The sequence below is a fragment of the Podarcis bocagei genome, assembly GCF_964188305.1.
Source record: "Podarcis bocagei genome assembly, chromosome: 3".
Classification (NCBI taxonomy): Eukaryota; Metazoa; Chordata; class Lepidosauria; order Squamata; family Lacertidae; genus Podarcis; species Podarcis bocagei.
Genome location: NC_138127.1, coordinates 93,163,747 through 93,231,240, shown reverse-complemented (window position 1 = coordinate 93,231,240; position 67,494 = coordinate 93,163,747). Strand labels below are relative to the sequence as shown.

Below are 67,494 nucleotides of genomic sequence, written 5' to 3'. Positions count from 1 at the left end.
TACCTCTGAAGGTGACCCGGAAACTGCAATTAATCCAGAATGCGGCAGCTAGACTGGTGACTGGGAGAGGCCGCTGGGACCACATAACACCGGTTCTGAGAGATCTGCATTGGCTCCCAGTACGTTTCCGAGCATAATTCAAAATGTTGGTGTTGACCTTTAAAGCCCTAAACAGCCTCGGTCCTGTATACCTGAAGGAGCGTCTCCACCCCCATCATTCAGCCCGGACACTGAGGTCCAGCACCGAGGGCCTTCTGGCAGTTCCCTCATTGCAAGAAGTGAGGTTATAGGGAACCAGACAGAGGGCCTTCTCGGTAGTGGCGCCCACCCTGTGGAACACCCTCCCTTTAAAAGACATCTGAAGGCAGCCCTTAACACTTGATTGGGAGCTGCCCAGAGTGACTGGGGAAACTCAGCCAGATGGGCGGGGTATAAATAAATTATTATTATTATTATTATTATTATTATTATTATTATTATTATTATACGACCACACTCAAATTTTGCGTTCAGTTAAACTCCCTTAAGGATCCCAGACAATGCAAGAGGATGCTAACAGTACTTTGGGTAGGATGGACCTTAGCCAAAGACAGTTCGGCTTCTCATCAACCTGGGCTGGATCTATACTGCTCTAAAAAACAACAACAAACGCTAACAAAAAAAAAGTTATATAACTCTTAACGTAAGCTTCCATTGACTGCTGTACAGCGCCCCCTGGTGTCACAATTTTATAAAGCATTTATAACGTTATAACTCACAAGTATAGATTAGTCCCTGGAGAAATGTGGTGTGGGATGCCATAGGGTACTGGGCCATCCCATTTCTCCACCTGAGCTGAAACGGGAAGGTGCTGTCCTGCGTGAGATCCAGGGGCGATGAAAGGAAGTGTGCATAATTAGTTAGTATAAGTCATTGCCACGTGGTGTGCTGATGGCCACATTTGCCCTTAAAAGGCGATTAGGCAAATGACTGGTTCATAGTATTATTCATGGTGACTATAAGGAACTTCATATTCAGAAGCAGTTCCTGGGGATCATGAGCAGCAGAGGGCTCATTTCTTGCTTGGGGGGGGGGGCTTCCCAGAGGCACCTTGCTGGCTGCTGTGGAAAGCAGGGTGTTTGACTAGTAAATCTTTGGTCTGATCCACCAAGGAAGCTCTTTGGAGGGCATCCATACAGCTTTGGAGCGTGTTTTCTTCATTAGTTCCACAAGAATTCATGGCTCACTGTTGGAAGACATATGCATTATATTCCGGCTTCAGCCATCTGCCTGGAAATCTTCCTCCTTGCTGCAGGGCCTAAAGAATGAGGGGGATTTGCTATTTCAGACCTGCCCTGAGCCTTGTCAATGGGTCTTCTTAAAAAGTTTACTGAGCTGTTCTGTTATGTCCCTTGGGCTCCACCGATATAACTCAAGTGCTCTGCAGGCTTTTGGGCTGGGGGGAGGTATTCGTCTGCTTGTCAGTTAAGTGCCAGAACAAACTCCCCTACAGGAACAAAGTCTGTTCTCTTAGTCAAATAAGGGCCCGTGTCAAATATTTGTCAGAGAAGCGCACAGAGACAAGCATCTTCCATGCTCTCTGGCTCTGTGCATCTGCTAGACATCAGCCAATTCAAGTTTCGCTCCAGGGACAGTCAACACCACTGACGTATGGGGCAGGAGGGACCCTAGACTGACATAAAACAGGGGGGTGTTGAACTGCAGGGTTTGAAAGGCACTGATGGGATTGATCCATCTGGTGTCTTCAGAAACTGAATAACACTGAACCCCATTCCAAAAGCACCTCACATCTCCAATGTGTTTGAATTAAATGTTTGCTTCTATCCGAAGAAATGCATGTGGCCTGAATTTCATAAGCTTAAAGTGTTAGCCTGGAAATCGAGACATTTATGGAGTGTTTTGATATTCACACCTTAGCAAGCAATATGCAAAACACATCCTGAATTTGCACAAATAACAGTGGTACCTCGGGTTACAGACGCTTCAGGTTACAGACTCCGCTAACCCAGAAATAGTACCTCGGGTTAAGAACTTTGCTTCAGGATGAGAACAGAAATTGTGCTCCGGCAGCGCAGCGGCAGCAGGAGGCCCCATTAGCTAAAGTGGTGCTTCAGGTTAAGAACAGTTTCAGGTTAAGAATGGACCTCTGGAATTATTTAAATACTTAACCTGAGGTACCACTGTAATTGTAATTAATACATTCTTATCAAACATTAAAAGCTTCCTGAAGCAAGGCAGCAGAGGTTTAAGATCAGAGTTTTCCTTGTCCTAGATGGGCTAGCTTCCCAGGCTTCTCCCCTCCAAAGATGTCCTGTGAGAGTTTGTATATATATGCAAATAAATCCATATATCAAAAAGACCCCAGTCTCGACCTGAATTCGAAGGAAACTGAACCCTGGGTGAGCTCTGGAACCCCTGCAGTTTTTCCGCTCAGAAATTGAGGTGGCATGTAACAATATTGAGGATTCATGGATCTTTCACAAAAGTTAGACTTTTTTGTGGTAGAAAAGGAAGCGGGTTTTTGAGTACTTTATTCCAGAACACTGGCTGAATAATGACAACTTAGTAAAGGTAAAGGGACCCCTGACCACTAGGTCCAGTCGTGGCCGACTCTGGGGTTGTGGTGCTCATCTCGCTTTATTGGCCGAGGGAGCCGGCGTACAGCTTTCGGGTCATGTGGCCAGCATGACTAAGCCGCTTCTGGCGAACCAGTGCAGCGCACGAAAAGGCTGTTTACCTTCCCACCGGAGCAGTACCTATTTATCTACTTGCACTTTGACGTGCTTTCGAACTGGTAGGTTGGCAGGAGCAGGGACTGAGTAACGGGAGCTCACCCCATCACAAGGATTCGAACTACAGACCTTCTGATTGGCAAGCCCTAGGCTCTGTGGTTTAACCCACAAAAGTGCCGATACCTGCAAGGCAGATTCATAATCTGCCCACCTTCAACCCCAGTCATCTTCCTCCACCAAATTTACACTGTGCAGGAAAAACCCCTATTTACAACATTTTCCGGTTCCGCTGCTGTAGGGGCAGTCAACCGGGAAGTTCTCCTTCCTAATCTCTCCTTTTGCCATGGACTCGGCAGGTAGCCTCAGGCAAGTCACTGACTTTCCGCCTCCACGCCCTCGCCTGCCGTGTTTCTGCAATATGGGGTTTTTAATCTTGACTTCCCTTACAAAGCTACGGTAAGAATTCACTGCGACAACACGACTGAAGCTCTTTGAGCACTCTCAAACACTTTCTAAACGCACAGTGATTTTACTGCACTTTGAACAGAGTTGTCCCCTTGACTGCTGACAGGGTTGCAGCGCAGCAGGGAGAAATTTCCATCTGAGCATCTCTTTCCAGCTTCACCGATTAAATTTTGCCCCTGTCATGTACACATGAAAGACGCACAGACCCAGAGCCAGCACACAGGGCATTATGGGAAATGTAAAAGGCAGCTTCAAACCACCCACTTCTGACCACAGCGCCATTGCCACCTGCCACTGCTAACACAGCCAGGTAAACCAACTGGGATGTGGTCCATTTTGTCAGCGGCTCCCTCAAGACTCCTAAGGCAAGTATTGGAACCTGCTGGAAAAAGAATTGTTGACAGCACTGGCTTTTAACCATCGCTTTAGTGTAAATAGGATCCAGCAGTAGATACCGGTTTGTTTTCATGTGATAAATCAGGTTTATGTAGTTGCTACGTAGGCGCCTCTTTCATTCAGACTGAAGAAACTGTCGTTCTGAGGTAGTAAAAGGGGGAGGGCATTGCTTAATGTGGGAGGCAAAACAAATGTACAAAGAGAAGAATATTTGTTTTACATTTTAATGGGGATTCTTCAAACACAGCTGAGAGCCGAGAGTCCCTGCGGCTTGCCAAATCTTTTCCCTCAGTTCCCTTCTTCCACAGATGGCCGCTGTACAGAGCGATAAGGCTACTATAATTCATGTTTGCACACCTTTATTGTGTACCCTAAAATGCAAGCGCCCGCTTGCATTGGTATACAGAAAACCCTAGGCAACTCGCTATGAAGGCTCTTTCCCTTTCCCATCAACACGGGTGTAATGTTCAAAACGTGACTTGAGTGGACTGAGGAGGACCAGGGCTTCAGAGCCAGATATCTCAAGGACTGATATTGTCATCTAAAAGCACAGAGGAAGAGAGAAATGGGCATATTTCAATGTATTGTTTATTTTATGGTGTTTTGAATATTTTGTGGTAAACTGCCCAGGTAACATATTAGAAAGGCAAGGAATAATAATAATAATAATAATAATACACATACCCCAGTCTCTGAGCAGCAAAGAGCTCGTTCCAGAAATCCATAGTTTACCCGGGGTTCTGTTTCCTTGAAATTGAAGTCAATAGAGATGTTGGTGATTTTACAATATGTGGCTTTATTTAAACACATATACAACCAGAGCATGGGACGCGGATGGCGCTGTGGTCTGAACCACAGAGCCTAGGACTTGCCGATCAGAAGGTCAGCGGTTCAGATCCCTGCGACGGGGTGAGCTCCCGTTGCTCGGTCCCTGCTCCTGCCCACCTAGCAGTTCGAAAGCACGTCAAAGTGTAAGTAGATAAATAGGTACTGCTCCGGCGGGAAGATAAACAGCGTTTCTGTGCGCTGCTCTGGTTTCACCAGAAACGGCTTAGTCATGCTGGCCACATGACCCAGAAGCTGTCTGTGGACAAACGCCGGTTCCCTCAGCCAGTAAAGCTGCAACCCCAGAGTCGTCTGCAACTGGACCTAACAGTCAGGGTTACCTTTACCTTTTACAGAGCATGGGATGGAGGGGCTTACAGAATTAACACTCCAGCAGATCATGCCTCCCTATTAGGTTCCCAGGGGCATTCACAATCCATAGCTTTGGGGTCCAGCACAGAACAAGACAGGTTTCTGTGTCTCCAGCGTCTGGCATCAGTCAAAACTCTCTCCAAATCCCCTGCCCTCTCTCTCACTCTCACACACAATACCCCCTGGGCCTATTGCTCTCCATCCTAGGTTGATGTGGCATTCAGTCAGATGAGTTGTGGGGGGGAGAGACCATCCATTTGTTCACTATGGCAACAGAGTTGATTCTTTAATATGCTGATGGGCATATTCAATTCTTTTATAGTTAGCTGGGTGGCTAAGGCCTTAAGAACTCATTTGGCTGGTTCAGCAGGTTTCCACTTATAGATTCTAACCTCACAGATACAGGATCAAAAGGCTTTTCAATTTTGCCCAGGGCTGCGTGTTCACACTTAGGGTTTTTGGCTTAGATTTTTACTTAGCGAAAGACCCCTGAAATGCTGAATTTTCTTGTTCTTTCTTCCTATAAGCAATAGACCACTTTTCATGCCAGAGAATCAGAAAACCAGAGAATCGATCAATCATTCGACATAAACAACGGCATAAGTGCCGTTTATCATACAACATAAACACGGGTGGCGCTGTGGTCTAAACCAGTGTTTCCCAAACGTTTTTGGGCAACGGCACACCTGTGAGCCGGAAAAAAATCTCGCGGCACACCACCATTAAAGCCCCGCCCCGTGACGTCAGCGCGCAGCGTCACGCCGGGAGGGACGCACAAAAGCGAAAGTTTTTTCCCTCCCCCTTGCCGGGGTGGGAGGAGGCAGCAGAGCGAGGGCAGCTGAGGCGGCGGCGGCTGTTGTGGTGGTGGCGGCGATAGCGGGCGGAGGAGGGGGCGGCGGCGGGAGTTGCTGCTGCTGTTGTTGCTGCTGCTGCCCGGACATGCCGGCCTCCTCCTCCTCTGCTGTCTCGCGATCCTCCCTTTTGCGCGCGCTGCCCCGCCGCTCGGCACCACCACCGCGGAGCCGCCCCCGGCTCGACGCGGATCCTCGCCGCCGCCGCCGCCTCTCACCGCCCGACTCGCCCGCCTTCCTCCCACGGCACACCAGCCGATGTCTCACGGCACACTAGTGTGCCGCGGAACACCGGTTGGGAAACACTGGTCTAAACCACTGAGCCTCTTGGCCTCGCCAATCAGAAGGTCGGCGGTTTGAATCCCTGTGACGGGTTTGGGTCTCCACTCCTCCACATGCAGCTGCTGGGTGACCTTGGGCTAGTCACACTTCTCTGAAGTCTCTCAGCCTCACTCACCTCACAGAGTGTTTGTTGTGGGGGAGGAAGGGAAAGGAGAATGTTAGCCTCTTTGAGACTCCTTCGGGTAGTGATAAAGCAGGACATAAAATCCCAATTCTTCTTCTTCTTCTGTCCCAGCTCCTGCCAACCCAGCAATTCGAAAGCACACCAGTGCAGGTAGATAAATAGGTACCGCAGCGGCGGGAAGGTAAACAGTGTTTCTGTGCGCTCTGGTTTCCGTCACGGTGTTCTGTTGTGCCAGAAGTGGTTTAGTCATGCTGGCCACATGACCCGAAAAGCTGTCTGCGGACAAATGGCAGCTCCCTCAGCCTGAAAGCAAGATGAGCGCCACAACCCCATAGTCGCCTTTGACTGGACTTAACTGTCCAGCAGTCCTTTACCTTTACCTTTTAAACAAAAGAAGCCATGGCAGAGCTCATAAATTTTCCCCCATGTGTTCTTTCAATGGAATGGGGGAGCTTCATGCTCCTTCTTTGCTCTTTTCTTATTTTCAACAAATCCTGGTCTTATAGGTATTTAAGAGATTACTTCAAACAAAACCGCATGCTCAACAAAACCAAAAGGGAAAAAAGCTCTTCAGAGACAGAGCCAGACGCTGGACACACGTCTCCAGAAAACCACCCTTCATGTTTTGAGAACCTGCCCTTCGACAGGTGTACGAGTGTAAAAGACACCGGAATATGAATTTTCTCACACAAGCAGTTTTGCTGCATATTTCTGATTGTCTGCAAGACATGGAGCCAAACCGCACCGGATTTATTAGGCTCTTTGGTTCCATCTTAGAAAAAAGAAGCCCGGACAAGGATTGCTCTCTGCTCACCTCCAAATACCGCCATCCTTTTGTCCCATAGGTTCCTTAGGAATTTATTGCACAAATGCATGTACATGCTGTCATTTGAAGAGTGAGGCTTTCCTTTCCGGGCTCATTAAAAGTTCAGTAATAATTCATACCTATTAGGGGTGGAACGGGCTTCTCTCAGACCTTTTCCAGCATGCCAGCAGACTGGCAAATGACTGACCCTCCAAGAGTCCCTATTTTCTGAGGACACTCCCAGATTTACAGAAGCTGCCCCAGTTTCTGATTTGATCCCAGAATGTCCCGCTTTTCCTTAGGACGTCCATATTTTCATCTGAGAAAAGTTGGAGGGTATGGAGTTACCCAACCCCCGAGCCAAGGAGATAATACAACCTTTAGAAGACATCTGAAGGCAGCTCTGTATAGGGAAGTTTTTTAATGTTTAATGCTTTATTATGTTGGAAGCCTCCCAGTGGCTGGAGCAATCCAGTCATCACCATCATCACTGAATAGCGCTATTTTCATCAGTGAACTGTTAAAAGGGTATGAAATTATAGCTTGCTGTAGGCCACCCAACAGAATTTTCCCAAATGCCTGGCATTTGGGGAATCTGGCAGGAAATGCTGCCAAACCCAAGATAATTAATCATGTTGGACTGTACAAAGGAGGCAGCCCAGATTAGTTGGCTGCTGTGTTGAAATACAGGGTTGGAGCTTTTTCTTTTCTTTTTTTAAAAAGATATTTATTAAAGTTTTTAAAATATAACAATGAAAATAAAAAAAACAAAATACAACATAAAAACAATTAAAAAACAAATAGTTTTCCATAACATATCTTCCTTACACTTATTTCCCCAGACCTCCTCATACCTCCCTTCTTTGTATTCCACTTCAATTTGTTAGTTCAGCAAATCCTTACCATTAAGCTTTTACCCATTTATAAACCTTTTTTCCCCCGTATCTCCTAAAGCATTACAGCTGGAAACCCCTTAATTTCTTTCCAACATCCTTCTAACATTCATTAATTTTACAATATTTCTGTAAATAGTATTTAAATTTCTTCCAGTCTTCTTTCACCAACTCTTCTCCCTGGTCTCGGATTCTGCCAGGGGGTTGGAGCTTTTTCAGCCAAATGACACATGCCATTCATGGGCAGAAGCAATAGAACCAATGGTGGGCAAAAAGCAGAGCAGAGGAATGAATGTCAGTTTTTGCCTTTGTACAGCAGGCTAGTTCCTACACACATTCACACACCCCTCTGGGCAAGCAAGAGGCTTTATCAGAGTTCAGGGATATATTCCAAACAGAAAGAAACACTTGAGGTGTGAAGCAGGGACAGTGAAGAGCGTGGGCTGACATTGTGTTGTTGGCAGTTTTATTTTTGATCTCTTTCTCAATTTATTTATTCATTCATTAAAATAAAATGTTCATTACAATAAATCCCAGAGCAGGGAACAACATCAAAGTATAGCACTCTGCAATATTGTAAAACGTTGTCAGCCTGGATAGCTCAATTGGTTAGAGTGTGGTGCTGATAACGCCAAGGTTGCAGGTTCGATCCCTGTATGGGACAGGAGCATATATTCCTGTATTGCAGAGGGTTGGACTATATGATCGTTAGGGTACCTTCCAACTCTGTGATTCTAGTAAGGGCAGTAGATCAAATCACAAAGCAACCCAACAAGAGTGAAAAACACATCACTTGCCTGGGTAAAGATATCAAAAAGATTCATAAAAGCCACCAGCCAGGATCAGTGCCAAGTGGATTCCATAATCGGGGTACTGCTCTTGAGAACATCATCTCATACATTAACGGTCCCTGGAGTAGAATTCATCTTTTTCACAGCCACCGCATACTGGGTCAATGGTTTCGCTGAGCTATGCGCCATGGCCCCAAATCTCTTTCCTGGTTAGTCGCCAACCAATCAGACCCAACAGTCTATAGAAGAGCACTGGATGGTTTCACAGAAGATAAGGCTACCAATGGCTGCTAATCACAACAGCCATGTTCTGCCTCCGCTGTCAGAGGCATTTTGCCTCTGGATTCCAATTGCTGAGAATCACACGTCCTGTTGCACTTTTGGGCTCCCCAGAGGCATCTAGCTGGCCACTGTGAGAACAGCATGCTGGACTTGATGCGCCTTTCTTATGTCATTTTACGTTCATCAGCATATATTTGAAGTCACGCTTTTCTGGCCCCAAGGCGCCTCTCTTTCCTCTTACTTATATTGAACCGGCTTTTGCCATTTTGTTGCCCATTCACCCAGTTTGGAGACGTCCTTTTGGAGCAATTTGCAATCTGCTTTTGTTTCTCCCAGGGCTCATCTGCATGTCTGTCAGTCCCCGAGTTTTATAGTCAAGGGTATGAGAGGTTCTTTTTTCATCCCTAGGAAAACCCGCTGTTTACTGCTGAATCGGAAGAAACACCAATATGCAGAAAACCCGACTGATGTTTGTTCCAACTCAGCAGTAAACAGTGGGGTTTCCCAGGGGAAGCGGACAGACATCTCAGACCCATGACTCAAACTCTTAGGACAAACGGAAGTGGATGAGCCCTCACATCAAATAATTTTGTGTCACCCATGAAGTTAGCCGCCTCACACTGCTCATGCAAGAGGTGGGAAAACATTTTTTTTAGAAAAAGAGAACAGCAGACAATTTACTTGAAGCTTTTTATTGTACAAACCTTACCTCCATTTACATAAAAGACATTTTTAATACAAATATATTTAAGAGATATTCCCAGTTTCCTCGGTTCCTCAAACTATCTGACCAAAATTCGGGGAGGGAGTGGGGTGGGAGTTAAGCTAAAAAGAGATGAACAAGGATTTGTTTATTTTTTTTGTCGGCATACAATAAAAGTACACTGTTGTGTATACACATTTTCCAAAGAAAGACAATCCTTTAGATACACATAGAGAGTAACTGACCAAATACACCTGCAAAAATCAAATTTAAAAAGACATTCAGAGATTTATTTATTTTTTTAAGAGGACTTCCATCTCAGCAGCGAGAACACCATGTGGATCACATATGTCAATGTGACTGCATAGGCAAAAACCTAGAAGAGAAACGAAGAGGGTTCAGTGTGTCGATTTGCTAAAATTAGTTCATGAGCAATCCTGAGCATCTCTCCGTAATATCTTTTCCCACATTACTGTGTGTATTGCTGCACTTGCTCTTGTCTCTCACCCGGCCTACCTCAGGTATGCAGCCTCAGTTCACCTGGGCCCTGCTAGGCCCTGCGTATGCATCACACCCGGCACTTATGGTACCCTATATAGGCACGATAGGGCAGCCATGATGGATCGAAATGGATGACATTGTGCCAGGACTGTGTCTCTCCTTTACAAGTGGCTTGGGCCCTTCATGCCACTTTTGATAAGGCTCCTGAGGACTTTGGCGTTATGATTAGAACAGCAGAAAAGCAGCCATGCCGCCTAAACTAGAGCGAGGCAGTAAATTGTCTCGGCAAATCAAGGCTGGAAGTGGGTCAAGGATCCCACTAAAACAGCTGGGGTCCCAGTCACTCCTGTTTCCCCCTTCCAGGTGGATTATGGTGATTCATAGCCCCATGTTTTAGGTGGGTCTCCTCATAACAACTGTAAAATTGACTGGGGGGGGGTTAGAATTGGAAATGTCCAACCCCTTGGATTGATATCAAAGGTGTGTTGTTTTTTAAAGGTGTTTTAAAGGTATTTCTTCCTTTTTGGTTGCTATCTGCCTCACTTTGTGAGCTTTGCTAAAGGACTAAGTGAGGACCCTGTTTACAGTGGTGCCTCGCAAGACGAAAAGAATCCGTTCTGTGATTCTCTTCGTCTAGCGGTTTTTTGTCTTGCGAAGCAAGCCCATTGACGGATTAGAGGATTAGCGCTATTAGCGCTATTAGCGGCTTTTAGCGGCTTTTAGCAGCTTATCAGCTTATCGGATCAGCTGATAAACAGCTGACAAAAAGGGGGGAAGGGAAAAAACCCGCAAGCCCATAGGAGATTTGTTTTGTGAAGCACCTCCAAAACGGAAAACTCTTTCGTCTAGCGAGTTTTCCGTCTTGCGAGGCATTCGTCTTGCGGGGCACCACTGTACTGCCTTAAGATTGGCAACTATGAATTTTTATTGCTCTGTGATGCTAGGGACTTAAGATTTGTACAGGCATGCCAACTCTAGTGGGCAGAGGTTTTCGTCAGCCCTCTCAATATTCTTTCTCAGGGAGCTCAGCCCCCAAATATTGAGGGGGCAGAGGAGACCGAACCGACGAACAAGGTCTAACCAGCCTGCACAGCATCTCCCAACACCATGCAGGCTGGTGCAGACTTCCACTAGGCCGGGCCAGTCTGGCTTGCATGGCATTGGAAGACGTGTGTGATGTCACATGACCCATGGTGTGTGTGATGTCACACACACACGCCAGCCCCCCCAATCTTGGGGGGCAACCCGGCTCCTGTAGATTTGTAACACAACTAGATGGGCTAAGGGAGACTGGAGTTATATCATTTACTTTGATTGGTCGCTTTGTCAATGCTGCTCTTTAATTCAATGTCACTTGTGAATCTATATGGTCCAAGCCCACCCAGTGGGCTTCATGGCTAAGTGGGGATTTGAACCCTGTTCTCCCAGGTCCTAGTCCACTACACCACACACTTGCATGCAAATGGAAACAAACATATAGGCAGCATATATTGTTTTCAGGTGATTTCACGCATGTGTCACGGCAGAGGCAATTCATCCTTTGCCCCAGGGGAAGGCAGTGATGCTTCTTTAAGAAGGCACTTGTCCTCTGCAGTTTTCACAAGTCATTTGGGCAAATCCACACCGTGATCAACTCCCGCCCGGAAACCAATGTCCCCACTGTGGAAGGACGTGTGGATCCAGAATTAGCCTCCACAGTCACTTACGGACTCATTGTTAAAACCGTGTTTATGGAAGACAATCTTACTTGGCTACGAGTAATCGCCAAAGAAGAAGAAGATTAGATAGATGATAGATAGATAGATAGATAGATAGATAGATAGATAGATAGATGATAGATAGAGATAGATATAGATATACAGTGTGTGTGTGTGTGTGTGTGTGTGTGTGTGTGTGTGTGTGTCTGTGTGTCTGTGTGTCTGTGTTTGTCTCTCTCTCTCTCTCTCTCTCTGTGTGTGTGTGTGTGTGTGTGTGTGTATTGTAAGCGAGGACATATACTCACCACTGCTGCAATATCTATTTGGTAGTATTTAAAATGATCCGGATAAGATTTCAGCTGATAGGTAGTATAGGCTTGCACAACTGACGCACTCAGGTAGAAGAGAGAAGCAATTACCTGGTAGAAAGCATCCTGGAAAAGAAAACAACACAAAGACCCTAAGACCAGCGCAAGAGAATGTGTCCCCGCCATATCCCTGGGCCAGAGAACACCTGACACTGGTGAGAAGTTTGTTTTGCTTAGTGGCAGTTTTATAGGATACGCTGCCATGACTAACAGCTTTAGAGGGAGCGTTTGTATCCAGGAGGAGAGGAATGCTGTATTCTGAGCAGAGTCGGTGCCAAACTTTTCAAAAGCACACAAGGATCATGCAATTCTGGACAAGAATCTGCCAGGGCCTCTGAACTGGCCATGCCTCAGAACTAAATAGATGCCAATTTCAGAGCAGCAACTCATACTAAGATTTGGCAGGTAGCCTCCTCTGTGAGTGGGTACTTTTGGCTCTGTTTAAATGTATTTCTCATGGCATTCTAAGGCTGGTTCTGATATAATGAGAAGCACCCCACAGTGCTCACACTCTGGCCCACACACTGCACTTCACAGCCGCAGGGAGGAGTTTAGAAGCACTGGCTTCCATTTTTACACAAAGCACAGTTTCCTGCTTTGTGGTTTAACCCTGGAAACTGTAATTTGTTTAAACTCCAGTTTCATGGCACCCTTTTCCTCTGCTTATCCCACCAAAATTTAGATGATGTGACACCTGATGCATGGATAAATAGCACTTTATTTGGGGCTGAGGGGGGAAGTAGACTGGTATTTTAATCCCTCCAAAGAGACTTACCACAGCAACCCAAGCTGACTTCCCTCCATGAGCGCCACACATATATAGGAACAAAAGCAATGTTGAAATTACAAAGCAAAACACTGAGACGAACATCACCCAGCCTTGACTCATCGGAACATTAACTTTAGTGGAAGCCACCAGGATCCAGACTAGGCCGCCAAAAACCTACAATAAAGTGTAAGAAAAGTAGTTCAGTCACCAGCTGATTAATCAGATCTGTTCTGGAAGACCTGTTTTCGTACAAATTACTTGGCTGGACAACTCCATTGCAAAATGCAGAGAAGTGCACATTTTGAAGGATGACTGCGATTCAATTCACATATTGTTTTGGAAAGTGTGCTTTTCCTGGTTCTGGGAGACCAGGGGGCAGGAGAACACTTTGCAGCAGAAAAGGGAGATGCCTGTGCCTCTTCTCCAGCCGGACTCACCTCTGCCTCCCTCATCCTACTCTTCTGATTCAGCTTCTGCCCTTGATTCTGAACTGCTCTCTGCCACAGACTCTCTCAGCTCACTAAACCCTGTTACCTCTTCAGCTTCTGACACCTCCTCCTCCCAGTCTTCTCCCTCTTTTCCCTCTGTCCACTCACTGTTGTCCCACCACCAATCCCCTGGCTCTGAGCCTTCTTCCCCTGGGGGTTCCCTTGGGGGTTCCCCAGCTTGTGCCTCTCACAATTCCTCTGCATCCAACCAGTTTTGCAACAGCAATTTTGCTTCCCAGCTTTGACAATATAAGTACTGCTGGGCCCCTATCAACAATTGGCTTACTACTATTAGAAATCAAGGTTTGCTTGCCACCAATAGATCCACGCTTCCCAGGAGCACTCAATACAACCCTAAAGTCCCCCTCCAACATGTTCACAGAGGAAATAGATATATTTCTTGTTAACACCCCTCCTTTTAAAGCCATAGATCACTGTCCAAAGACTCAGGTTTGCAGAATGCTGAAGATTCATTCACTTCTTCTGCATTGGCTGCCGTAGTGAATTGCTTGTTTTTTATCCAGGCCTTTGAGAGGCAATGGTAGTCTGGTAAAGTTTTAGGTTATTGGTGGAATCTGCTGCTGTATCTATACATTGATATCATAGAATCATAGAATTTCAGAGTTGGAAGGTGGCCTAAGGGTCATCTAGTCCAAACCTATATATAATAAAAGAGTTTTTTAACAGTTGTTTTAGTTATTGTTATTATATGGATATTGTAATTTTATAGTGGTGTGTTTTTTTTAATGTTGTCAACCATCCTGGTATCTAAATGGATGGTTTAAAAATGGAATAAATAAATTGTAAACATTTAAAATAAAATAAAACTTAAGTGTTGTTAGGAAGATCTTATATCCAATCTGGAATAAATGCAACTCAAAACATATTCAGCAATATAGGTGGAAATGGAATGAGATTAGTACACTAGTATTTGGTGTCCATTTGCATGTATACAGACTCTCACTAAGATGCAGAGCGGGAGAGAGAATTTTAACTTCTAGATTAAAATATATTCTCAGTGCTTACAAAATGCCATATGCTTTTAGGTGCATAGATGTTCAAACTCAAGAGTGGCTGTTCCTCCCTCTCTTTCCCTCCCTCTCCATATGTGTGCGTTGAGCAGTTACTGTGCATAGCAACCAGCCATTGTGCACTTTCACCAAGTCTCATGGTGAATGTGCACTTAATCCTTCCATTAAGAGGGAACTGCGCACATTTCCTGGTAAATAAACATATTTTCCTACAGACCTTGGAAAATAGGCATATATCAAATGAATTTTGTACATTCTCCGGTCATTCTGCATAATTCCCAATAGGCTGGTAAATGTGCACAACGGTCAATTGTTATGTGCATTAACCACTCAGTGGGTTGGTGCTGTTTTGGCTTCTGAAGGAACAGCACTCAGAGAACTGAGATTGCCATTAGCATTGACAGTGGTGCTGGTGATAAGCAAGAGGTACCAAGAGGGAAGTCTGAGAGCAGCGCCAGTAAGGCAAAAGGCAGCGCTCTGCTCCTGGCATCCCTCCAGCTGCTGGAGATTGCCACGCCGCTCCGTACAAATGTAACTATTCTTAGAACTAAAGGCGCAATGCTGGGGTGGGGTGCCAAACATCCCCGGCCAGTGTGCCTTGGAGGAGAGGACCAGTAATATCATAGCCAGGAGCTGCCCCTCCTTCCACAAACATATTGGCATGAAAGCACCTGGAACAGCTGCCCAGCCCTGCTTTCAAATGCTTCTCACCTTGCCATGCTCAGCTGGCAAACATACAGAAGCCCTGAATGAACATTGCCAGCCAGCAACGCAAAACGTGACGGCAAATCGAGTTGCCAAGCGACCAGAAGCCAACCTTTGCCTCTAACAATTATTACTACTTCACAAAATTTATGCACATCTTGATTGTTTATAAAAGAATTGCAACCAAAAAATGCAGAATATGTGGGGAGGGGGAGATGAAACTTAGAGATCTACACTAGCACCTGCTAATATTCTATCTTGTTCCTGTTAAAGTTACAGGAGCCAGTAATAATGTGACTGTCCTGTCTGGCCCCAATTTTTGCCCATATTGCACATTAATATAGATGAAAGGAAATAAGATTCATTTTAGCCGCCAAAACCTTTGCTCTCTTGTTTCAGCATCACCTGACTCCTGATGTCTATATATATCACTGCCAATCTCTCGTAACAGCACATGTTAAAAAGGTGTGGTAGATTTATTTTCCTCTCAAGCTAGATTTGCTGTCATGATTTTTACCTCTGCCCTTTTCGCTTTGTTTTCAAACGAAGCCATCTTTCTGTCAATCGCAGAACTTTTGCTCATATAAATTAGTCTTCTACCACATTTGTATACCCAGGAAAAAAGATAACAGAAGATAAAGGATTCATTCTAGCAGATTCTCTAGTAACAATAGTTCTGTTAATATTTTCAGTTTGAGATATAAATGAATGAAGATGAGATGGAACATTCTTAGGCGTGAGGAAAATTCAAAGCAGTTCATGGTCAGGCAATTCCAAAGACAATGGGGAAGGGGGTGACAACCCCAAGACCTAAGAGTTAAGGATTTTGTTTTGGAAATTAAAGGAAATCTATTGTGTGGAAGACACTGGGGAAGCCAATATTCCCAGATCAGGCTTTTGATGACATGAATAGTACCTTGTTAAAGAATGTGGAACTTAGTTCCTTTCTTTGTTATCTGTGACGCAAAAGCCCATCGGAAATCTCTAGAAGTCTAGAGAAAATAATATACTGAATTAGCTTCCTCCGCCAGAACTTCTTTGGCTTTGGGGGCAGGGAAGCTCTTTCTTCTCTTTCTCATCGGGACAACTCAGAAATAATCTATTGGGTAAGACTCTTTAGGGAACAGCAAAATGCATCAAACAGCCGTAAAGTAAGACTTTTGAAATTTGCTTTTTTGCAGTCCCTGTGTTGTGCCTTGGCTATGTTCCGTCCTTTCACACCATATCTTGTAATTATGTAAATATTGCTTGATTTTTCTGAAATAAACTAGCTACTTCTACGATCTTCTCTCAGATCTTTTTGATTTGAGAGTATATGCTGTCAGAGTGCACAATGAGGCTCAGGCAGGTGTTTCACGGGAGTTCTTACTTTTCCTAGTTAGCTGATAAAAACATAAGAAGAAACAGTGGAAGGGGGTCCATTAGGGGAAAGGGGTACTGCCCCACCAAACTCTGCCCTTAACCAGCCTCCACCTGCCTGCCTTCTTACGTGCACCCAGTATATTCCTCCCTATCAGTTTCCTTCTCCTTACTCTCAGTGTTACCATGATAGAACTCAATAGGGTCAAAACTAGAATCAGCCAGCTCTGACTGTCATTGACTCCAACTACAATTGGGTTCTAAGTCTTCTGCTCTACCAGTCTCTATGGGCACCAGCAACTACTGGAACCAATGGACCATCTAGCCAGGCTGTTCTCATAGTGGCCAACTAGATGGCTGTGGGAAGCCCAGAAGCCCAACCTGAGCACAACAGTACTCTCCCCAGTTATGATCCCCAGCAGTTGGTATTCAGAGGCATAATGCCTCTGACAATGTATGTAGAGCATTGCCTTTGATGGCTTTATCCTCTGTGAATCTGCCCACTCCACATTAATTACCATCACTACTTCTTTGGGGACCAAATTCCAAAGTTGAACTATGCGCTGTGTGAAGAAGTACCGGTACTTTCTATTGTCCATCCTGAATCTTCCAACATTCAACTTTGTTGGATGTCCATGAGGGAGGGAGAAAAATACATCTCTACCAACTTTCTCTACACCGTGCATAATAACTTGGTGTTACCTAAATACTGGGGGCGGGAGATGATGCTCTCCTAAGCAGGGCAGAAACTATAAAAAGCAGGGCTTTAATTGACCATACAAGCAGGTAGAGCTTTAAAGCACAATGTCTGCTGAGAAGTAAGCTCCACTGAATTAAAGTGTATTTACTCCCAGGGATGCGGGTGGCACTGTGGGTTAAACCACAGAGCCTAGGACTTGCCGATCAGAAGGTCGGCGGTTCGAATCCCCGCGACGGGGTGAGCTCCCATTGCTCGATCCCTGCTCCTGCCAACCTAGCAGTTCAAAAGCACGTCAAAGTGCAAGTAGATAAATAGGTACCGCTCCGGTGGGAAAGTAAACGGCATTTTCCATGCGCTGCTGTGGTTCACTAGAAGCTGCTTAGTCATGCTGGCCACATGACCCAGAAGCTGTACGCTGGCTCCCTTGGCCAGTAAAGCGAGATGAGCGCCGCAACCCCAGAGTCATCTGTGACTGGACCTAACGGTCAGGGGCCCCTTTACCCTTACCTTTAGGTGTGTATAGGACTGCAGCATCAGTTGATTTAAAAGTGCTGCATATTAAGAGCACTGGGTAGAAAGGTACTGATGGCGACTAGTCCCTTTTTGCATACCCACATTCCAGAATTACTGCTAGAACCAGATATCCTGTGATTGTCTAGATATTCTTGAATTCCCTCAGTCCCAGCCAGCATGACCAATGGTCAGGGTGATGGGAATTCTAGTCCAGCAACATCTGGACTTCTGGACTCAGGCTGAACCCCCACCTCCAAGTGAAACAAAGCCTGTGTATTTCTTCATGTGCACATGCACACAAAATTACTGTCAGCTCACCACTTTCCCATCTCTGCCACTGTCTGCTTTTAGGCTGTAATACTTTTTCAGGAGCCATCAGGTCCACTTGCTAATGTCATTCTAGCGCTGCCATACGTCTGGAATTTCCCGGACATAGCCGGGATTCGGCTGTCAAAAGCAGCGTCCGGAAATTTTCATTTGCTGGTTAAAATGTCTGGGGAAACCCGGACGTATGGCAACCCATGACGAAGTATCTTTTTTTTTTTTTTTTTTTTGCTTCTTCTTTTTTTAAAGAAAAGCTCAAAAGCGTCATTTTCTTTTTTTAGTGTTTGCAGAAAAGATCACCAGCTCTGGCCCAAAGAAGAAAAAGCACTACCTCTTTCCCCTCCCCAAACAAACAAACAAATAGCTCATCAACTTTGGCAAAAGGGGGGGGGAAGCTGGACAACTTTTGTGTTTGGATTTTCACCTTTTAAAAAATATATATATGGCAACCCTATTTGTGCCATGTCAACAACTCATCGTTGAGTTGGCCTAGTTTCATTTTTGCTTTGCTTACTGTTTCATTGTCAGTAAAATGAAACACGCATTTTTAAAGCAAGTGAGCATGGACTGCAAATTTGTTTTCGTTTTTGCCCCTCTCTTTATGCAGATGTGTGCACTGGAGAGAAGAGAATTGTTTTGGCTGTAAAGGCAAACCAGGAGCACAGGAAGGTACCTGTTGGTTAATCTAACTCATGGCTGTCTGAGTGGACGACAGCAGCTCTTCAGAGTTCCAGGCACGGGTCTCTCCCAGCTGTACCTGGAGATGCCAAGGATTTAACCTGAGACCTTCTGCATACACAGCAGATGTTGTATCAGGGAGCTAAAGCCTTGCCCATTCATTCATTTAATGGTGTCACAGGCAAAGCAGCCTCACAGCATTGGTCTGAAGGTGGCACCAGTTTCTTCTTTTTCCTAACTTCAGTTCTCAACATTTCCACATCAGTCTATCATTAAAAAACATACCTATTTCTGTAAGTACTTTCCCCTGATACATGTTGTACATGTTGCACAATAGTCTCACCAGATATGCATCTTCATGTATATCTCATGGTTGGCAAATTGCATTGCAAAACCCGGAGGGTGACATATTCCAAAGGGAAGTTGAAACTTAGCTCACATGTTGTTTCAGGAAGTGCCAATGAAATAGGCTCATATTAAAATAAAAATCACTCTGAATTTTTTCATGCAATAGGTGGGGGGGAGAGAGAGAAATTCAATAGGCAAACCTATTTAATTCACATTTTCTGAGACAATACACAAATGGAAATGCAGCCTTCCTTCAAAATTCACACTTCACAATTTTGCAATGCAGTTCTCCAACCATGTCACGTGTACAAAAATGTATATTGGAGGGTAAAGTGTCTATTAAAAATGCATATATTAGTGCAATATAATGCAAACAAATGCATTATATTTAATGGAAATTGCATACAAAATAGCATGGAAAATGTGTATATTAGAAAATTGCACTAAAATTCAGATGGATTTTCACAATGCCTTATTTATCTTTTAAAAAAACCAAACTCACATGGAAATGTGGAGAACTGAATTTATTTAACTGGCAAAATGGAAAACAGAGAGAAACCAAAACTGATAAAGACTTGCCCATCCCTCACAATCAGCCAACAGCTCCAGGCCCTGTCCCAAACCCCACTCCACAGATCCAATCCAGGTACCGTTTTCAAGAGCTGACAAACTAACTAAATATGAAAAGTGCTTTCTTGTTTGTATGGAAACAGAAGCTGGCCCACCATTTCTCAGGTGAGGCTGAGCGCAGCAGCCCCAGGCACTGCTGGTTTTAAGTTTCTTTCCTGGTGAAGAGGGTTGGATTTTTTAAAGCAACACAGTAGAATATTTCATCTACGCTACTAAAATGTACCTCGATGGCTGTTGCGCTCTCTGCTCCCAAGTGGTCCTGAGTTTCTTGATCTGCTACCTGGGAGCACATGGCTTAATAGTTGGACAGTTGTGGGTACACTAGTTAGAGGAGGAAGGGCAGGCCCTACAGAGGCCAGATTTGTTGCCTCACCCAGCTGCCCGCAGCCTGCTGCCCTGAGGTAACGGCCTCATCTCACCTTATTAGGGGTTCAGCATTCTGTGGCACTGTGGACTCTCAGTCCTCATTAGACTGTCTGGAAGGTTCTCTCTCTACTTTAGAAGTACAAAAAAACCAAAAAAACTTTAGAGAGGGAGCCCTCTACAACGTTTGGGGCTACTCCAAGCCTACTGCTACGTCTCAGGGGCAGATGGGGCTTGTCAACCTGGGAAGGAAGCCCATCTAGGAGAAGGAATACTCTGGACCTAAAATTCTGCTGCCTTGCAATTATACTCATTGATGAGAAAGAAGAAGAAGAAGAGTTTGAATTTGATATCCCACTTTATCACTACCCGAAGGAGTCTCAAAACGGCTAACATTCTCCTTTTCCTTCCTCCCCCACAACGAACACTCTGTGAGGTGAGTGGGGCTGAGAGACTTCAGAGAAGTGTGTCTAGCCCAAGGTCACCAGCAGCTGCATGTGGAGGAGCGGAGACGCGAACCCGGTTCACCAGATTATGAGTCTACCGCTCTTAACCACCACACCACACTGGCTCTCGGAAAGGCTTTGGGAGTAAACCCCAAGGAAAAATCTGAACATGGAGAAGAAAAGGCTAAGGAGTAAACCCTACACGAATCCATAGTGGTTGGATGGTGCCTTGTACGCCTCCTTCCAAGAACTCCTGCAGCCAAGCTGGTGCTGAATGTATTGCTCTGCTTTCCTTTAGACCCCATCAGTGAGTCTTGTCATCTGGGCAGTCTAAGACCTCCATGCACGCTGCCCAGGCTTGCACCCCAATGTGGTCACTTCAGTGCTGCTAATGCAGCAAAAACAACACAGGAGGCAGCAGTTACGAATCACTGGTCTCTGCAGCCACAGCAGGCGCTGTGATTCTCCAGCAATTTGACTTTACCCAGGAGGCGCACTCCATTGTCTTTCGAGACAGACGGGTGCCGACGACTGCTACCTCCCTCTCATGTGTGAATCATCAGCAATGGAAGCACCTACTGAACATATGAAATATGCGTGTAGAAGGGGAGTGGTATCAAGACGGGAGCTCCTCCTCTTCACTTTACATGTGTTCCTTATAACAGTACAGGAGCTGCCTTTTGCTGAATTAGACCACTGATCTAGTTCAGTATTGTCTACATACCAGTGATTCCCAAACTTGGGTCTCCAGCTGTTTTTGGACTAGAACTCCCATCATCCCTGGCCGCTGGTCCTGCTGGCTAGGGATGATGGGAGTTGTAGTCCAAAAACAGCTGGAGATCCAAATTGGGGAAACACTTGCCTATAATGACTGAGTGGAAGCGGCTCTTCAGTGTTTCAGGCAGGGGACTTCCTAGACCTAGGTGGAGATACTGGGGGTTGAACCAAGCACATTCTGCATGCAAAACAGGTGCTCTGCCACTGAGCTATGGCCCTTACCCCTCGGGGTAGCCAACATGAATCCATCCCTTGATAGTAAAGGGACCCCTGACCATGAGGTCCAGTTGCGGACGACTCTGGGGTCGCAGCGCTCATCTCGCTTTATTGGCCGAGGGAGCCGGCGTACAGCTTCCAGGTCATGTGGCCAGCATGACTAAGCCGCTTCTGGCGAACCAGAGCTGTGCACAGAAATGCTGTTTATCTTCCCGCCGGAGCGGTACCTATTTATCTACTTGCACTTTGATGTGCTTTTGAACTGCTAGGTTGGCAGGAGCAGGGACCGAGCAACGGGAGCTCACCCCGCCGTGGGGATTCGAACTGCCGACCTTCTGATCGTCAAGTCCTAGGCTCTGTGGTTTAACCCACAGCGCCACCCGCGTCCCCTCTGTCCCTCTACAATTTCCATCATCCCTGGCCATTGGCCATGCTGACTGAGACTCATGGGAGTTGAGCCCACCACCAATATATGGAAGCCACCATGTTGTCTACCTCTTGCAACCTAACATTTGTAGAGATGCCCCTGGAACAGGTACAATTGCGCACACAGAGCGGATGTGATTTAGAGGCATGTTAAGGATGCAGTTCACAATTACTGAGGGTTCGATCCTCTTTAGAAGTTAATTCTGGCCAGCAGGGATGGGGAGAGAAGCTGATTCCCTTCCCACCCCCTGGAGAGGAAACGTTGCTGAATACACTCAAGCAGCAGCTATTTTTAAACCACATGCAAATCCATTGCGGAGGAATCTGCAATGGTCAATTTATCAACACATTACCCGAGAAGCCAGCGCTAGGCAGGGCGAATGCGGAGTTAATGAATACTGCAGGCAGAAAGGCACCCCCAGCCGTGCGCAGCAGCTGGGAGAGAGGGAGGCAACTCAGGGAAAACCTTGGTGTGCAAATAGGGAAATAACAAAGAACCTTCCTTTTCCTTTCTTTCTTTTGTCAGGTGCTGAAGGGTAAGGCAATGTCTGTTGGTTCCAAGACAATGTTGCTCTTGTTGTTGGAATTAGTCTGACGGTCTCAAGAGACAATGGAGTATACCTCCAGGGGTGAAGTCAAACCACAAAGGTGCCCTTCCCAGGATGGAAGCCTGGGCAGTGTGTGTGGAGGTCCTGGCTGCCCAGATGACAAGACTCGCTGATGGGGTCTAAAGGAAAGCAGAGCAATACATTTGGCACCAGTTTGGCTGCAGGAGTTGCCGGAAGGAGGCATATAAGGCGCCATCCAACTGCCTTAGGGACTTCACTCAGGATTTGTGATGGGATTACTCCTTAAAGCCTTTTCTTGTCTCGAAGATGTTCTGCAAGGCAGGTTTAGGATCACAGTTTTCCTTCTCCTACATAGACTACCTTCCCAGGCTCACAAGCCCCATCGGCCCCTTCCAAGACAGTACATAATTAAGATCAGCCTTTGCCAACCAGGTGCCCTCCATATGTTTTGGACCACAACTCCCATCAGCCCCAGTCTGAAACATCTGGAGGGCACCAGGTTGGTGGAAGCTAGGTAAGAGCATCCCGATCCCCCTGCCCTGATTCACTGGGCTTCTGTGTGCAGGAAAATAGTCTTCAGAAGAATGTCCTGATCACACCATACATCTTGTTTTAGAAGATGATAGAAGAGGAGAACCCAGGGCTGCTGTTCTTCTAGATCAGGGTTTCCCAAACTTAGATCTCCAGCTTTTTTTGGACTACAACTCCCATCATCCCTGGCTAGCAGGACCAGTGGTCAGGGATGATGAATTATGGGCACCATGTCCTTTTGCACCTTAAGAGTGACAGTCTTATTACAGCATAAGCCTTCGTGGCTGCAGATGCTCTACCTGAAGGTTGCCTGTAGTGCCTCCCCCAACCTGGTACCCTCCAGAAGTTGCTAGACTACAGCTCCCATCATCCATTTCCATTGGCCATGCTCCTTGGGGCTGATGGGTTCTGCAGGCCAACCTATCTGGAGGGTAGCAGGCTGGCGAAGCCTGGCCTAGGCAACAATAACTTCTTTTTAGTATTTTATAGTCCCACGGGCTCTTTCATGTTACGGACGCTCCATGTTATGGTATGAATTTGTATCCAGTTCTAGAGCTTCCCTGTGACCGTAGCGCCTCTTCTTGTGCAACACTGTGCTTTGACTCAACACACAAACTGGACTGGGCTGCTTTTCCCCAGCTACGTGCTACATTTGGAAACTTCTGAGTGACGTGGTATGACAAGAATGACTGGTGTCAAATGCAGGGACAACTCTCTGGGTTATAGGGAAACAAGCATAATATCTGCTGCAGGGCATGTTGCCAGATCATGGGCAGGTTGTTTCATTTGCTAGCAATGAATACGTTAGACCAGTGGCGTAGGAAGGGGGGTGCAGTGGTACAGGCTGCCCTGGGTGTCATCACTGAGGGGGGTGACAACATGGCAAAAATATCTGTGTGATTTTTTTTAAAAAAAGGGCTCACAACACTTTTGTGGGGGGGGGAAAATAACTCCCACACCCACTTCCTACGCCACTGGTAGCTAGGTGAGGCGGGGGGCACTGTGTGTCACACTGTAGGGCCTGCAGCGTGCCTGAGTCATGCGTCCCTCCTGAGGGGGAGGCTGTCTGCAAGCTCCATGCTGCTTTTTCTTTTCTTTTCTTCTTTTTGGAATATTTATTGAATTTTAGAACAATGAATGATACAAATCTCATTCATCATGTTATTTACAATTATTCTCCCTCCCCTCCTCTGGACTTCCCTCAACTCCCCTCTGCTGAGTTATTTAGTTTTATTTATCGTATCCTGCTTTTCCTACACAAAAATAAAACCCCTTATCATTTCTCTAAAATATGTGTTACTCAAATGAAGTTGTGATAGTTTATTCAAATCCCACCAGTGAATCCAGTCCATTCTGTTGTTTCTGCAAATAAACTGTAAATGGTTCCCAGACTCTTTTGAAGTCCTTTTTGTCCTCTTGTAGTTTGTCTGTTAACTTAGCCAATTCTGCATAGTTCATGAGCTTTTCTTGCCATTGTTCCTTTGATGGCATTTCTTCCATCTTCCAATATGGTGCAATCAAGATTCTTGCCGCTGTTGTAGCATACATAAATAATGTCCATTTTTCTTTTGGTAGCTCTTGATTTGAGATTCCTAACAAAAAGGCTTCAGGGTGTTTGACAAAATTCATTTTAAACATTTTTTTTCAATTCATTGTATATCATTTCCCAATTTTTTTAATGCATTTGCATTCCCACCACATATAACAAAATGTTCCTTCCTTTTCCTTACATCTCCACCGCGCTGCTTTTTCAAGCAGTGTGGGGCTTGCGTCTGCTTACCACCTCAGCCGCCCTACAACTGAGGGGGAGGCTGCGGAGAGGCTCCATGTAGCGTGCCCTGCCTTGGCTCGCCCCGCCCCCATGGGCACCCCCGGCTGCAGGACACGATCGCAGCACCAGGCACCCAAGCGGCTAGCTACGTCGCTGCTTCAGACAGGCATACAAAGTTCTCTTAGAAATGGGCATAGGTTGCTTGACACTGACACATTCTTCCCCAGCTTAGGCATGCAGCCAAATCTCCTAATTCAATGGGTGCCTGGGATGTCACGAAGTATGACTGTTCAACAGTGGAATGGACTTCCTCGGAAGGTGGTAGACTCCACTGGAGGTTTTTAAGCAGAGTTTACATGGATGCTTTCGTTGAGATTCCTGCATCATGGTGGACTAGAATTTTATGATTCTATGACGAGTGCAGTGAGGAGGGTAGAATCAGGACAGAATGACATATGGCAAGGAGAACGGGGGCTTCCCAAGACATTTCTAGGCAATGCTAAATACGTTTGTGGGATTTGCAAGAGAAAATTCAGTGAGTGGAAGGTTCTTCTTAAACAAGGGTCACTTCATTGATGGAGGTCTCTGGAACAGGAGGAGTAGGGAACCTTTGGTCCTCCAGATGTTTATCAAATCATAGAGCTGTAGAGTTGGAAGGGACCCCAAGGGTCATCTAGTCCAAACCCCTGTAATGCAGGAATCTCAGCTACAGCATCCATGACAGATGGCCATCCAACCTCTGCATAAAAACATCCAATGATGGAGAGTTCACACCCTCTGAAGGGAGAATGTTCCACTGTCAAACAGTTGTTACTGTGAGAAAGTTCTTCCTTATGTTTAGTCTGACTCTCCTTTCTTGTAATTTGAAGCCATGGGTTTGAGTCCAGCCCTCAACAGCAGGAGAGAGAAAAAAGCTTGCTCCATCGTCCTTGTGACCGTCCTTGAGATATTTGAAGATGGCTGTCATATCTCTTCTCAGTCTCCTCTTTTGGATTCCAACTTGATCAAGCATGGACAATAGTCAGGGATTATAAGAATTGAATTCCATCAAAATCTAGAGGGCCACCAGGTAGCTACTGCAGGCTTAAACTTTTTGTTTTACTCGGTGTCAATTTTCTGGTGCAACCACTCCATCCCTGAGGCCATTTTGTCCCCTGTTTTTATGCCAGGTAAGCTATGAGGCCAGAAAATGGTGCTTCCTCACTAGTCTTGAGCATCTCCCCTCTCCTATAATTTCACACGTGGCCACATTAAGATGTTCAACCAGAGCCTCATTTAGAGATTAAAAATTTAAGAAGAGCTGTGCTGAATCAGACCAAAAGCCTATATAAATCAGCACCCTGATTCCTACTGTTTCCAGTCAGATGACAGGCCTCTTCTGTATGGGTTTTCCAGCAACCAGCATTCATAGCCATTGTGTCTCTGCCAGTGAAGGCAACAAAGCTTCCTCACAACTAGTAGCCACAGATAGTCTTACCCTCCACAAATTTGTCTAGTCCCATTTTAAAACCTTCCCAGCTGGTAGCCACCACCAAACCTTGTGGTGGCAAATTGCATTGTTGGCTTTTCTGCTGTGTGAAGAACAACTTCCTTTTCTCTGTCGTGAATTTGCCACCATTCAGCTTTATTTGATGGCCCCAGGTTCTAGCAATATGGGAAAGGGAGAAAAAACTTCCCCCACCTGCTTTTCCATGGACTCAGCTACATTGGCAAAGAAAAAGCACTTTACATGTGTTGTTTGTGCATTGTAACCCTGTGACAACAGATGGCGCTGTGGAGTTCCGTTTTTGCCAACCTGATTTCTCATACAAAGTTTACAAGGCATTTAACTGAAATGCTTCTTTGATGTGTCCAGAATCAGCCCGTGTGTAATCTCACACACCTCTTATCACATTCTCTCTCAGTCTCCTTTTCCCTAAACTTAAAAATTCCAAATGCAGTAGCTTTCCCTCATAAGGGAGTTGCTCCACCCCACCCCACCCCTGATCATTTTTGGTTGCCATTTCCCAGCTCCGCAATATCCTTTCTGAGGTGAGGAGGCCACAACTGTACAACACACCATTCCAAGTGTGGTCACACGCCATAGATTTGTATAAAGGTCTTGAGATATTGGAAGTTAGATGAACCCTCCCATAGAATTTGCCTCCTTCCCAGCTGCCTCACACTGAGTACTGACCTTTTCATTCAGCTACACACCATAACCCCAATATCCCTTCCTGGGTTATCTGGCCGGGGACAGAGATAGAGGTCCCTGAGGGAGGGAAGGCTTCGCAGTTACGCAAGGGATGGGCAAACCCCCCAACCCTTTCAACTGCTTTCTAATATTTTTCTTCTTCATTTTGCATGCTGCAGGCGGGCGGCTGGAGTCTCTGTTCCCTGGCAGGCAGCCTGGTTTAACAGGTTTCTGGCAACTACTGCACAACGCAGAGCAACCGGGCCATTAATCCTCCTTTCCCCTCCCCTCCAGCTCTGGAGCTACTGGGCTCTCCTCTCTCCATTGCCACCACCCTCTGCTTAATCTCCCCTCCCTATCAGATTCTCTGCTATTGTGTCAACTGGGTGGGAAGTTGATTTTAAGCTGCAAAATTTCTGCACCCATTCCCTAATCTTTCCTTGGGTGGGCAACACCTGCGCCAGCTTTAGTTCTTGCTATCTCCACAATGGGGCTCCGCTGTATTTTATCAGTTTGCTTAAGAGAGGGAAACAGAACTGGGTGTGCTGGGACCTTTGGGCTGTTGCAACAGGTACACAGATTGGTCATCTTTTTGCTCTTACCCTCCAGAAAGTCCCTCTCACTCTTTCTCTCTCTCTCTCTAGGATGGGTGTTGCTATGCATTTCGTACATTCCAGAGACAGCTTTGTTCTCAAAACTTTTCCAAGTTCATTAGCTAGTGTCCTATAGACGATGTTGGACTAAAACTCCCATCATCCCTGGACATAAAGGTCATGCTGGCTAGGACTGATGGGAGTTGTAGTCCAGCAACACCTGGAAGGCCCCAGGTTATAGGAAGATGTAATAGAGACATGGGGGGACACCCCCATGATCTAAGGCAGACATAAAACTCTTCACCCGTTTGGCACAGATCTTTCCTCCCTCCAGCCAATCTCCCTTTCTCAGAAAAGGCAGACCCGTTTTGAGTTTGTTTTTAGCTCTACATTCCTTTCTCTGTGTATTATGTGGGGCTCTCAAGCCATAAAAACCATTTAAGAGGCCATTAAAACAGATTTACAGGATTGCCAGGATGATAACTCGATTTGTTTTGCCCTCCAGAAATGCAGTGTAACCTCTTGGTCCCTTTCCCATCTTTCTACATGTAACAACAGTGAAGTGGAGCAGTCAAATGCACAGTCCTCAGAGGGTGAAATCCTGCTCCTTCTAAGTAAAAGACAGTGGGACTGCATCAAATGCTGGTTTGGCCTTACCCACTCGGTTGATTGCTGGCAATGTGCATTACACTTTCCACATACCGTATTTTTCGCTCTATAACACGCACCCGACCATAACACGCACATAGTTTTTAGAGGAGGAAAATCCGTAGGCATGCCACCCGTAGGCATTACCTCCATAACACGAACAGACATTTCCTCTTACTTTCTAGGAGGAAAAAAGTGAGTGTTATGGTGCAAAAAATACGGTACCTCTACAAACTGCCTTTCAGTCTAGTCTTTACCTGCCCCACACCTACAGACCCTGTAAGTGTCCCTATTTTCCAGGGACAGTCCTGGATTTACAGAAGCCATCCTGGTTTCTGATTTGGTATCAGAATGTCCCGCTTTTCCTTAAAGTCTCTATTTTCAATGGCAAAATGTTGGAGGGTATGGATTTTTGCAACCTCCCGAGCCAAGGAAACTTCTGAAGGAAGCCCTGTAGAGGGAAGTTTTTTTAAAATGTTAAATGTTTTATTATGTTTTTATATATGTTGGAAGCTGCCCAGAGTGGCTGGGGCAATCCAGTCAGATGGGCAGGGTATAAATAGAATTGTTGTTGTTGAAACCATACTAATTTGATCTATTCCAGGATCAAATAAAAAACCAGGATGCCTTCTGTAAATCTGGGACTGTCCCTGGAAAATAGGGACAGTTGGAGGCATGGGCGTAGACGGGGGGGGGCAGAGAGGGACAGCTGCCCCCCATAATCAATAAAAATCAATAAAAAATACATAACTAACTGAGGTTCTGCCCCCTCTCCCTATAAAAGGCCTGGCTACGCCCATGCTTGGAGGGTCTGTATGCATAGATGCAAACTTCAAAATAATTGCTGTCATTTAAATAGAAACACAATACATTGTACCACAGTGGGGAAAACTGTGGCCAGATAATGTGTTTGCTACCTAGACGGCCTTCCTTCCTTAGGTGTTTCTGTCCTTAAACCAGATTAGGGCTGGGTAATCCTTCAAAATAGAGGACTGCCCTCCAGTCACCCTACAAATGGAAGACTCTGCAAAGGAGTGCACACGTCCATTTGACAGCAAGGTCACACCCCAAAGCAACGTAGAAATGCCCTACTTTACTCTTACAATGCAAAGCTAGGGTTAGGGTTGCTGTATTAAAAGAAAAAGAAAAAACAAACACAGAAGTCACTTAGGCAATTGTGCAAAAAAAGAGAGAGGTGCTCACCCAAGATGGCAGCTTCCAATCAGAAAACACACAAAAACCCAATTTCTGCATGCTGTCCAGATGTTAAAGGTCCAGGTGCTGTCCGCAGAGGTGACAACATTAAGCAGATATTCCACTAGCCCATCCCAACCCCTAGCAACCCAAGAGAAAAGCACTGGCAAAGGTGCTGGAATTTCCCCAAAGTTTAACCTGTTGTAGCAGTAACCAAGTGGACCCAGATCTGCTGGTGGAGGACTCCTCCAATGAAAGGAATGGCTAAACACTGTGGTGACTTGGTGGTTAGAGCCCAACTAGATATGACATAGGACTTCTGCAGAGAGAGCTCCCAAAGTCTGATCTTCCAGCCCCTTGACTTAGTCTTAGACCAAAGATCTCCATCTATTCAACTCACTCTCACCGGCTGTTGACAGCAGGTTCAATGGAGGAATCCCTTTCTTTTCATTTCACTTTTTATGGCTATACAAACTTTAAATAATAATAGAAATATTATCAAGGATAGCAAATAATGCCACACATCCTGCTATATAAACCATTCAATATTCCTAAGATATATTAATGCAAAACCTTTGATATCATAGTTCACCTTCTCTCTTAAAAAAAATATATGTTTAACTAGGGTTTGCCACCCTTGCTGCCTCTGCTCACCAACCCCACATACTCATTTGGCAATTGCCGCTTCCCCCCCCCCCCAACTATTACACCCTTCACCCACCCCTTAACAGGTTGCCCCAAGCATTTCTGCCACCCCTCCTGCAACAAGCCACGCCTGCGTCAAGGTTTAACAGAGCTTGCTAAACTGCTGGGTGAAGCACCTACCCTCCTCCATTAAACCTCTCTGTGGTCACATTTAACAGAGCCCTCCGACAGGGGTAGCAACTTGAATAAAATATTGAGGGGGGGCAGGTAAGGCTCACCACCATAATCGATCACTAGCCATGCACAAGACAAGCACACACACTATTTGAAAGGCAATGCCCATCCACTATGGGGTGTGTGGTCCCCTCAAATATTTTATTGACGAGGAGGGCAGAAAGGACCTAGGCCTCTAGGAGTTGGCTCTTATGCCCTCCGTTTCTCAAAGAAATACAAATCTAGTTCCTTAAACCAATATACAAATTACTGGTACCTCTGAAATCGCAGCATCAACAATATCAAACAATATATTGCTTGTAAAAGAAAACGTAGATACGTATGCAAATCCATTTCCTTTTAGTAGCAAGCAATCTGTTATGCCTAGTTTCTTTATATACATATGTAAGATGGTTGGATTCCATTCATTCATTTCCTCTCTTATCATTTTATATGGGGGAGGGGGGTTGTTTTAAGGGCCAAAGCAGATGTGACAATAATCACACAACTAGCATTCCTGTGTGCTTATTTCTCATATCTAAAATGGCCTTAAATTGGATAGCTCTGGGGGATCAGTATGAGAGCAAATTGTTAGGCCTCCACACATATACCTTGGCTCTACCCCAAACCATACATTGACCTTTTATAGCTGAAAAGGTGCCAAATAATGAATAAACAATCATGTATTGTTTAAACCACATCCGATGGCTGCATCAGAGGTAGGCACATAGAACTGTGTACAGACTTTACCTTTAAAGCGCATTTCCCTGCTCAAAGAATTCTGGGCACTGTAGTGTGTTAAGAGTCACTAGGAATTGCAGCTCGGGGTGTGTGTGTGTGGTCAACTACAGTACCCAGAATCATTGGAGGGAAAGAAAGTGGTTTGAATGTGTTTTAAAGGTATAGAGTATTAGCAGCCTTGATAAGAGGCACAAATGTTTAGGCAAAATAACAGGCAGATGTAATGAGCTCTTCAAGCAGTCCTGGGGCTCCCATTCAGCTGAGCTCCTGTACCTCAGACATGTAACACAACAGATCAAAAATCAATAGCTGCGACCTTTCCACTTTGGTGCCAAAATTTCCGCCTGTTTCACACTGCTCAAGGCCCAAGTAGAACCCAACTCTTCAGCTGTAATAGATAACGTGTTGGAATCTCAGGTTTAAAGTCTTCCTCAGCCATGAAGCTCACTGGCTGACCAATCACACACACTCCTCCTAACCAACCTCACAGGGTTGTCGTGATGATGAATGAAAGAGAGAACATCTTGAAAGGAGGGCTAGAGGAAAGGGCAATAAACACTTTCCTGGCATTGAAAGTTATGGAAGGGAGCATTGTCCCCTAAGGCTGCAATAGCCATGTTCTTCATTGAACTCAATGAGGCTAATATTAAAGGATTTAACTGTAATTTAAGCTAGCTACTGTAAGAGCTGAATGAGTTGCCATTCCTGCTTAACCTCTCACCATCACTTAAGTCTCTTCCAAACTTGAGCATTCATTAACTCTCATTTGCTTGCACAAAATTTGCAGGTAGGTGATACAACATCTATTGTTATTGTTAATCACAGTTATTGAGCGTTTTTTCCAATTCGTTTGTGGGGAGGTTATATGACATCACCTCAGCAATCCACACTTTCAGATGCATTTCCATACCCTCCAACATTTCTCCGATGAAAATAGGGATGTCCCATTCCATAATGATAATTTTACTATTTACTGCATCTTATTGGGTTGCCCCAGCACTCTGGGAAGCTTCCAACATATATTAAAACATAATAAAACATTAAACATTTTTTTTTAAAAAAAACCTTCCCTATACAGGATTGCCTTCAGACAGCTAGGGGGGTGGATAACTCCATAGCCTCCAACACTTCTCTAATGAAAATAGAGACATCCTAAGGAAAAGTGGGAGATTCAGGGATCAAATCTGAAACCAGGACACTGGAATGTCTGCATTTACTATCACTTTCCTAACCACAAAACATGGCTGTTATTGTTGTGCAACAAATCTGTGGTTTTTTTTAACAACAGCACAAATCCCCTTTTATTGTGCATGCTGAATTTGCCAGCAATTAACTGGATCCCACCTGCAAAATAGCGATGGACAGAAGCAGTCTTAATTCTCCGCCATTTTTCCAACTCTACACTGCCCAAACCTTTGCATTTGCACTATGGATCTTTATCAACATGAGAAGTAGAGTAACTGAGTAACCTGCCAGTTCTCTTCATACCAGAGAGTAACAAACCATGCCTTCCCAGTAAGCTGCATGCTCAGCAGACCTTGAAGATTTGCTCTACTGCATAGGCCACCAGTTCACCTGACTAATTAGCTGCTTGAATGCTACACACACCTGCACGAGGTACACCTGTTTCCAGGCATGGATTTGTGCGGCAGTGTATAACCTTGAAGGTCAAATAACTTAGCATGTTCTCAGAATTAAAATATATATGTGCACAGAAACAAAGCAAAACATTTAGAAGCAGAATTTAAACACCTCAAATCCCATCAACATCTGGTTTGGGGGGTAATTTCTTTCCCAGTTGTCCTTTTTGAATATTTGATAACCAGTCTAATTTGTTGTTTTTAAAGAAGGGGATCATAGTGAAAAGTAAATGTTCCAGTATATGAGAGAACAAGGAGGAGAGCTAACCAAACCTGGGGAAAAAATCTAGAAACTTTGCTCAGAAAGTCACTAAGAAGCAGAACCCACAATCCCAAGACACACAAGGGTGAAATGCCTTGTTTGATACAGCCGGACTTTCCTCCAAGTAAATGTTCCTAGGTTTGCACTGGAATGTCCTAGCTACCAGGTTCTGTTTTTAACAGCGGAAAATCATACTTACAAATTCAGGAATGGCCAGAATATCAGGGAAAGTAGCCAGGACCTTCATGCCGCTGGGTAAACTGGAGCCGGTGGTTGTTGAAGACATATTTCTGGTTCGCTTCCCTTCCAAAACTCACCACGCAGACGTCCTCACCCTTCCAAGCCAAATGCTCTTTCCCTGTGCTCTTCTTGAGTAGCTGAGTTCTTAACCTTTTCCCTCTGTTAATGCTGCCCGCCCTCCAGGTAAGGAGCTCAGCATAGGTGTGGCCAGCTTAGCAGAAGGACCTGCCTCTTCTTCTGTTTTTGTGCCTGGGGAGGAGTGAAAGGCTGCTCCAAAGGGTGTCCTCGTTTGTCACACACTGTTGCAAGCACCTTATGATCGTATCCGAAGGGCAGGTGCAGCGAGTGTAATTCAAAACCCACAGTGCTTTCCACTTGGGTTGAACTCTTCTGAGACTACTTTCACACCATATTGTTACTAGTTTGTGGGGAGACGCCCGCCCACCAAACCCAATAAATTAATGAATGTCAGAATCTAGCTAACATTTGGGTATAGGAAGGGGAAATTATGCAAACTACAGAACTGTGCCGGACAAGGAATACCTGAAGTAACTGGGGAAAGTGTTGTTTTACAGGAAACTTGGGTTTGTGGAGAAGAGGTGTGCTGGGGAGAAGAGCAAAGGTCAGTCTTCTAAGAGCTGCTGGGCAGGCCAGAAGTCCATGCGGGGCCTGGAGGTCATCTTGGCTGTGGCTGGAGGAGGCTACCCTACGAGACCAGGAACCATTACTGACCGTTGCTTTGGATCCAAGCTTGCTGAAGCTATGAGACACTCTTGGGGTATAATGTTCAGCACCCCGTCCACTGCAGATTTCCAAGTATAAATATGTGTTAATAAACCATATTTCTTAAAGGCACTAGCTTCCGCTGTGGCTCGATCTTCCCAGTGGTAACACAACCCTGGGTAAGTGCTGCAGCCCCTGGGATCTCGTGCAGTCGCTCAGTGGAGACTGGGGTGGCATGTAACACTAGTGTCAACAGTGAAGTTTCTGTTTTCTAGTGCGTAGCACATGGAAGGGGGGTTGGAGTTTCCTCATGTGCAGGGAAGTCTTTAGCATATGTGCTGCCGGGGTGCAAAGATCCGCGCAGCGCCCCCAAGTCTTACAAGCGCCGCCGTTGTGAATGACAAGTGATGCCGCTGGCGCTGTGTCTTTGGTAAATGAGCGCACAAAGTCAAAAGTCCTTTAGTGAAACAGTAATAATGATGATAATAATAATAATAATAATAATAATAATAATAATAATAATAATAATAATAATTTTTATTTATACCCCGTCCTCCCCAGCCAAGGCCAGGCTCAGGGCGGCTAACAAGCAATAATTAAAAACAAGTTGAATGAATACAACTTAAAAACAAGATTAAAATACAACGGTCCAGGAATCAGCGTGTTTTTACATGTGTAGAATGTGTCCTTTTATTTAAAATGCATCTCTGGGTTATTTGTGGGGCTTAGGAATTCGTTCATTTTTTTCCCTTCAAAATATAGTCCAGCCCCCCACAAGGTCTGAGGGACAGTGAACCGGCCCCCTGCTGAAAAAGTTTGCTGACCCCTGGCTTAGGCGGCTTCAGCATCGGGCACCCCTTAGAATTTGGCGCCTGGGTGTCCCGCACCCCTTGCACCCCCAGGTAAAGACTCATGGCTCATGTGCCAGAGAGGAAGCAGATAGAATCCTTCCTGAAATTGTGTTTTGAAGCGGCTGCAGAAGTGGCTGTTTTGGGACTAGGGTTCCTGACCCACAACTAAGGTGGAATAAAGAAGTTCCAGAGAGACTGAACTGATGCATTAACCAATGTGGATTGAGAACCATGTTTTATTTACTCAAGTGGAAGAATTCTGTGGCAACCCCAAGCAGGCTGCTACAGCAGAGGAGTGGGTTTCTGCTCTTGGGACTGTAAACTGATTTAAAAAGGGACTCTGCTTGCAAGTTCAACAATGATTTTGAAATGCTGAAATGTTTCCTTGCATCCCATTGGTGACTGTTAGAAATTACACTGTTTAAGGGCGTTCTTTTTGAAAAATTATTTTCAATTGTCCACGCTTTCATTTAAAGTCGGCTACATTATTCTTGTTTCCTTCCCATAGTTTTGAACTATTTGAACTCAAATAGAGCTGAGCCATTGCCATAGCTGCATTGCCAATATGCTTGTCCAGCTCAGCATCAATGGAGAGGTTGTTGGCTATGGTGGAGCCCGGGTAGAAAAATACCGTATTTTTTGCTCTATAAGACTCACTTTTTCCCTCCTAAAAAGTAAGGGGAAATGTGTGTGCGTCTTATGGAGCGAATGCAGGCTGCGCAGCTATCCCAGAAGCCAGAACAGCAAGAGGGATTGCTGCTTTCACTGCGCAGTGATCCCTCTTGCTGTTCTGGCTTCTGAGATTCAGAATATTTTTTTTCTTGTTTTCCTCCTCCAAAAACTAGGTGCGTCTTGTGGTCTGGTGCATCTTATAGAGTGAAAAATACGGTATATATCGGCACAATCCAGTCAAACCCATAGAAATTCCATTGATTGCTATGGAAAATATTAATTCTCCTATTTAAATAAATGAAATTTTTATTTCAATCGATTTTATTAAAGTTTGAAAGTAAATATATTAATATTAAATTTCTGGTATATTTTTTATCAAATATAAAAGAAACTAATCTAAATAAAACCAGTTTGGATCACAATGGGCCTTGCAGTTCAGGTCTCGTGTACTCGGCTACCCATGACTCAGTGCTGCCACAGATTTGCCATTCATTCCAGTTGGTTGACCAATAATCCACCTCTTCCAGCGTCTTTTTCATGTATTTCATGAATGTTCTTCAAACAACAAAAAGGTGAAGTGGTTGCTTGAGCAACCACCCCTCCATACCAAATAAAATCATTTGGGGGCCCACTTATTCCTGCATAATAAAGGGAAGGGTCAAGGAAGCATAAGCAATAAACCTCAGATACTGGCTAGTAAGACTGATGGTTATCTGCTTGCAAAGTTTTACTGGCCTCCCTTGTTGGCATGGCAACAGCCTGGGCAAAATGCAAACATGGACATTCTGATGTCACGCATGATGTCACAAACAGGTTATGCTCAAAAGTCTCAGCAGAGTTAGAAGCAGTAAACAGTCAGCCCATGTCTGAACTCTGGCAAGATGGATCATCAAGTCAGGTGATGAATTTATATCGGGGCTCTATTGAGGGGAAGATTTTCAATATTTAAAGTTTTCTTAAGCCCAGTACTGAATAGAATTATCTGGGCCTCCAGCAACCTCATCATAGGGTGTGAGAAAGAACCTGAATAACAGTTCGGAGATACTGAACATTTCAAAGTGGGGCTTGTATTCTAAAATCGAACACCTGGAAGAGGGAGATGAATTTACTCACAGTAAAAGTTGTGGAGTAACTCGATCATAATTTGTTTATAAAGATTCACTGGATCAACTAGTCTATAAACTTCTAGAAGCAGGCTTTCAGGTTACACGCAACTCAAAATCAAGCTTAGGTCATGAGAGCAAAAATCTAAATTAATTTGCTGAATAGCGAGGCATCAGTGATTCTCTAGCCACAACAGGGATTTATAACTGTCTAACTGCTGTTGGCATGGAGATAGCATGGCAGAATAGAAACATGGACATTCTGTGTGAGGTCACAAAAAGAATAAGCTCAGAAGTCTTGACAGAGAGACAGTTAATGGTCAAACCATGTCTGAACTCTCAGGTGATGGATTTATTTGGGGGCTGTATTGACTTTTACCACAGGGGAACAAGAGCTTGGGAATTAAGACATTAAGCTTCCCAACCCCAGTACTAAACAAAATCTTTGCGGAAGTATTCACCTCTGCATAGCAAGGGGCAAAGAAACCCGAAGAACAATTCTGAAGAATGATCTGGAGATACTGAACAGTTCAAAATGATTTCTAAATATTTAAAATGCTGTAAACAGGTGGAAGGAAGTGGGGGCAATTTGGAGCAGAAATTATCGAATAGAATTGGATCAGAATTCATCCATAAAGGATTCATTGGATTGACTAGTTTATAAGCGTTTGGAATCAGGCTTGCAGGGTTACGCGAAAGTCTGATTTAGACTTAGGTTATGGGAGCAAATATAAAATCAAATGTGTTCGGTCATTAGGCATTGATGGCTCTCTAGCTGCAAGGAATTCCTACTGCCCACTTGCTGTTGGCATGGAGATAGCTGGAACCGAATGCAAACATGACATTCTTCTGTCATGAATGATGTCACAAATAGGATAAGCTTTGGCAGGTGGGAGTGAGTTAGCAGACAGACCAAATCTGAACTTTGGCAAGATGGATCTTTGTAACAGGTGATGGATTTATTGGTAGGGTGGGCGATACTAACTTTTACTGGAGTAGGGAAATTGGAACGTTTTGAAGACTGAGCCCAGTCAACTCTTAATTCACCTGTGATTCACGTTATAAACAATTCGCCCAACAGATAGGCAACCTTAGGACACATGACTCTTCAACTCGATTCTCCATCTTCCTACAATATTGCTGATGTGCATTCTAGAGCTCAGCCAAAATGTCTTTCTGATAAAAATTTCTAAGATTTTAATTTTTCTCACCCTACCCAGATCAAGAATGAAAAGGCTACTTTGCAGAATATTCTACCATTCCCCTCTCCCCACACAATGCACCGGATAATCAGGACATTGTACGGGATGCAAAATGGGGGCCACTGCTTCTGCTGTTGCTATTTGGGAGGTGGCAGTTACAAATAACAACAACTTAGGGGGGAAGGAAGAAGCTGCCTCACTGCTTTTTGTGAACCCTGTCTAAGGGTTAGGGTTAGAAGGGTAGGGGTAGGGTTGGGGTTGGATTTAGGGTTAGGGTCAGGGTCAGGGGTAAGGGTAAGGGTAGGGGTAGGGTCAGGGTTTGAGGTAGAGTTAAAGTCGAGTAGGGGTAGGATTTGGGTTGGGGTTAGGGTCAGTGTTAGGGTTGGAGGTAGGGTTAGGGTTAGTTATTTTTTGTTATTTTATTTTTATTCTAAATTTTATTCTAGGTCACACTTTAACCTTGTAGATTCCAGGGCAGCACATTACCCTGATATTTTATGAGAAAGCTGTGTGTGTGTGTGCTTGCTTAAATAAATAAACAAATGAATAAATAACGGTAAGGGGTACCACCACATAAAGGCCCTCTCACTTCACCAGCTGTTAGTTACTTAGAGGAGGGCCCCATTAGATCATGCATCTGTCAGGTGCTGACTGATTCATTCCCAAGTGCAAGGAAACAACACCTCTCTTGCAACAGCTTCTAAAATACAGTCGAACCTTGGTTGTCGAATGTAATCCGTTCCAGAAGCCCGTTCAGCTTCCAAAACGTTCAACAACCAAGGCGCGGCTTCCGATTGGCTGCAAGAGCTTCCTGCACTCAAGCGGAAGCCACGCCAGATGTTCGGCTTCCGAAAAATGTTCGAAAACTGGAACACTTATTTTCAGGTTTTTGGTGTTCGTGAGCTGAAACGTATGATAACGGAGGCATTTGGGAACTGAGGTTTGACTGTACATCATCAGGCACCAATTCATTTTTTCTCAGAGAGTAAGGATCTAATGCTGTTGCCAAGATTACAGCACAGCAGCAAAGCCGACCTCATTGGCCGTTTCTCTTGGGATGTCGTTTAATATAGGGTCATTTTCCTTTAATTTGCAGAGGTTGTCTTGGATGCTTGAGTTGAGATTCCTGAGTTACTGTGGGTTGGGCTAGATGACCCTCAGGGTATAGAGCCCTGCCTGAGACTCTAGGGATGCTGTTGAGTTACCATCAACCCAACTGCTAAGATGCTGGCCAGTGGGCAGCCAACAGGGAATGGTATTTCTGCCACTGCAGCAGCAGCAGCAGAGGGAGAGGAGAAGCAAGCCTGTGTGTTTGTGGCCATGGGGCAGGAGGTATTGACAACAACATACCCAGGGCCCCGGAATAAATCTGTCACCTGTTTGTCCAACACTCCACTCCCTGGACTGCAACTGCTGCCCAGTTCCCTCTTGGCCCCTTTATGTTTAGTGCCATGGTCTGATTCGACACAGCTGACTCCTGGTGTGGTCAGAAAGCTCAACCCACTTGTGTTTGGCTAATGCGACTCTTTGAGATAAGTATGTAGTACTCGGGTGGCTTTCCACCTGGACTTTTGATCCCTTTCTCTTTGCACAGTGCTCCATGCTCTACTTCGCTGGGAGGAAACTGGCTTATATACTTGGTCAGTCCGTTGGTTCATCTAGGTCACCGTTGTCTCCAGTATGGAGAAGCAAAGGGGAGACCTCCGGACGACCTTGGACCACAACTTCTACCCTTCCTGACTTTGGGCCATGCAGCTGTGCTTGGACTTTCACTGTTGTTTCATATTTTCTTATGTTTCCTTCTTATAGGTTTCTCATGGCTACAAGAGGTATTCTGCAAGGGCTCTTTTAAAAATCAGCATGCAGCCGGCCCCCTTTCCTTCCACGCACTCTTTCTCACACACAAATTTGCCAGTTTTCTTTCGTTAGGCCTTTTGGCTGTCCTTTTATTCACTATTTGCTCTGCAACAATTAGCAGCCGATCACTCTCTTTTTTCCCCCTGGCCGATAATCCTACCTACACACAGACACACACACTTGCATTTCCTCGCTCAGATTGAGAAATACTTCTACTACAAAGGTAAACAGGTGCTGTTATAGCCCAAATGAAATTGGTGGCTAGAACCTAGCACCTAGGTTATAGGTTAAAAACCTAGTCTTGGTTTTTTGTTGTTGTTGTTGTTTTGGTTTTTAATGTGTTTAATCGTTTTTTTCGATACAAACATCAACCACAAAAGACACACACAACAAAAACCATAATAACAATAATAACACAATTTGACTATTCTGATTTGAATACACTGATATACCTATGACTACGCCTTTTTAAACAATATTTTCCCACCTCTCCTCCCCCTACTTCCCACCACTATCCGCCTTATCGCCTAAATATTCGTTCCAGATTTCTTGGATTTAGTCTTGGTTTTTAATCATCCAACAGATGTTTTCTATTTTTAAAAAAATCAAGAGTTGGGAGATCAGATCACAGGTCCGAAAGGTCTTGGCCTTTCCTTGCTGACCTCTGCCAAGGCTTTGCACTGGTAATTTCTGTGTGTTGGACTATTTTACATTTTTAGTACACAAAACCTGTTCTGTCTGATAACTAGTTCCTGATAGAAAACGCGGTTGAGAGGGAATGGAGCATGAAGGGAAATTTGACGGAAAATAACTACAAGCACTGCTGGGAACCTAAGAAGAGCCTACTGGATCAGGCCAATGGCCCATATAGTCTAGCATCCTGTTTTTGCCAACCAAATGTCTATGGGAAGCCACCCCAAGCCCAAGCAGGACCTTTGTGTGACAGCCACTCCACCCATGTGTGATTCCCAGCCACTGGTACACCAGAGACTCACAGCCTCAAGGAGGTAGAAATGCGCATCATGGCTCCTAGCCACAGATAGCCTTATCCCTTCCATGAATTTGTCTAATCCCCATCCAAGTTGATGTCCAATCACTGCTTCTTGTGTGAGAGAATTCCATAGCTTAACTAGTTATGTGCAGAGTGAAGACGGGCTTTGTTTTTTCAATCCTGAATCTTCCAACCATCAGTATCACTGGACGCCTATAAATTCTAGCTTTATGAGAGAGGGAGAAAACCTTCTCTATCCAACTTTCTCCAAGCTACCCATAATTCTACACATTTCTACCCTGGCTCCTCTCACTCACCTTTTCTCTACGCTAAAAAGCCACAAATGAAATAACTTTTCCTCGCAGGAAAAGAGTTGCCACATCCTTTGTAACCGGAACCAGGTATGAAACCTTAAATAAAGTAAGTGTATTCTCTCCTCTCTCTTCAAATGGAAAAATCTGTTGTTCACACTGTGCTTTTATTTCACCTGAAACCGGTTTTCCTCCTTCAAGCTGATTAATCTTTCTTTCTTTTTAAATTGTTTTTATTAAAGATTTTTCAGTTACAAAAGTACATGCATCACCTCTGTTTTCAGATCATAAAGTCCTTTCTACAGATCACTAATATTTGACGTGATACAATGGTGTTGTAATCCGGTTGGGGGAGAATAGGGTTGCCGTATTTCAAAAAGTGAAAATCCGGACACAAAAGTTTTTTGTCAGAGTTGTTGAGCTGCTGCTTCTTTTGCAAAATATCTAATAATAATAATAATAATAATAATAATAATAATAATAATAATAATAAAGTTTTAAAGCTATTTTAAAGGAAATTTTCCAAAATCGACACTTCCGACATGGGTTGCCATATGTCCAGATTTTCCTGGACATTTCGGCGATTTCCGCCCCGCCCACACTCTGTTTTCAACTGCTGAATCCCACCTATGTCTGGGAAATTCCAGATGTATGGCAACCTTAGGAGAGAAGAGAGGTGGGGAGGGAGAGCATGGAATAGAAAGAGAACCTACCCACGTGACGTTGACACAAAAACCTTGCACATACACTATGTAAGAGACTGAAAAAGATCTTTAATCTTTATTGAGACTCGGGTCCCGCCTCCCTCCGCTAAACTGCCCTTCCAGTAAATAGCTGTCCCTTCCAGGAGCTTTGGTCTCTATCACTGCCATCTGCATAGTTTTAAGTCCTAGACTGGGCCAACCACATTCCCCAGGACAGAAGGGGGCGAGGCTCAGTCTCTGGCTGCATCCAGTGACAGGGTTCCCAGATACCTGGGAAATAAAGTTCCAGCCTAGCCTGCTCCTGGTGTGGATCACCTGCTATTAAAGGTAAAGGGACCCCTGACCATTAGGTCCAGTCGTGGCCAACTCTGGGGTTGCGGCGCTTATCTCGCTTTATTGGCCGAGGGAGCCAGCATACAGCTTTCGGGTCATGTGGCCAGCATGACTAAGCCGCTTCTGGCGAACCAGAGCAGCACACGGAAACGCCGTTTACCTTCCTGCCAGAGCAGTACCTATTTATCTACTTGCACTTTGACATGCTTCCGAACTGCTAGGTTGGCAGAAGCAGGGACCGAGCAACGGGAGCTCACCCCATCGCGGGGATTCAAACTGCCGACCTTCTGATTGGCAAGTCCTAGGCTCTGTGATTTAACCCACAGCGCCACCCACGTCAAAATCCTGAAAGTTCAGGGAATGATTCAAAGGTTGTCAGCCTAATTCCCAAGCAGATGACACTCTGTCATTGCCCCTTTCCTTGATGCCTGTCTCTTGGCCAGCCTGTTAGCTAAGCACCAGTATTGTGAATATTAGTGAATTATGTAAACCTTTTGATATTTTGAGATATCTTGAGCATGGCTTGTTATGGAAAGGTGGCATGCAAATGATGGCGATGGTGATGGTGAAACTAGTTCAAGAGTGGGGGAGCCTTTGGCCCCTCAAGATGCTGCTAAACTACAACTCCCATCAGTTGCAGCAAGCATGGCCAATGGCCAGGGAAGATATGAGCTGAATAAAGAGCATGAAATCACTTTGCGACTCTGAGTATATTTCACAAATATTTAAAATATACTACATTTTTAAATATTTATACTAAACAAAGACCAAGCCTACTGCCGGCTGTTTTGCTCTGGTATTCCTGGCTGGTGTCCTTGTTTTTTGTCCAAGGGAGCCTTCAGATTTCTCCGTTAACAAAAGGAAAGCATCCAGACAGTATTCCAGCCATTAAATAACCAGGTTGTCTCTCTCTCTCTCTCTCTCTCTCTCTCTCTCTCTCTCTCTCTCTCTGTGTGTGTGTGTACACACTTGGCTGTTCAGCAAAGATTCCCTGCCCACTTAGGCCCCCTCAATGAAACATTTCTGGCTAAGGGCCTGCTAGGTATCTATGCTCTGCTTATCCTGCAAAGTGAGAACTGGCCCTAAAGGCAGAATTAAAGGAGCCGGCTTCCAGTTGGTTAGAGAGAACGGCTCATATTTCTCACAGGAACTGCATCAAAGCAGAGTCCAGCCAGGGGGGAAAAACATTGTCTTTCGGTGTCTGAACAGAGCACTACAGACACCCAGTGGCCAGCTCAGTTAATTGCATGGTGGTAGATCGGTGCTTGTAGAAGAGACATCACAAGTTTGCTAGACACCGAAGAACAGCAGTAGCCAGTGTGGTACCCACCAGCTGATTAGTGTTAGTAGTATCTTCCCATTTATATCTTCCCTTTCCTTTAAAGAGATCAAGGTGGCACACATTGTTTCTGCCTTCTCACTGCTATCCTCACAACCACCTTGTGAGGTTGTCTGGACTGAGAGACAGTGACTGGCCCAAGGTCACCTAAGGCAGCGTCACCCACATGCTAGTCCTAAATTCGACAACTACATCACACTGGCATCTCTGACTATTGACCATGCTGTCTGGGGCATTGGAGTCCAATAACCTATGAAGGGCACAGCACTAGCTATCCTGTTTAGGAGATGATGGTAATGTTCTTTCCAGTGCAGTGCAATAGCTTCTTTGTCTTTTAGAAATGTGGTAGCAGTGATTCTTCAACATCAACTTCGTTGGACTGGTCATGTTGTGCAGATGCCTGATTATCGTCTTCCAAAGCAACTACTCTATTCCAAACTTTAAAATGGAAAACACCCACAACTGGGAAACACTGACCTGCGAGCGCTCCAGTTGGAGAACACCCTTTACCAAAGGTGTCATGGGCTTTGAAGAAGCATGAACCCAGGACGCAAAGGAGAAATGTGCTAAGAGGAAGGCACGCTTGGCAAATCCACACCGTGATCAACTCCCACCTGGAAACCCATGTCCCCACTGTGGAAGGACATCTGGATCCAGAATTGGCCTCCACAGTCACTTACAGATTCACTGTTAAAACCGTGTTCATGGAAGACAATCTATGCCAAAGAAAGAAGACTAGCTATCCTAGTAGAAGAAGAAATGAGTTAGGCAGGCCGGCAGGCTACAGCAGAAGCTGGGTCCCTTCCGAAACAGGCTTCCACCAGCTAGCCAGAAAAAGGAAAAACTGCTTGCCTCTCAGGGCTCATCAACACTTCCGTTTGCCCTGCCACTTTCCCCCAGGGAAACCCATAGTTCAGCTCTGAATTGGAACAAACGGCGATTGGGATTTCCACAGACTGCTGTATATTCCAGTTGACCACTAAGGCAGTGCCATAGTTGGTGGGGGCAGTTGGTTTTTTGTCCCTGGTGAAGCCTCTGGAGGGGCACCCTTGAGGCTCCCAGCCTCTGTGTGTGTGTGTGTGTGCAAATACGTTAGGGGGTGCCAAACTGGGTATTTGACACGGGTGATACAGGGCGAGTCCTTTAAAAGAGGCCCTGTAGATACAGAGTACACATATTCCACAGGGCCTCTTTTAAAAGACTCACCCTGTATAAAGCCTAGCTTCACCACTGCACTCAAGGTTTTCCCCAGGTTTTCCTGTGGAAAGAGGCAGGGCAAAGGCACTCTGACCCATGCCTAGAAAGCACGGGACAAGCAGAATCCCACTCAGATCCGTGCTTTCTAGGAAGTGTGGACGAGGCCTAAGTACAGCAAATCAACAGGCAGCTCTCTTCATTGGCATGCGGCTTCCTCATGGACAGTGGTGCAAATGGGCCCCGGAGGAAAGGGCAATAGATGAGTCAGTGGTTCAGCTCTAAGAGGCAGGGATTATTTTTTGAGGGGAGAACTTATCCGAGTGTGGACCCCTTCCGCACTAAGGTCCAATGGTGTATCTGAGATAATACCAGGCGAGGATAATCTGTTAGAACAAATGCAGAGGCACTGAATTTTGGCCTCGCACAGCATCTTGTACAAGGTCAAAATTTGGTGCCCCCCTACCTCGTCTTCCATTCTGCGCATGCACTACATCATAGTTGTGATGCCCTGCAGCCCCGCCTCAGCTTGGTACCCTTTACAGGGGAACCAGTTGCACTGCCCTAAATCTGCCTCTGGCAAATGGGTCGGGCCTCAGCTCGCCCTTCCTCTGCCTGCCTTCTTAAATTCAGCCATTCTGGTGGGTGGCTCTGCATCTCTGCATCTCAGAGACTTCCTTTGTAGTCTCTGGGTTCATCCACACTTCTCTTTGGTCTAAGGTTTCCTCCATTTGCCCCATGACTACTGTGCATGGATCCGAGTGATGTGGGTTCTTTGTTTTTTGCCACATTGCTTTCCTCAAGGAAAACTGCTGTTTAGCGCTGAACCAGAAAAAAATGTCAATCCACAGAAAACCTGATTGACGTTAATTCCGATTCAGCACTACACCACGGTTTTTCCTGGGGGAAGCAGTGGGACAGAAAAACAACAGCACGCCACTTAGACCCATGCCTAGACATCATGGTAGAAATGGAGGACATCTCAGCCCCAAAAGAGTCCTCAGTGTGCCCCTTGTAGAATGCAGCAGGGAGGTATATGGGGATAAAAGTAGTTGTTTTGTCTGTTATTTGAGTGGAGTTCTGAGCACTGCCAATTTTTCTTCTCTGAAATGGATATTGATCTATTTTCTGATGCTCACAACAGTGGTTGGGATCTCCAGAAGTGGCCCCAAGCCCAAAAAAGGTTGAGCACCCCTGCATGGATTGGAAGCACAGCTTAACCTCAGAGTTGGATTGCTACAAAAAAGTTCCCTCGGCTTGATTTGAAGCCCTCCTGGATCTCAGAGGCAGACGTGTAGAATTAACTCCCAAACTTCTGTGTGTTTTCATTGTTCTCCTTTATCAAGAAGCAGGCTGCTACCATCAGAGATGGGGAATGGACAAATATGTCAATTAGGTTTCTGTCAGTTTTTCATTTTTCCAAATCTTGAATTCAATTCTTCACATTTAAGCAGAAATTTGCAAGCTGGTTTTTTTTTTAAAAAAAAAATACTCATAAATTCACCAGCATTTTAGTGTGACTTTCTCCTTTAAAAAAACAATTTTTGTATGCAGTTTTGACTAATATACACATTTTTGCAAGCGGGTTTCCCTAACATAATGTATTTGTGTGTGTTACTTTCACTAATTTATGAAGTTTTATAAACACTTTCCCCTAATACATGCATTTCTGTACACATCTTCTGGTTGTGCAGCTGTATCGCAAAATTCAGAGAGGTGCCAATTCAGATGGATAGCTGTATTTTGGTTCTTGTATTTATTGAAGAACTTGCAAATCAGGTAGTTTCTCATTAAAATGCAAACAAAACTGAATTTCTTCCCCTTTTCTGGGAGTGACCCATGGCTTACAGTAGTTGTGTTTGAAAATATGTAATGATCTAGATGGATCCTTGGAAAGCTCTGGCCCCCTAATGGACCCCACAAGCCTACAACCCTCACAGTTCTCTGGCAGTTTAAACTTCATGGCAAAAACATGTCCTTAATTACATCTTCTGCATCTACATCTACATACACAGGAACGCAGATATAGTGGGAGGCAGATCTCCAGAGAGATTTATTTTACAGCAACAGCAAAAGAGAGACACGTGAGCCAATCAGAGAGAACAGTCAGCCATATTATCCTAGCAAAAGATAGTTCACTAAAATAGCAATATAAAATGGAGAACAAAACTATTTTTAAAAAAACCCCACACAGATTTACCAATAAGTTACTTCATGTTTCCCCATAAAAACAAACATTCTCTGTAATAACAAAGGACAGAAAAACCTTTAGCATATATCAGTAGTACTGAAAGGGCAATTCACACATTGCTCTTTGACCCAGTAATATCATCGTGACAAGATGACAAGCCAGAGTTTATATTTATTCATCCCCTGAAGTAAATACAATCTTTTGCCACTTGCAGGAACATTTTCAAAATATACGTCCCACACGCGTTTGATGAGGTAAAAATACCACGGGCCAATACTACAGCATCAGAAAGTAACACATGAATCTTTCTTAATGGTCATCGGTATTCATTTGTTTGTGACGGTCATTGTCAGGCCAAACATGGTTTTATCCAAATGGCCTGAGGGAATAGTTTTCAAACGGTTCTTCGGGGAAGCTCTGGAATTGTCTGGAAGCTTCTCAAAGGAACCTAGTCAGAAGAATATAGTCACAGACAAGCCTCCCTGAAAGACAGTTTGCCCGCTGCCACCCATGTTTCCTGTGACACGCAGAGGTGGGAGATTGTGAGACGCATTTGAGAGCACATTTCTGAGTTTACGCTGGGCAATGGTGGGGCTCCACAGACTTGGCCAGTGCCTCTTATCATCTGTGCTCACCTAGAAAATACCCCAGAATCCTCTGCAACGTGCGAGGGTTTCAGAGCAGATATACCCGGCTTCATCAGCAGAGGAGTTGGTTTGGAAACGGTACAAGTACTTTGAAGAAGAACCCCCCACAAACACACACTGATTTAGAAAAATGGGTGTATTATTTACACAGGTTTTCCAAGGCACAAACTCTGGGGAACAGACCATGACTCTGGATAACTGTGATTATCAAGGATTGGGTGGTAATATTTCTACTGCAGCTTCTTACACAACACAGCTTGAGTGAAATGGCAGGTTGAAATAAAACCCAATATTTCTTTCACCTAAAATGAGAAGGTGCCGCTAGGTGATGAATGGCCACAATTTCAACTGGGCTCTGTCCTTACGCAAATGTGAATTTGTTTTGGGACACGGATTCATTCCATGGAGGGAAAATTAGGCCTTATGTTATATACGTCCCCGGCAGTTTTCACTGGTAGTAGTTGCTGAAGGCATGAAGAATATACAGCAGCGTGGTGATGAATGCAAAGAACTGAAAAAGAGAAAAAGGGAGGGAGAAGAGAGATGATTAGAGTATAACGCACATGGTTTTGCTCTCCCAGCTTCCCTGGGTCATTTTCTTCTGAGGAGAGGATATTGGAAGCTTTTGTTGCTTTTCTAATAGTTTATCTCTCTTATATAAAGTAGATGGAAAGGGAGTAGTCAGACAGGCAGTGCTGATCCAAAAGCATCACCTTTGACTCCCTGCGCTGGAAGAGGCTGGTGCAGCCTGACATGTGGGCTAGATTCACCTTATCTATTTAATTAATGAAATTTGGAACACACCACTTGATTGTCAAAACCTCTAGCCGGTTTACATAAAGCATAAAATACACACTAAGATTATCTGTGAAAGACAGGAGCCAAGGGCAAGATGACCTAAAAACGATTCAAAATATGAATAAAATCAGTAGTTTAAAAACGCACTTTATGAAAAAAGGAAGAAAATTACCTATTAAAAGGCACATCAGTTTTACGTATACGGGTCAGCTTACTTAAACAAAATGGATTTTAGCAAGTGCCTGAAATAATACAGCACCTGACTCATATCAGTGAGCAAGGAGTCCTAGAGTATAGGTGAAACCACAATGAAAGATCAGTTCCTCACTGGGGACAAACAGACATTGTGTGGCACTTGTAAAAGTGCCACATCCGCAGATCGAAATGATTAAGGCCTCGAGTCAAGGACTGAAGAGTGCCCTGGGGTGGCATCATGGCTTCGCCATAATCAAACACACAAGTCCCCCAGCTCTAAAGAATGTCTGCTTTATATACATTATTTACACAATGGGACCCACATGATTGGCTAATTCCAGGATTCTCCTGTAGGCCAATCAGGTTGCAGATTCACTTCCAACTGGAGCTGGATTGGGTGGCTCCTGTGGACCAAACAGACTGCTGCATTCTGGAGCCTATTGTTCTAGGACCAATCAGACTGCTGCATTTTGGATCCTATTTAACTCAGTACATAACACCAGGAATCCCTTCCCTTCTTATTTACAAACTGCATGCTCCCCAAATTGCCTGCAGTTCTCCAGCCCTTGTCTCATCGGTAGCAAATCAGACTCTGCTGCCACATAGTTTGGGTAAGATTTCCACATACACTTTGAAGGGCAAAGCAACTTGCAGCACTTCACCAACGCAAAACTTCAAGTTGTTTCTCTTTCTCTCACCACATTCAAATCTGCCTTCACCTCACCGCATAAGAACTTAGCTGCCTTATATTGAGTTAGACCATTGGTCCATTTAGGTTAGTATTGCCTCCACTGACTGGCAGCAGCTCCCCAGGGTTTCAAAATACCTGAAGTCTTTCCCAGTTCTCCTTGGAGATGCTGAGGATTGAGCCCAGGAGCTTTTGCATGCAAAACACACACTCATATCTTGGAGCTACGGCCCTTTCCTACCTCAAATCCAAACAGTTACGGATGTCACATCGCAGGAAAATGAAAGAGACACCCACAGTCAGCCCTGATTGCTCCAAAGCAAATGCTTAGATGCCAGCAGCAATGAAGGGCTGTGACTCAAGAGCCCCTTGTCATCATAATTTCATGGGAACAACTAAGTAGGTGCAGCTAACAAATGTTTACCCACCAAAGTGTGTCATGCACTACCTGATTAGAATTAGATTAGGAAATTTTGACAATGAACAAAAACAACCTATCGGATGAACATTGCATATTTATTAATTGAGCTAATCAGTGGGAAATGGATGTAATCTATTCTAATGTGATGAGGCATAAACAGCAAGGTACCAACAATTTGCCCTTTAAATCTTGAGTGGTATAAACTTCCCCCTGAATTCCTGTGTGTATCATCAAGACTCACTGAAATTTATTGTACTAAAACAGCGAGCCCTTCATACAAAGAAAATCAAAGAGTCTTTGGAGTATACAAACAGGCTGCATTTCCTCAATTTGCTAAACCACTGCTTAACATTACAGATGAGCCTGTGAGAGGCTTGGGCTAGCACATTTCTCCCTTCCCTCCTCTAGTGTAAAAGCACCAGGAGCTCCCGCTTCCATTTGTGACTAACAACAGAATAAACTGCGTTTAATCACAACAATGGTTTAGTAAAACTACCGCTTCATAAACCATGGTTTGAAGATGCCTTGCTTTAGCCAATCATAGTTAAGACTAACCATAGTTTCCCTGGCTTTGAATGTCATGATAACCTGTGGTTAGTCTACAATGGAAGCGGAAGCTTCTGAACCCTTCTTCATGGGTGTGCAAGAGGGAGGAGTGCACAAGTTCAAGACTTGCACGGGCTCATTCCCCTAGCACTAAACCATGGTTTAGCATTACATACGAATGTCATCACATTCTTCTGCCAAGTTTCAACTTAAAATTTACAGTTCTCCCCCACAAAAAGTGAATGAGGTCCTGCCCTACCAAACTCAGTTCTGTTCCCAGCCAGCCCTGACCTTCTTACAGCCAGTCCAAGGGTGGCAGTTTCTGTCAGCTTCCTGCTCCTTAGACTCAATGTTGCCCCTGGTAGAACTCAGCAGGGAGGAAGATGGAGACAAAACCAGAATTAGTTGGCTCTGCTTGTCTTTGACTGGTTCCATCTATTGTTTGGGCTCCCTACATTCTGCCCTACCAGCTCCAATGGACATCAGCCGCTGCTGGTTGAAAGAACTTGCAGGACAGGATGGGGAGTGACCTGGGAGGTTGTAGAGGACATACAGCAAAAATTGCACACACCGCTTCACTAAATCAGAAGTCCTTACACACGTGGAAAGGACACTTAGGACACTTAGGTTCCAAGTTACTGCTAATAAAAGGCATGGATAAAGTCCACCTGCCACCTGCCATATTCTTTATGTCATGATTCAGGATTATCCTGGCAGATAAATCGACTTCGTTCAGTGCAAAAGATCACAGGTTGCACACCAAAATATATTTGGACAAAGAAGCAACCGGTGAAGTGCCGAAATAAGGTAAAATATGGTGGTCATTATATTAACAAAATAGGAGATTAAAATCAAATGATTGACTGGGTATATAATCAACAGAAGCCCAATTGGACAGTGTTTATTGCTGGTTGGAAGATACGCCCTTTCAGTTGGCAAAATATTTTTCAGCCTGTCAATAAGCGTCGTGGTGATCCCACGAACTATTGCACCCATTTTACAGATGGGTTTCATCAAGGTGTGGGGAACCTTTGGCCCTCTGGATGTTACTAAGTTACAGGTTCCATCAGGCCCAGCAATGCATGGCCACTGGCCAGGGATGGTGGAAGTTGTCGTTCAGCAACATCTGAAGGTTCCCCACACCTGGGCTAAGAGATATTAATGCACAGCAAGAAGGCTGATCGCCGAAGAATTGATGCTTTTGAATTATGGTGCTGGAGGAGACTCTTGAGAGTCCCATGGACTGCAAGAAGATCAAACCTATCCTGAGGGCTCACTGGAAGGACAAATCGTGAAGCTGAGGCTCCAATACTTTGGCCACCTCATGCGAAGAGAAGACTCCCTGGAAAAGACCCTGATGTTGGGAAAGATGGAGGGCACAAGGAGAAGGGGACGACAGAGGACGAGATGGTTGGACAGTGTTCTCGAAGCTACCAGCGTGAGTTTGACCAAACTGCGGGAGGCAGTGGAAGACAGGAGTGCCTGGCGTGCTCTGGTCCATGGGGTCATGAAGAGTTGGACACGACTAAACAACAACAACATGGTGAGTCCGTAGCAGAAGCAGTGTAACTTGAACTTGAACTTGGCCTCTCCATCGACCCCACATTCACAAACATACCAAACCAAATTCAGCTGGTGGAGCACATAAGAGTTATCTCACCGTAGCAGCAGCATTGAGCTGATAGTAGAGGGGCGAAGACTCTGGGGGCACTTCTGTCTCCGAGCGGATGGTTGCATTGGCCTGAAGGACTGCAGCACTCATGTAGAGGATGCCAGTAGCTCCATGGTAAAGGCTATCCTAAAAAACAGAAGAAGAGCAACAGGTTCGTGACCAGATCAGGGTGATTTCCAGCATCTGGGCATGCACAGAAGCGATTTCTTAAGCTGCGCACATGCGAAGACGTGATTTCCGGCGTTGCGCTGCGCCGGTCTGACCCACAGAGGATCTCCGCGGGAGTGATTTGGCCCATGCCCAGTAAGCCTTGCCGACCCCTGGTTTAGGGCATGCCTGTGGGTTTGTGGTTGGAGATGGGAGACAGCACACCCGTCTCATTAAGGCGTTCATATTGATTTCTAATCGTAGTTTTACTGTTGCTCTCATTTCTTTACATTGTATTTCACTGCATTACTTATTTGCTAAATTGCAATGCCGTGAAATACTATCTGTAAGAAATCAAAGAAGAAATTTTTTTTAATGCAATTAAAAATCACACAGCATCTGGAACAGTGCATTACAACAGCTAAAAAAAAGCTGCAAAATAATAACAGTGGCACCTCAAGTTAAGAACTTAATTCGTTCTGGAGGTCCGTTCTTAACCTGAAACTGTTCTTAACCTGAGGTACCACTTTAGCTAATGGGGCCTCCCACTGTTGCCGCGCCACCGCCACGTAATTTCTGTTCTCATCCTGAAGCAAAGTTCTTAACCCAAGGTACTATTTCTGGGTTATTGGAGTCTGTAACCTGAAGCGTCTGTAACCTGAAGCATCTGTAACCCGAGGTACCACTGTAGCAAGTTCCAGAGGGTGGCAACACGAGAATAGGCTTCTCTGCAGTGGTTCCCCATCTGTGAAATGCTCTCCCCATGGAATTTCGCCTTCATTATACACCTTTAGGCACCAGGCAAAAACATTCCTTTTTAACCAGGCCTTTGGTTGATCTGATTTACATCCTTTGCCCTTTTAAAATGTGGGGTTTGGGGGAGGGCTATTGGGTTGTTGTTTTTATTTTTATTATGTATTTTGTGGTTTTATATCTTGATTTTATTCTGTGAACTGCCCTGAGACCCCCAGGTATAGGGCGGTGTATAAATTCAATTAATAAATAGCAATGTGTTTTCTAAATTTGCATCCTGTACATGGCATAAACTCTGTGTGTCCCACCTCTTACCAGGATTCTCCAGGAGGCGAAGTTTTTGTGGAAGCCAAACAGGTAGGACATTAGAAGCATCAGCGAGATGAGAAAGGAAGTGAGAGAGACATACATGACCCATCCCTGCAGCAAAGGGAAGTAGACATTGGTAGCTGCTACGAGGATCCAGACCCAGCAGCCAAAGATCTGCAAAGAAGGGGGAAAGAAGGCACAATTATAAGCTTTGCTGTACCCATTTAATGCCGCATCAGTCTGCTTCGGTTCTGTCTGTGTAGATTTGTTGGACTCCAACCCCCATCAGCCCAAGTGAACATGGCCCATCATTGGGGATTATGGGAGTTGTAGTTTAAAACTACAGTAAGTAATAAAGGTAAAGGGACCCCTGACCGTTAGGTCCAGTCGTGGCCGACTCTGGGGTTGCGGCGCTCATCTCATTTTATTGGCCAAGGGAGCCAGCATACAGCTTCCGGGTCATGTGGCCAACATGACTGAGCCACTTCTGGCAAACCAGAGCAGCGCGCGGAAACGCCGTTTACCTTCCCGCCAGAGTGCGGTACCTATTTATCTACTTGCAGTTTGACGTGGTTTCAAACTGCTAGGTTGGCAGGAGCAGGGACTGAGCAACGGGAGCTCACCCCGCTGCGGGGATTCGAACCGCCGACCTTCTGATCGGCAAGTCCTAGGCTCTGTGATTTAACCCACAGCGCCACCCGTATCCCTTCACAGTAAGTAATACTGGTGCATAAAATTATGCATAGTGCAGGGGAAGTGAGCATAGAGACATTTTCCTCATTCTCTCATAGGATTAGGACCCAGAGCCGTCCAAGGAACTTGAATGTTGAAAGATTCAGGGCAGACAAAAGTCAGTGCTTCTTCATACAGCCCTTAGTTAAATGGTGGAATTGGTTCCTACAACATGAAGTGGTGGCCACCAACTTGGATGGCTTTGAAGGAGAATTAGACAAATCTGTGGTTGATAAAGCTATCAATGGCTTCTAGCCACAGTGAGTATTGTTACAAAAGTTGGGCTGCCTCCCCTCTCTCTCTGCCAAGCAATGGGTTTCCAGGCACTCACTGAGGGTCTGTGTTCCTTTGGAGAATTGAGACCTGGCAAAGACTGTTGTAGCTTTAAGAAATATGGCTTATTCACCTATGTACACCATCAGTCTGCATGAGGGGAGTCCAGATCTTACAGCATGGTCCTCTGTGGCTTGTCCCCCACAGCAGCGCAGCCCTGGAATCTAAGGCATTTCTCCCAGCCAGCCTTCAGCCAGCCTGTCCAAGATGGATCCCATTCTTTCTTCCTCCCCTCATTCTCCCCAGCAACCCTTGCTCAGGACTCTCTTTCCATCCCTCACACCCAATTACCCAGGCAACCTTCCAACCCCCCAATCTTTGTTCAGGCCTCAGGGCAAGGGGGAGAGCATTTCTCTCGCATTGCCAATAGCCCTCAATGGCCCTGTATTGCTTCTTAATGGCCCAGGCTTGGCCAGGTTGTTTTTGCATAGGCTAGCCCAGGAATTCCTCTGCTGCTTGTATTTCTCCCTTCACATCCCAAATCAACACAATCCTACCATTTATTAATTTCTAGGGTTTAGGGGGTCCCCCCTCCAAATCTATAAGTTTTTCTAGCTCTGGTGGTTTGTGCCTCTGGTGCCTCTGAAAACCAGTTGCTAGAAATGGCAAGCACAGCTCACTCTTCTGGGCTTTTCATGAGCATCTGCTTGGTCACTGTAAGACTAGGATACAGGTGGTATTTAACACCCACCAGACTGACAAAAATGTCTAAATAAGAAAAAGGTTTATGTTGGAAGTGTAAGGAAAATGAGGGATCATTTTTCCACATGTGGTGGTCCTACAAAGTAATTAAGAAATATTGGGAAATGATATATAATGAATTAAAAAAATTTAAAAAAATAAACTTTCCCCAAAGCACCTGAGATTTTCCTCTTGGGGATGGTAATAACAGAGGTCCCCAAAAAACAAAAGTGTTTATTACTATACGCCATGGCCGCAGCTAGAACCCAATATTGGCACAAAGGTGGATAAGAAGTATGGTAAAATGTAAAATGTTCAAATATGCTGAACCGGCTGGTCTGACGAACAGGATAAGAGAAAACGAAGATAAGGAATTCAAGGAGGAATGGATAATGTTTATTGAATATTTTAAGAACCAGTATAAACAAATACGCAGGCTAGCAAGTCTCGAGTAAATCCAGCAGAGCTGAACTAGATAAGAGTTTTTAATAGATAACAAATTGGATGATTAAAAAGATGTGGATTACGCAGAGTAGTAGAAAAGCAGGAAAAGGGTAGAAGGGAAGTCATATGGTATATGCATACATGCTGCATTTGGTATGAAGTTTTAAGTGGGATGAGGGGGAGGGGAGAGGGATTAAGCAAGCTCTCTGTTCCTGTTTTTGAAAATGAAAATGAAAAAAATAAATGAAAAAAAGATACTAGGATACTGAACCAAGTAGACTTTTGCTCTGATCCAGCCAGGTTCTTTTAATGTCGTCCAGCAACATCTGTCGGACACCCATATTCTAAAGCATTTTGACATCCAAATATAGATTGAATAGAGTGCAGGAAGTGAGACTGGAGTGCACACCTAGCAGTTGCGCAACCCTCTCTCATTCTTCATAAGGTCAACAGCAGGTTAGTTTCTGCTTGATCACTTTATAAGCAACCTTGAAATATTAGATTTTACCCATCTGTCAAACAGTAGCAAACAGGGGGAATGATTACAAAATGAAATAAAAAAGAGCTTTGTGAGAAAAATTCCTCAACATCACTGTATGCTTTGATTCAAAAGCTCATTACATGTGCTTTACACCAGAGATAGGCAACCTAAGGCTCCTGGGCCACAAGCAGCCCACGGGGGTCATCTAACCGGCCCACGAGAGGCTCCCAAACCGAGCCACCCGCTTGGCGAGTCCCTGTGCGCTGCGCTAAACTGGCGCAGCGTGGTGCAGGGACTCGCTTCCACGGCGCCAGAAATCGCGTCTGCACAGACGCCGGAAATCGTGGGCACACACGCAATCCAGCCCACAGAAGGATCTCTGCTGGAGTGAACCAGCCCAGGCGAGGTAAACCTTGCCAACCCCTGCTTTACACATTACCTCTACAGTTATAAAGTAAAAAATCCATTTCACAGTGTACAGGACAGAGCTGTCCACTCTGAATTAGCATTTTGAATTTAGCAGTGCAGCCCACCAGCCGAGTATTGTGTGCAAAAATGCATGTACTAGGGTCATGAAATGCACACATCCCCGAAAAGGCATTATATTAGGGGGAAATTGCTTTGCAAAAATGTGTTTTGGGCAAAACCGCATCCAAAAATGTGCAGATTGGGAGAATTTTTGCACCAAATTGCTGATGAATCTTCACAAGGACTTTTTTAAAAAATCGCAAGCTGATATGGAGAACTGAGGACTGAGAAGAAGAAGAAGAAGAAGAAGAAGAAGAAGAAGAAGAAGAAGAAGAAGAAGAAGAAGAAGAAGAAGAAGGAAAGAAAGAAAGAAAGAAAGAAAGAAAGAAAGAAAGAAAGAAAGAAAGAAAGAAAAACTGAGAGGAACCAAAATGGACTGATTTGCCCAGTTTCGGTTGGAAGGGAAGAGAAAGATCTTCCAGTGGTTAAAAGTATTGTGCAAACTCTCTGGGTTGCAACTGGGCTGAAGAGTCCTTCATATCTGAGACAAGGTGTGGTGCATCCACCCAAAGATACAGATCAGAGCTGCCTGGATATATCCTTAGCTATTGCTTTTCAGGCAATTTTGCCAAGAGCAGAGCCTTGCACAGTTAAGCACTGCCAGGAGCGAGCCAGCAGTAAATCACACTGTGCAAGTTGGAGTTAACTCTTGATTAGCAAAAATATGATCTGTACAGACCTAATGAGCACAGCAACTTATATCCGGCAAGTCTTGCCTCCATGAAGCAGTTGCTGAGACTGAATGTCCCCGCCTCCCCAGAGCTGCCTAAATCCCTTCCTCTCCAAGGTTTTCCCTCAAAGCAATTGGAGACTGCGCCTGCATGAATCTAACCTCTCCTCCATCCTTTTCATGCCTCCTCTGGTTCTGGGAGACCAAGGGGGACAGGAGCTTGGCACAGCAGGAGTGGGACACCCATACCATCCAGACTCATCTCCGCCTCTTGGCCTCCCTCCTCTCCTGCTTCAGTTTCTGCCTCTGATTCTGGACTGCTCTCTGCCACAGCCTCTTCCTGCTCACTCAACCCTGTTACCTCCTCAGCTTCTGACACCTCCTCCTTCCAGTTTTTCCCCTCTTCCCACTCATCATTGTCCCACCACCACTCCCTGGATTTGAGCCTTCTTTCCTTGGGGGTTCCCAAGCTAGTTCCTCCCACCATTCCTCTGCAATCCAGACAGTCCATGAACATTTCTTAGCAGATATCATTAATCTGAACCTACTGTCAACTCACAAAGGACAAGTGTGCCTTCCCCACAAAACTGCCTTCCCCACAAAACCAGTCGTCCATCTCTGTGCTGTGTGACTGCCTCACAACTACAAGCTCCCAGCAGTGGTGTTCTCTTCTCTCAGGCCTTGTTACTAAGGCAACACCTGCCCTCAAACTCTGTGAACCTGATTCTTTTCACCATGTCTTCACCCTGGGCTCCACACCCAGCCTCCCTTTCTGCCTCTCTCAGCTCTTTTCAAGGTCTCCACCCAGGAGTCATTGAACCTGATTCTTGGGAGTACATTGCAGCTATTTCTGCTGATGGACAAACAGAGGCTTGCAAACAAGTCATCGTGAAAACAACAACCACACATCTTTATTCTAAAGCAACATAGCGTCGTGCAGCACCTTAAAGACTAGCCAATGTGTTTGCTTGTAATTTATTAACTGGGAACTGTAGCTCTGTGAAGGGTAAACTACAGTTCTTGAGATTCTTTGGGGGAGGGGTGTGTTTTAAATGTATGGGGATCCACTGAAAATAATGGACATAGGTAACTTGGGTCTATTAATTTTAATGGGTCCATTCTTAGCAAAAAAAATTATTGACTACAACCCACGTTGTACATGTGACCTTGGTCATTTTTGCCACACACAAAAAGAACATGGCTTTTACCCTGAAAACTTTCGTTCTTGGCTATTTTAGCAACTTAATAAACACCCAGAAGTAGTCATTGAAAGAAGTATTAGTACATTAGGGCAGGCATAGGCAAAGTAGGCCCTCCAGATGTTTTGGGACTACAACTCCCAACATCCCTGACCACTGGTCCTGTTAGCTAGGGATGATGGGAGTTGTAGTCCCAAAACATCTGGAGGGCCGAGTTTGGGGATGCCTGCATTAGGGGAATTCTCCATGCAAATTGGCACAATTATGGTTTTGAGTTAAGACGTTTTATTTATTTTGCTTTGTGAATAAAGCTACTGTTTACTTCTCTGTAGGTGAAGAAACATATAACATTTATAGAGCATTGGAGCTGCTCTGAAATGGGGCCTCCCTCTGGCCAGTTTAAAGCTGCAGTCCTAGGCATGTTTGCTTGGGCGTTAAGTCCCACTGAACACAACGCAACCAACTTCTGAGTGGACATGCATAGGGTTGCACTCTTGTTGTACCTATTCCTCTCCAGAATTGACTTTGCAAGGGTGTTCTGTGTGATCTGTAGATCTGCAGCAGAAGACCTGTACGGCACTGATGAACTATGTCCCTATAATGTCACCAACAAGCCATTCCACTTTCCACTAATGCTTGGCACTTCAAAAAGTTTCATTAGACAAATAAAGAAATAATACAATGGACAGATGGATAAATTCTTTAACATTTAGCCTTCTTTTGCAGTGGTACCTCGGGTTAAGAACTTAATTCGTTCCGGAGGTCCGTTCTTAACCTGAAACTGTTCTTAACCTGAGGTACCACTTTAGCTAATGGGACCTCCCACTGCTGCCGCGCCACCGGAGCATGATTTCTGTTCTCATCCTGAAGCAAAGTTCTTAACCCGAGGTACTATTTCTGGGTTAGCGGAGTCTGTAACCTGAAGCGTCTGTAACCCGAGGTACCACTGTATTAAAAATTCATTTTTAAAATAATAATAATGGTGGGCAGCCTTCCTGAAGCATGTGGAAGGGGCTAGACTGACCACCAAGCCAGGACCAAGATCTGTCTCATCTCTGTTTGAAAGCCAGGAGGAAGGTGGCTTCACCTCATGGCTCAAGGATGTGCTGTAAGCGCTCTCTCTCTCTCTCTCTCTCTCTCTCTCTCATGTCACATCTTTCTGCACCCATCCTAGATTCGCTTCAGAAGATTGATTGCTTTTCTCCTTCCCCACGTTCCTTACACTGGAACAAAGCTACCTGCAGCCAGCCAGCCACTCTCGTATAAGATGAGAACTGCTGATAAAAGGAGCAGGATGCAAACCCGGTATTCTACTCATCTGTCCGAATGGCTTAACGGCATAGACCCTGACCATGTTGTGCCATGCTTAATGCCAAATAGCAAAGATTCCATTCACTATTTGGGTTTGGACATCTTACACTGTAAATGAAGTGAGTGGGAACATCTGCAAGCATAGGAGCTAAGTGTGTGCTTCACAACATGTACAGAAACTCCGGACCGGGGTAGGGTGTTTATACACAGGATAGATCAGGCATTTTATACCCACAGTTCCATAGGGAATGGGCTATGATTCTGTGAGTTCAATCTCTGACATTTCTAGAATGGGACGAAAAAGATCCCTGCCCAAAACTTTGGAGAGCTACTGTAAATCAACATAAACAGTATACTGAGCAAAATGGACCAACAACCTTAGTAGATTCCAGTGTTCTGACTGGGTTGGCAACAACTACCAAAATAGATCATGGTGCTGCAAATCCATAGATACGATCCTCTGCAGTTTTAAAAAACTAATAACAGCCATGTGGTGGTCTTGGGGAGTTGGACTGGGACCACGGCAATGGAGAAGGACAATTTAATCCCCCATAAGAAAATAAAGAAGAAGATGCTATTTACTGTGTGGGGCAAAATGTACAGGTAAAATATGTACACCTGTGAAACCTAATTCAAGAGACAGATATTGGCACAGAGAGAAAATTAAAAAACCCACAAAAAACCACCTGTGTTTATATATAGGACATACTTCATATGATTTGTGCAAACATTTCATTATGAACAGGCAATGAGTTTTCTGGATCATTAATTCTTCAAGAAGAACCTAGCCTCACAATTCTCCTAGGATGTCAGTTCCTGCATACTTACGCTAGAAATATGCACATATTTCACAAAGGTGTTCCCAGAGACCTACCCTGAGCCAGAGCTACCATTTCAGTGACAACAAGGGGTGGGGCTGGGGGGAATCTGGCACTGAGCTTTTCATATCCACTAGCAGGCATCTCTTAGCTTCTGCTTACTCAGACCTACACTCCCCACTGAGGGCTGATGAGGAAGGATCGCTTTCAAGAGAGGCACAGACCCACCCTTGTTGAGAAGCAACCAGGCAGGTTCTCAAGGGTGGGTCGCGCGGAGGTGAAATCAGGCCTTCCGTTTCAAAATACAGTGGTACCTCAGGTTACATACGCTTCAGGTTACATACGCTTCAGGTTACAGACTCCGCTAACCCAGAAATATTACCTCAGGTTAAGAACTTTGCTTCAGGATAAGAACAGAAATTGGGCAGCGGCAACACAGCGGCAGCAGGAGGCCCCATTAGCTAAAGTGGTGCTTCAGGTTAAGAACAGTTTCAGGTTAAGAACAGACCTCCGGAACGAATTAAGTACTTAACCCGAGGTACCACTGTACTGCTCAGGACGGTCCCCGAAACCTCCCAAGCACATTTTAGTGGGGGAGGATCAACAGGCTACAGAGGAAAGGGGGAATTGGTGGACTTTGCCTGCATCCTGCAGGTAGCATTCCACTCAAAGGATGTTCCCACTGGCAGAATCCTAATTATTATCTAAACCCATGGGATTAAAGTCAGAAGCTCTCTCTGTGGCATGGTTGTGTACAATTTTTTAAAGCATCTTTACCTAGAACGTTATTTTGTTTACAGAATTTAGGATCTTTCTTTGAGAAAAGTCCTGTAAGCCCACTGTGGTCTGCAGGAAATGAAAAATGCACAGAGAGATACACTTTTGTAACTAAAGGCATAAGCTAGCGCAGATCCTCCTTGCACAAGGCTCACTTATGTTTACAAGAAGCTGCACAAGAGGAATGCTTTTCAGTGGGACTCGGTTGGACTTAACTTTCTCAGTTGCACCCACCACATTTTGTTATGGTTCATAAGAACATAACAGAGAGGCCAAAGGCCCATCTAATCCAACCTATTTCCTTAAAAAGGCAAAGAGATGCCTCTGAGAAGCTCACAAGCAAGGCATGAAAGCCCCCAAAGGCTGCCGAACACTCTCCCTGCACCTCTGAACTCTCTCCCCAGGTGAGTGCAAAGGTGGGTGGGGTTGCCAACATTTGTTTCCCTCGACGCTTGTCCCCTGTTTATTTTTTTAGGCCAAGCATGTAAGGCTGAATTTGTGCAAGTTAAATATGTGTGCATTGCAAGTCAACTGCACCACAGATGTTCCTGAGGTGGTTATAGTTTGTTTGTTTGTTTGTTTGTTTGTTTGTTTGTTTGTTTGTTTGTTTGTTTGTTTTGTCCTGCTTTTATTGCACTCTATTGCAAGAGAGGCCCGCCAGATCCACTAGCACTGGGGAAGCACTGCAGAACATCTAATAAAGCAAAATGATGTGTGGACAAGTCCCATATAAACCCATCACTAATGCATGACCATTTCATTACCAGTTGCACTGGCTCCCAATGGAGTATCGGGTCAGGTTTAAGGTGCTGGTTTTGACCTTTAAAGCCCTTTGTGGCTTAGGGCCCTCGTATTTACGGGACTGCCTCTCCTGGTATGCACCGCAGGGGACCTTAAGGTGCATGAATTATCATAGTTTAGAGGTCCCAGGCCCTAAGGAAGTCAGATTATCCTCCACCAGGGCCAGGGCCTTCTCAGTGATGGCTCCAACCTGGTGGAATGTTCTGTCCCATGAGACCAGGGCCCTGCAGGATTTAACTTCCTTCCTCAGGGCCTGTAAGACAGAGCTATTCTGCCTGGCTTTCAATTTGAACTTAGCCTGATCTTTTATTCCCCTTCCTTCCTTCCCTTCCTCTCCCCTTTTTATGAAGATTACCCTCTCTGGGATCCCACAGCTAATTCTCCCCCGGTCTCCTCGCTGGCCCAAATAGGACTAATTTAGCCAGCTAGCCCTGGTTATCATCTAATGGATTTTCCCCCAAATTGATTTTTGAATGCTGAATTTATTGTTATTCACATTTTATACTGTATTTTATGCTGTTTTTTGTTTCATCAATTAAGTGTTTTAAATTTGTTGTTAGCCACTCTGAGCCCGGTTTTCTGAACCAGGAAGGGTGGGGTATAAATAAAAAATTATGTATATATTTATTATATCAATAGCATGTTGCAGTAGGTAAAGTAGACCCCTGCAACAAAACCGCTGTCTGAAGGGCCCCACAGCAGGTCAGCTTTCAGTGTTCCTCATCTGATAGACCTTTGCCATTTGGATCCATTAGTCTGCACAATCTTCCAAACAAAGAAGCCAAAACTTTTTGTGGTTCGCAGAATTTTCCTGACCTGATATGAACACTGACCATTTCGCAGAGTATAAAAAGGTTTGTGGAGGAAAACAAAGCTCCAAGGCTTTGCCACTTTCCCCCATGCCTGTTAGCATATGGTTACCAGATTTTTTTCAATGAATCCGGGGACACTTTTTTCCTTTTTCTTTTTTTGAAGCTGAGTAGCAACAGGGAGTCAGTAGTGGGGATGGTGAGGCAAAAGACCCTGGGCCCAAGTATACATGCATATTGTATAAAGGTGCAAAGCCCTTCTTTCACACCCTGTGAAACATAAATGCACAGAGGTTTTTAAAAAACTGGGCAACGGCAGCCCGCCTGCGACTCCCAAGCCTCCCCGATCAGTCAAAACAAAGAGGGAAGGGGGCAGGAGATTGCACAAGACACATCCTATGCGCACAAGACACATCAGCAGGTGCCATGGCAGCGGGCAGCTCCTGAAGCCAGCCAGAGCCAACTGCACTACCAGGCTGCTGAGGCTGCCGCTGCCACGTTTCCCGGGGACAGATTTGCAAATTTGGGGACGTTCCAGGGATGGAATTTGTCCGGGGACAGATTTACAAATCCAGGGACGTCTGGTAACCCTATGTTAGCAGCCGCTGTTCCTCTGATCTGCCCCCACCTCAATGTCATCCTTTTAACTGAAAAGGCATTGCTTGCCACACTCCTTAATGGGCATTCCAAAACCATTAGGTAAGTAAGGTGTGTCAGTCATATCACAGGAGCGCTGGCTTTCCATTTCACAGCGCAGAGATTTCTTCTTGCGAAGTCTTTGTCATCAGTACCATTGGGGCATTTATTGTAATTAGCTGGATTTGTGACGAAGGCAACCTTCACTCAAGAGGTCCTTCACTTATCAGAGGCAAAGTCCGACAGCATTAAAGTCCACACGTCATAAAGCTCACGGGGAACGCAAATGGGCTACAGCTCTTGAGTTGCTCTGCCACGTTTTCCGTATCATGGGCTAATACCCAAAGTATGCAGACTTGAAAGGAAACTCTTGGAATCAATAGATTAACCTCCAGATAAATGTGCATAAGAATATGTTCAGGATGGTTTGTGCAGCTGATTTTGGACCTCTCTGCTTTGTATGTCACCTAGCAGAACTCTGCCCCCAAAGTTCCAGTCACTTAAATCTGCCTGCTCCTCTCACCTGTATAAATCAACAGCTTCATTACCATGCGACCCCAAAATTCTGGATCCCCCGCAACCTGATGCCAAAGTTTAGCACTAGTTTTGTGCCATTTGTGCCACGAACCCCCGCATTTCGTGCCAGACTTCAAACCGAGTAATTGACACAGGGTCACAATTTTAATGCCAAAAAACCCAACCTTTTCCAATGGATTCCAGACAGGTGCCAATGTTTTGTGCTAGTTTTGTGCCATTTGGTGCTGCAAACCCCATGTTTTCTGCCACCCCCTCCCAAACTGAGTAATTGACACTCAAACCAAGGCCCCAGGTAAATGGCCAAAACCCCAACCTTGTCCAATTAACTGCAAACCACATTAGTTAAGCTTAAATAAACGCTGGTGTCTAACTTGTGAACACTCCTGGTTCAGTCCCTTGGTACCATATGCAGCTCAGCCAAGCCTAAAATGTATCTAATCGTTAGGTCAGAGAGAACCTTTCATGAGCAGAGCATGTCCTCACAGCAATCAGCCTCAAGGAGATGACTAGGGACTAGAGCAGATTGGTTCGCTCCTGAGTCCCTGAGAGTCAAACTGAGCATCAAACAGCATTGTGGATGGCTGCTCAGTTAGCTTTGCTTTCTGAGGTTGATTGCTTCTTTTAAGAGTCTAGCATGGTCAGTTGGTGTTTCATCAACATGGTCAATCAACTGGGAATCTCTTTGCATTTTTGGAACAAGATAACTATGGAGAGTCAAAAGCGATGCCCTCCAACCCCTGGCTTTGCCACGTAAAGGGGCCATGTTGTAGGGGATAACAAATGCCTCTTCCCAGGGCCCACCAGAGCTGCTGCCAGGCAGAGAATGCAGTACTGAGTTCGAAGGACTGATGGTCTGAGTTAAAGCTGTCTCACACTTTCAAAACACCATTGTTCTCTTCTCCTGCTCAAAATGACCCAGTCCTGTTGCCCTCTGCCTCACACAGGCAAGTGAGCAATACTACCAAACTAATCCTGGTTCCATTTTCTGTACTGATGTACCTCTTGAACTTCTTTCTGACAAAGAGGACAAGAGACATACAGGCAAGGTGCTACGTTCGCAGTTGGTGGGAGATCACTGATCTAAACTGGCTCTCTCCAGCCTGACTTCTTCCACTGCACCTGACCGGCATACTTTCCAGGGAGTTGTGAGTTTCCTGCATCCTCCCTTAGGGGTCCCATCTGTTGAGTGCCTATCCTTTTCAAAAGCCCCAATTCTTGGGATCTTTGCCATCCAGGTTTTATCCCAACAGATTGCAACATCAATATCCTTGGAATAATCGGAATAGGTGCTCCAAAAATATTTTAAAATAATTTCAGGGCCCATTGAAAGCAACAGTGATGCAGATGGATAGCAATCAGACTGGAACGCTGGTGCAAATTCAGATGCACAGCAGCTTTAAGCTTGCATTCTCTGATCCAGTAAGTGAAATGTGTGGAGACCTTTTGATGTGCATTGGATTTCCTTTTGTGGATTATCTATGTGCACGTGTGTGTGTGTGTGTGTGTGTGTGTGTATCAATCTGCATATTTCATGCCCATGCCAGAAGCCAAAACTCCCGGCCATGCATAAATGCTACAAGGAGCATACATGAACTGCATTATACTATATGGAATCAAATAACTATAATTAAAGGAAGTCGTTTGACTTACCAGCTCTGGCAGAATCAAGGCATACGGTATGGTCCTGAAAACATCTACTCCAGAAGGAATATTTTCAGGCGCTGTGCCGACGGGAGCTGGTCCTGAAGATTTGGTATCCATTTCTGTACAGGCTGAATAGCTGTAGTTAGTACAGCTCCGCTACTCTCAGTTATCTCTGAGACGCTGTTTGCAAGCAAAGCTTAAAATAGTATCCACAGACACACCCAACTGGACGTCAAAGGTGAAGCCTGTTCCAGCTTGGCAGGTAGCTCCACTCATCACTGCAGAAGAATCATCAACTATTCTAAAGTTAATAAAGCCGATCAGGAAGGGCTTGGCAACCATATGCCCTGCTGGAAAAGAGAGAGAGAAAGCGGCAACACATAAACACACCTGTTTCTGTTGCAAGGCTCAATGGCTTTTGTATTCCAGGGCTTCCCAATAAGGCCATCATACCTGGCTAGGGCTCCCTTGCAAGCTCACTCAGCTTCTAGGCATTGCGATAGGGAAGAGAAATCTTTTTTGCTGTTTATTCCGAAAGACTGCAAACTTTAGAAAACTCTTTTTTTAAAAAAAGTGAAACAATAAAACAAACTCATTAACAGTATTTTAAAGTTAAGAGTGCTGGAATCTGAATTTTGCACCATTGGAGGCTGGTTTAAAGAAAGAAAAACTTGGCCAACAGAAAGGATCAGCTGGAAAGTGAGGAAGGCAGATCCCTTTGGCCTGCAAAGGTGCTAAACAAGAACTTATCTGCAGATCAGCACTCATGTAGCAGCCCCTCAAAGGCATAAACATCTGAATCAGTGCCCCCTAGGGGGTGTGGGAGGGAGGAAGACAGCAGAAGAAGACAGGAAGAGCTGTTTCCACATCAAGTTCAGTGTTGCTGTTCTGAGATTTGTTCAAGGGCATTCGGGCTGATATGAAGGCTACGGCAACTGGCTTCGGTTTGCCTTTGGATCCGTTCATCCACTGCGTAGGGAAAGCACTCAGTCTGCCTACATAGCCCTTCCCTACACTTTGGAGCAAAACAGGGGAAGTGATTTGTACTGCATTTGAGCACAGCATTTCCAACTGTTGCCAGAAAGAATGGGAATGGGAATGGGAGGGGGACTGCATCCGTTATAGATGGGGAAGTGTTCTGTCCAATAAGCATGGTATACACAAGTGTGCTTGTTCCATCCTTCCTGGAAGGTGGGGCACACCAGCCCAACGGAGGGTTTCCTGAAGAATGGAATAAGTGATCTGGCCCTCTGTCTCCTTGCCTCTGCTCCTAGAGCAAACCAACACCAGCAAATGAACAAACGAACACCAGAAAAACGTCCAACTACTGTAGAAAGCATCAGAATACGAGGAGCCCTGTTGGAGTAACCCCTTTTGAATCTATCTAGCTGGGTATTCTGCCTCCAACGCTGGCCACCCAAATACCACAAATCAGACAGAAAGGCACCAGCCACCCTCCCAGCTAGACTGGTGACTGGGAGCAACCGCCGAGACCATATTACACCGGTCTTGAAAGACCTACATTGGCTCCCAGTACGTTTCCAAGCACAATTCAAAGTGTTGGTGCAGACCTTTAAAGCCCTAAACGGCCTCGGTCCAGTATACCTGAAGGAGCATCTCCACCCCATCGTTCTGCCCGGACATTGAGGTCCAGCGCTGAGGCAGTTCCCTCGCCGTGAGAAGCAAAGTTACAGGGAACCAGGCAGAGGGCCTTCTTGGTGGTGGCACCTGCCCTGTGGAATGCCGTCCCATCAGATGTCAAAGAAACAAACAACTATCTGATGTTTAGAAGGCATCTGAAGGCAGCCCTGTTTAGGGAAGTTTTTAATGACTGATGTCATTAATGATCACTTTGGGTATCCTTTTTCTAAGGCAGAGAACGCATGGTTTTCTTTTATTACACCCATCAGGCATGAGCACTGAACGAGTATCCATTTTGCTTTGTGTACCAGAGACTAAAAGCTCTTGTTGGAGATCAGGCATAGGCAAACTCCAACCTTCCAGATGTTTGGGACTACAATTCCCATCATCCCTAGCTAACAGGACCAGTGGTCAGGGGTGATGGGAATTGTAGTCCCAAACATTTGGAGGGCCGGAGTTTGCCTATGCCTGTTGTAGATCCAAATGCACACCCAGAATATTCAGTGAGCGCATGTGCTCCCACCCACTCTCCACCCCCCACAGCACCCTGTAGGGAAAATATGTGTGAAGCACCCCCAAACTAATAGGGAAATTTATAGCCTTGAGGACTGTAATCCTATCTGCACAAGCTCTACACACCCTGGTGTGGAAAGAGGAAGGCATAT

At 45.1% G+C, this 67,494-nt stretch overlaps 2 protein-coding genes across 3 annotated transcripts; both read right to left on the bottom strand.

The window, feature by feature from the left end:
• Positions 1-9,554: 9,554 nt before the first annotated feature.
• On the bottom strand, positions 9,555-33,387 carry MAL (mal, T cell differentiation protein (MAL blood group)). 2 transcript variants are annotated; one of them, XM_081187920.1, is made up of 4 exons: positions 33,100-33,387; positions 12,923-13,090; positions 12,085-12,213; positions 9,555-9,957 (listed from the first exon to the last, which is right to left on the bottom strand). In XM_081187920.1, the coding sequence occupies exons 1-4, from the start codon at positions 33,184-33,186 to the stop codon at positions 9,883-9,885; spliced, it is 459 nt and encodes a 152-aa protein (XP_081044046.1). In that variant the 5' UTR covers positions 33,187-33,387; the 3' UTR covers positions 9,555-9,882. The 2 variants fall into 2 exon arrangements, with proteins under 2 accessions (XP_081044046.1, XP_081044047.1); XM_081187921.1 differs by lacking the exon at positions 33,100-33,387 and adding an exon at positions 19,916-20,079.
• Positions 33,388-46,446: 13,059 nt separating this feature from the next.
• Positions 46,447-65,468, bottom strand: MALL (mal, T cell differentiation protein like). The gene is made up of 4 exons (XM_081188882.1): positions 65,195-65,468; positions 52,794-52,961; positions 51,567-51,704; positions 46,447-47,769 (listed from the first exon to the last, which is right to left on the bottom strand). Exons 1-4 carry the CDS (start codon positions 65,303-65,305, stop codon positions 47,707-47,709), a joined length of 480 nt encoding a protein of 159 aa, XP_081045008.1. The 5' UTR covers positions 65,306-65,468; the 3' UTR covers positions 46,447-47,706.
• Positions 65,469-67,494: the final 2,026 nt, after the last annotated feature.

Bases quoted from the DNA above. Each gene is read 5' to 3' on its own strand.
- MAL (XM_081187920.1), bottom strand. From the start codon at position 33,186: ATGTCTTCAACAACCACCGGCTCCAGTTTACCCAGCGGCATGAAGGTC. The intron at 13,091-33,099 runs GTAAGTATGATT...ACTTTATTGTAG, and splicing joins TTCTGGCCATTCCTGAATTT to GTTTTTGGCGGCCTAGTCTG. The intron at 9,958-12,084 runs GTGAGTATATGT...TTTCTCTTCTAG, and splicing joins AAATAGATATTGCAGCAGTG to GTTTTTGCCTATGCAGTCAC.
- MALL (XM_081188882.1), bottom strand. From the start codon at position 65,305: ATGGATACCAAATCTTCAGGACCAGCTCCCGTCGGCACAGCGCCTGAA. The intron at 52,962-65,194 runs GTAAGTCAAACG...CCTTCTTTGCAG, and splicing joins CCTTGATTCTGCCAGAGCTG to ATCTTTGGCTGCTGGGTCTG. The intron at 51,705-52,793 runs GTAAGAGGTGGG...TCTGTTTTTTAG, and splicing joins TCGCCTCCTGGAGAATCCTG to GATAGCCTTTACCATGGAGC.